Here is a 72,089-nt window from a genome sequence, read left to right as displayed (position 1 = left end):
TCAATTCTCTCCCTCTCATTCCTTCTCGGCCCCCCTCACATAGTTGGGCACTTGGGTCCATGAATATTTCATGGAATAATTTTGGAACTGATATGCTCAGCCCCTTTTCTCCCTGAGCCAGCCCCCTCTAGTGTATTTATGACTGCCGTTTTACTCTACAAGTGGGTTGCCAAGAAAGAAAGGGGGTTCCCATAAGTTTTCATGGTTTCCAAACATGGCCGTAATGTATTTTCTTTTCTTTTTATGAATGGCAAGACCGACTGAGAAGGTCAGCACCATAAGGATAAAAAGCAGGGAAAAAACAAGAATGAACCTAGCAAAATCCTTGGGGGAAGATAATAAAAAAGCTTCAGTTTTCTTCTTGTGACTCTATCCTAAGCCAATTTATCCACCTTCGTGTTTGCCAATCTTTTTACATCACGGAAAGATAATTCTGAGCCCGCTACACAATCCAAAATCTCATTGATCCAGCTGGAAAACCTCCATGGTTGAGATCTACCACCATTCAACCACCCTATTATGTTGAGGGAGTCCCCCTCTACTATCACCTCTGCTATGACGGAAGGCTCCATCAACCTTAAGCCCTGAAGAGCTGTCCTAATTTGCACTTCATTTGAGTCTGTAATCCCCAATGGACTTGAGAAGTCCCATATCGTAACACCCTCATCATCTTGTAAAAGACCATCCACACCGGCTGGGCCAAGGTTTCCCAAGCTAGATCCATCAAAAATTAACTTTAAGAAACCTTGAGGGTGAGGGTTCCACCTTTGAGCAGCCTGCTGTGAACTTTGGCTGGTTGCAAAGATATTGTGAAAGGTGTAAGCTTTTCGTAGAATGATTTGACACTGAATTCCCTAGAAGTGCACCGGATCCAAACCTTTGTCTGCAGCCTATCTCTTTATTCACTGTGATTCCAATATCTCTAATAATCGAGTCATTCAGTCTATCTCCTTGATCAAGAGATTTCTTCTTAAGTTCAGCTTTCAGGAAATGTCGTTTTCCCCACGCTCCATGTGCTCCTTTACCCATACGTCCTTCGACGCTACTACGAATATATCAGAGAAAATTGCTTTTAAAGAGGCTTCCCCACACCACCTGTTTGTCCAGAATTTGATTCTCACCCATATGTACACTCCGAGCTAGATTACCTTATTAAACTTTAATTTTTGGTTTAGGATGTCTCTCCACACTGTCACCCCCCTCCACTACGTCGGTACCATCACCTCCCCATCAAGCGAAGCTGATGATGTGCTGTTCCCTGCAATTCCACCCTCTAGGGATTGTTTCTCATTTGCAACTTGGAACACTTTCCTGAACTTATCATAATTTGTCGGCTCGCTTTGACTTGAACGGGCAGTCCCCCAGGACCCGAAGCAAGTCATCTTGGGGTAGAACCTAGTTCTCAAGCAACAGCTCTGCAATCTAAGCCACTTGCTCTTTATGTTCTTTTTATCAACGCTAAAGTGTGGTCATTGGCCTTGGCCACCCACTCCCTCACCTCGCTGTCTGTTATCGCCCCCGTTTTGCTGCAGTAATGTATTTATTTTTTAAGTAAGATTTTACTTGAGAGATATTCTTTTGTATCTTATTTTTGTGTCTTTGATTTTCTTTATTTTCTCCACCTTAGAAGCCTTAAATCTGTAACGTATGACCCAACGGAGTGAGCCCTTTTTGTGGGTCTTGATGCATGACCTATGCATACTATTCATGTAAAAAAATGGACACTATAATGAAGTTGAGTCATAATCAGTTTGGCACTCGCATTCTGTTCTCAAAATCCAAAACAAACAGGGCCTAAGGTGTTGGTATTGGGTCAAAGTTGAAAAATGTTCTTGAATTTTCTAATAGGAAACCATTTTAAGTAGTTTAAAAGACGGTGGGCAATAGAAGGGTGTTCTTGAACAATTGCTGGAGACCAATTAAGGCAACTAGTTACCCAAATGAAATGGGTCGCAAGAACAGTATACCATCTGTTCGTGTAAAAAAAATAGCAGGATTTTTTGTCTTCAAATTAAAATGCATGATGTCAAAACACAACAAAAATTGTTTAAAATTGACTCGAACTTCAAAGTCCTAAGTTTTCCTGTTTTCTTTTGAGTGAACTATTCAAAGTCCTAAGTTTTCCTGTTTTCTTTTGAGTGAACTATTAGTTTCAGTAGGTTGCGTAGTGGGGATGTATCCATAACTTTAAAAAAAAAATCAGTATGCATATAAATTGATCAACAGATATCACAAATATAATGCCAATAGTCTAGTCTCTGCACTTTGTTGTGTTGAATTTTAGGAGGGGTATCCATCTCACAGCACATCTCCTATTTTTAATGTTCATGGGTGGGTTCTATACTGAAATTTCTCTAAGGGTGCGTTTGGATTACAGGAACCAGGAATTGGTATTAAAATCAAATTCCAATCCTATTCCAATTCCCTTTGTAAAGGGAATATCAATTCCGATTCTATTGTTTGGGTAAGCATTAGAATCAGGAATCAATAAATAGAGAGAGAGAGGGAGAGAGAGAGAGAGAGAGAGAGAGAGAGAGAGAGAGATCTTCTCTCTGATTACTAGTCCTCCCTAAATTTAGAGAGAGCTATTTTCTCCCTAAGAGATATTTTCTCACTGAAATTAGTCATCTAGAGAGAGAAGAGAGCGCTTTTAGGGAGGGAGTGTAGCAACTAAGGAGAGATTTTTGCTATAGAGAAGAACGAGCCGACCAAAATTGAAAATACCATCTCCTCAGGAGGTATAAAAATCTACGAAAAATCTACCAAATATTCCGTCAAATATTCCACCCTACGCTTCCCTTTATGCCAGCAACGCCAATCCAAATGTTATGATTCATTGATAGAGAATCAGATGTTGGTTCTTATTCCCTATTTCGGTAATCCAAGAGCGTCCTAAATTCATTATAAAATATATACCCCTTTAATGTTGCAGAAAGATGTAGAAGTTGAAGTAGAAAGATCATTGTTATATGTTCAGGTGCTTGCTCACTTAATGTTATGCATGTTATGTCAAAGAGTTGCTTTTTTATCATAAGGAGCTTTTCTTTAGGAATGTATTGTGCAAAGCCTAATGCTTCAGTTCCACGAGGAATAATTGGGACTTTAAGTAGGGGTTCTACGTGCCCGAGAAACTATCCAGCAACATCATGGATTGATTCATGATAAGTGACAGTTCTGCGTTCCAGCTTGCTGATAACCTTCTATCTAAACAAGTATACCATATCTAGTTTTAAGTTAGAAGGAAGAAATTATCAGTTTTTCTATACCCATTAAAATAACATCGATTGAAATGTGAGTAACAAAATCATTTGGGAACTTTATGTAGAAATGGCGAGTGCAACAAGGGACATGAAATACTTCTTATACTTAACATTGTAAATGTGCAAACAGCTAAATAACAAGAAAAGATGAAACCATTCAAACAAAAAAGATGAACTTTCACATTTCATCACATTCCACCTTTTTTGTGTGCTCTAAAGATCTTGGATGAATAATCTTATATACTGTCCATGTTTTTGGAGGATGATTTCATCTCAATTAAGAGGCTTATGAAAAACATAATTACTCCTAAAATTTGTTTGAAATAAAGTTGTTACTCCTTTTGTTTTTCCTATGAAAACATGGAGATATTGAGTTCATTACTTTAACACTATAAGTAAAATTCAAGAACTTTAACATCTCATTAATTCGAATCTCGAGAGACTTCAAGCTTTTTTTATATGGGAAACACATTCCTCACATTAAAGGTATCATAGTTTTACTGACCATCCAATGTATTACTAGCTTTATGAAACTTTTGTAAGAGTCATTTTGAGTTTGAGTGTGAATGTGAGTAATTAGTATCTTGGAAATGTACAAATATTAGTGATTCGTGACCGAGGGCTTGATCGTCGACTTTGTAATTTTTTTTACTAATCTTGTTACTGTAAGTTTTTTACACGTATAGTATTTTATGAAGTTTTATGCACAAATTGTATTATATATTTTGTGAATAGTATTTTACTTTGTTTTACATGATTAGAGAATTAAATAGTAAAACTGAATAGAAAACTGTAAAAAAAATTAATTATTCTCTACCTTCAGACTTTTCCAAGTTTAAAAATGTTGGATAGAACATAGTTCTATCTCTGAATCATATTAGATCTGGGTTTATCAGCCTTCTGATCTACATCTTCAAATTAGTTATACAACCCTTATCTGTATAAGTTTCTTAACATGATATTGTTAACCCACTTCAAATAGCTAACAAACTTACCATTGACCGAAAAGCTTAGTTAATTCGAATTTTAAAAATAATTCCTAAAAAGAGATATTGTTGGAAAAAATGGAATGGTAGAGGAAAATCAAAGTGGCTGTTATGAAAGAGAATGAGAACTAAAGAAGAGAAAGAGATGGAGGCAACTCAGAGAAGTAATTAGAATTATAGAAGAAAATCAAATTTTTAATCGCGGGTGAGCCAATGGTTTTAACCGTTGAGTCCCAATGGGTCTTATAAAACGGTGGTCACCCAATGGTCGATGACATGGTCCAACCGCCCATTGAAGGGGTTTCTTCAGACTCTTTTGAGACCTGTCTTCATGTCTTTTAGTTAACTATAAAAGACAGTTAAAGACCCGGGATTAAGCAATTCAACCGTTAGTGATCACAGTCATTTTTACTTATTTCCTTTTGATATTTCCACCCTTTTCCTTTTGACACATGGAAAGGTAATGGTCGCCCTAGGACAATTGTTGCCATGATCCGTCCACTTGAAACCCTTTACATAAACTAAGAAATACTCTTGAAGGCTTTGACCATGTGATTGTTTTCAAAATGTATAGCCATAAGTTATTTTAAAGTTCATGAAACCTAAGAGTCATTTTTCAAAGCCTAGAAATGTCAATATGGACAAAGTGGGAGAATGCTGGAAACATTTTACATTGGGTGGCAAACATTACCAACCTAAACTAATTAGATTTAATTATTTTTTAAACATCAGTTACAGTTATTTTAGGTTAATCCCAATTAATATCTATCATTTGTAAGAGTAGTGTATGGGGAGACCTAACCCTAATCTCCTATTATATAAAGAGTGCTTGCTTAATGGGAGCAACACACATAAAGCTCTAAGAGTATTTTATGGTTTTCTCTAGGTATTCCCTGATCTTCCAAGGAAAAGCCCTAGATTCCATTGTTGAGCATCTAGAGTTAGGTAGATTGGAAGATCACTCTAGTAGTCAGCAGATGGTATTTATCGCGAGAGTGTTCAATGATTGGATCGCACATAAGTCCATCTAATCATTATCTGGAGGAACGATTCGATTTCTGTATTAAGATTGAACTAAGATAACAAATGCGCCTAATTTCTCTCTTCGATTTCCCAAACAAAAATACTCTCTCTCTCTCTCTCTCTCTCTCTCTCTCTCTCTCTCTCTCTCTCTCTCTCTCTCACACACACACACACACACACACAATAAAAATCAAGAGGTAACATTAGCAATCTCCTATGTTTCTTTTGATATTTTGCCTAATTCGTTCTTAATCAATCCCTACTTCTGATATTCGAGCTAAAAATAAAGATTCATCTTATAGTTTTATGTGCTTTTTGTTTTGCGCAGAAAAGAATTTTTGATATAGTTATTATTAATTTCAATGATGTTTTTGAGACATTCAATCTTTATCATGTTCTCTCCAAAAGATATTGGTAAAAAGGATTTTTTTTTCTTCTTCATTATGTGAAGAGGCATTTCCATGTCTTTATTTGATGTTTTTGTCTTTTCTTTTATTTATACATTATTTCAATTTCATGGAGTTATCTCTTCATTTATTAGTTATTTCTACAATTTTTTGTTTATGTCTTTTGTAGAATCTTTCATACAATATGATTTTGGATTTTGTATAGCCCCACTTTATTAGAATCATCAAATCTACTAAAACGACCTAATATGATACAACTAAGTAATAAATTGAGTTTGTTAAAGAACTTTGAGAATTTGAAATCATTCAGAATAGAAACAAAAGGAAGTTTATAAGATGGCATATGTCATAAGAAATGAAAAAAAAAAAAAAAAATACCTAGAGTTTCTTCTTTCTCTTCCTTTCTCTTTCTCTTCTTCTTTTTCTTTCTCTTCTCTTCTCTTTTGGTTGTTGATGGGCCCATTGCAGATACAAAAAAATGATGAAAATAGATAAGATACGCAAAATAGAAGTGAAATGAGGAATAAATTCAAAATCTTACCAATTCTTTTGGCTTTCACTTTCACGTTCTCTTTCTCGTCTCTTTTCTTCTCTTCTCTTCTCTTTCAGTTTGTATGGATGCTGGGAGAAGAAGGGGAAGGGAAAGTGATGACATGACTGACACAAGAAGGCAAGGAATGGAATTCCATGGGCTATTAGGATTTCTCATTCTTTCAAGGGTCGGCGGACATGGAAGAGGAGACAAATCTACCACTTTATAGCGTTCTTTTCATTTATCGTCCCCACATCCTACATTTATTCTGCAAAAATATTTGGCAAAAAAATATATAACACAAGATTGTGTTTCCTAATTTGCCTCTCTGATGCCCGAGAAAACCAAATATAAATCTTGCAGGATATTATTATTTTTATTCGCTCGAATTCTCCGAATCCTTCCCGGATTTTCATCTGTGACATTGCATTCATGGGATTACTTACTAAAAGTAGCGGATTTGAGCTATAGTTAGAAAGTAAAATAGACATGGCAAGTTGGTTAAAAAATCTCTCTCCATTCCAATCTATTTATCTACATATTTCTTATCACATTCTGAACTGTAGAGGTGAATAAGTTCTCCTTAGCTTTTCCCTTGTCGCATCTTCTATGTCTTGCGACCCTTGCTGGGACGAAAACTGGCCGAAACATTTCGAAAGCTAGTGGTAGCTTCTAGAGGCGGCTGGGGCGATCAGAGGCAAGCGACTCATACAGAAGACTCGGAGAGTACCAGTGAAGACTTCCTGAGCATTCGTTCGATTTTTTTGGTGCTGGTTGCAACTGGTTAACACTACAAGAAAAAGGGCCTATTGCGACGGCATTTTTGGCATCACTAATTAATCGTTGCTACAAATAGCAGTGGCGACATCAACATTCATCGTCGCTAATGAAAGAAAATCAGTGACATAATATTTCAAACTGATGTGGAAATAATTTTTATGGTGACGGTAAAATATTAACCGTCACTTTATCAAATCAAAAATGTATTTAATATTTTTTAAACACGCACATAAGAGACGATTTCATATTACTGTCCTTATTAGTTACCCGCATCAATCATACTCTAATTCCCCCCAGGACTTGCTGTCAAATTATTTATTTACGACAACGGCAATTTTCTACCATCACGATAAAATAAAAATAACATCGGAACTTAGTTGTCGCCAATAACCTTTTCGACATCGGTGCCCAAAGTTACCCCTAGAAATTACTTCGGTAGGGAGGGCGACATTGTGGATCTCGGACTGGTGGAGGGCGGTGGTTCCGCGCATCGCCGATGTCGCCTCCCTCACGCATCTCCCCACACTCAAAGTGGTGGTGTGCTTGCTCCCTTTGTTGATTGTCCTCTTGTTCCTTTTTGGTTAGGGGTGTGTTCGTGTCTTAGTTTCCTATGAAGTTGGGATAAAGATCTGAATTTCACGAGAAAAGAGAGGTTCTGAGAGTCACCACCTAGGTTAGGGCCTAAGACCCATGATTGCGAGAAAGGCAATGATTGATATTGCCATCTAGTTTGGAGCCTAAGCCCTGGATTAACTATGTTTTCGGCATGGTCTTGACAGAAATCTATGTAAGGGATATAGTTACATGAGGGGAAGGTGTTAGGCACCCCTCGTGCTCCGGAAACCCGATCTCTTCACTTGAATTAGTGGATGTTAGGAAAACAATAGCAAAATTGATTTTAGACTCTTTTTACAACTAAGCGTCTTCCTAAGTTGGATTTTAAACAGAAGGAGAGAATAAACATAAGGAAAATGGTTTTTCTCTCCCAAGTGTAAGGGAAAATAGGATTTGTATTATATGACTTGGGACAAAAGGATTCCCAAATTTTATAATTATCCTAATTATTGAAAGTAAATGAAAGATTTTAAAGAAAAGTTTTTAATTGTGGAAAGGGGAGGGGATTTAGGCTATAGGGGTTGGGGCCGAATGGGTCCCCAAACCCAGTAACTACCTGCTACAGAACTTGTAATGGAAAGACAGGAAGCTGTAAATGGCAGGAAAGTAAATGACTCAATGTAAAGAAAAAGAGTTCAATTCCTTCCATTTGTCCAACACCTTAGGAGCGTAAAGCTCTCTTCTCTATCTCTCACGACCTATGGTGGGGCCTGGGACAAAGTGGTGGTAAGGAGAAAGAAAAGAACTCTATCTGTGAAAATGGATGGGATTTAGGCTATAGGGTTTGGGGCCAGAGGATCCCCGAACCCCGTAGCTACCCGTTACCGAGTTTGTAATGAAAAGTACAGAAAGATGTAAAGTTACTAAATCAAATGGGTGGTGCTGCTCCAAATCATCATAAATTCAACAGAACTCCGACATCTGGTGGTATGTCAGAGGAGATTTCGGCAGAAACAAGTTAGGATTAGCTTTTAAAAATCTCCCCAAGCTTCTCTCAATATCTCTCTCTTTCTCTCTTTAGGGTATTCTAAAACCAAAAAGGGGGAAAGGGATGTGAATACCAGAGAGAGAGGGTGCTAAATGCTAGAGGGGTGTGGTTATCAAAGAGGGGGCTGCTAAATGCTAAAGAAGTGTCACTTCCAAAAGGAGGGTGTGAAAACCAAAGCAAAATGAAGGAAAAGGGTGAAAGGGGAGAGAAAGGAGTGAAAATCAGAAAAGGGTGAGGTCCCCTTTTATAGATTTTCAAAAGAAAATCGTAGGGGACCTCCCCATGAAAATTTAAAATAGCAGGGGCTCCCCTCTACGATTTTAAAATCACATTGAGCGTGGGTCCCCCGAGTTTTGGTTAGTGTATGTTGGGTTTCGGAGTTCCTGAAAGTGGTTTTGGGCTTCCGGGAGTGAATTTTTGGGTGTTGTAGGGATGGTGCACTTCAAGAGGGTTGTTTGGAAGTCCCAACCTAATCACCACTTGCCGAAAAATGGTTCCAAGCAGTGAAAATGCAACTTTTGATAGTTACTTTATGGTTTTTGGTGACTAAAACACGGTAATCTGCTCTCGGTTGCTTGTAAATGGTTTCTCATTTCCAATGAAATGTATTTGGTATCCAAACGTGATCTTTGGTTCCTAAGGAGCATTTCTTGGTAACCGATGGTGGTTTCTGATTCCCAAAAAGTGGTTCCTAGTGACCAAAAGTGGTTTTCGGGTCCTGGAAATGGGTTCCGGATCCTTGAAAGTTGGTACTGGGTTTCCGGTTTTTTGTTTTAGTTTTTGGGTTGCTTGAAAAGTGGCTTTTTTGCTCTAGGAAGGTTGTTCCTGGTAGCCAAAGTGGTTTCTGATTCCTAAAAAGTAGATTCTGGTGAACGAAAGGAGCTTTTACTGAGTTTTGGTTTTTGGATCTTCAGGATGTCGTGTTTGCTGTAAAAAGCAGGTACCAAGCTATCGGGCATTATCCTTGGTACCTTTGTTTGCCCAATTCAGGGCTCTTTTAGAAGGTTTTGATGAACTCGGATAGTTCTAGATGCTGGCTTGGTTGTTGATTTTCTCGGGTATTGGGTGTCTTGGTTGTTCAGATGGATTGGTTAACTTTGTGTCTTGGAAAAACCTAAAGAAATATTGAGAGAGATATTGAGAGAAAGAACAGAGAAGCTTTAGGACTCATCATAGGATCCGTCATCACAGCAATCTATCATTATTCCTTTGTTGACAATATATAAATCAACATTGGTTAAGAGTCATCGCTAATTAGTTTTCGACTTTAGTGTCAAGGATCATAATTACACTGTGAGAATTGAGCGTTTAATGGCTACAGATGGTCTGACTCTTAGGTCAAATTGACCGCTGGAATTATGATATCTCGGCGACAGTTTCTTGACAACCGTCGCTAATACTCTTGTCGTGTCAGTAGAAGGGACGCACGGCATAGTTACCATAATGTTTACAGCCATTTTTGGGTTCTTTTATTAGTCACGGATGACCGAATTAACAATTGACAGACCGTGTGGACTGAGTCAACGGAAATATGTGCCATGTTGGAACCTAATTGACATATAGGAGAATATGCATGATCTAAAACAATATAAGTAGGAAGTTATTGAAATACCCATTAGAGCACATTAATCTTAAAAGAGATGATAGTATCTGTTTGAATGACTCAAGGGCGTGGCACGTTTGTTGCTAGTCATGGGAAGGTGGTAGATAGCCACCTAGACTATGGAGGACGTGAAAATAAGGTGACTTATCATGGGTAGTTACCAGAAAGTTTCTCTCCAAGAAGAACGTAGAGTAATGAGGAGTAATTACCCAAATAAAACTATATAAAGAGAGTGTGGGCACCCCCTCTTTATTTTTAAATTCCTCGTTCCCTTTCAATTTATCTGCGTAAGTAAGAAATGTCGCGCTTCCCACATAAAAAGTCCTTTCTATCTGTGTAAAGGCAGTTGAACCCAAGGAAGAAGTGTCGTTCCTGTCTTCTTATCAATCGCTTGAAATCCAATCCTAGGGGTGTAAATGGTTTCTGTCACCGAACCCTATTCAAATTGAATTTCTGACTCTTGCCTCGGGAGAGGCTGGCATGCCTGCACATACACATACACACATGATCACATACGCACACTCACCCTAGCTCACACACCGGACCGAAGGAGGCCAAACCGCCAACACTTTTTTGGCATGCCCTGTGGGACACTGTGAGTTGTGTGGTGTCAAATGGCCCGTAATACACTAAGGAAATCTGCATGGCCCAATGCTTTCGGAAATGTTAGTGAATCTAATGTCTCTGAAAGTATTGGAGTGCATGATAAAAGGAATACTGATGGGGAAAATCCTTTGCTAGAGGAAAATCTATATTCCACTCCGCCGACTAGAGAGTCTCCCTCAAGTGGACGAAGCCCTAACACGAGGTGAAGAGACCTTCTTGCATTTGTTATCTAAGAGGCAAGCTTGGTTGCGTAATTAAGGTTGTTTAAGAAAGAGATAAAGTAAGAAGAAGAAAATTAGAAAATAAAACAAGAACACAACAACAAAAGCTCAAGAAGGATATAGAGAGAGAGGGGGGAGAGAGAGAGCTTTCCTCTTGAATGTATAAAGAAACTTTTACACCACAACTCTACAATGTTCCCACATTTTGGCTCTCTCTATTTATAGAAAAAGTTAAGTTAAAGTCCTACTATGACTTTGACTCCTGACAACTGTGGACCCCGATCCGAGAGAGGCGGGGAACAAGCCCCCGAGAAGTCTCTAGATCATCCACGTGAAGGAGAGCTCTACCAAGAAACTCTCGAAAGAAGTGCCTCTCATAGCATGAGTGGCGATGTAAAGTGAGATACCTCTCGATTTGGGGACTAGCCCGGATTCGAGACGTACCTTAAACAAAGAAGAGTCGACATCCAAGGAAGTAGGCCCTGGATCCCATACTATGCTCTGTTGCAATGGATAACTAGAGATATAAAAAGGTTCGTGCCTGGTTACGAATTTGGAAGGTCCGAAGAGATCCTCATCCGCCCAAGTGCAAGCACCGGGTCTCTTATGCCATTTATTTATTGATTTTGAAGAGTTTTTGGCGAAAATCATGTGAAATGGGAACATATATCTCCGAGAAGACGTCTATCTAATCATGCATGTCTCGGAGATGAATAATAAGCACACACGAAAGAAATGAAAGAAATGTCACCTAGGAATAGCTAGGTTATGAGTGTCATGCCTAATTGGTGTCTAAGTTCCGATGGGCAAACACATGCATGCTACAGCTAAAGGTATAAGGTCTATGCATGAAAGTAAGAAAATACAACACAACACACAACACAACACAACTCGACTCCACACACGACTCGACACGACAAATCCTAAACTTTAATGTGATACTTGACTCGGACCAAGATAGCCATCCATCCCGGCTGCTCTACGTATCCCGGCCTCGGAAAGAATCAGAGTCGACATAGTTCGGTGACCTATTCTAAACTACGATGCCTAACCATCTAAAACTGCTATTCTAGACTCGATCAACTAGACCCGACTAGTTTTTAAAGCTTTTTTGCACGATTACTAAGTTCAAGTGAATTGTAATTTTTTAGAACTCTCTATATGTTCTAACTAATGCAAGTTAGTTAGCCTTAAGCTAATGCAGGTGGTTCCTACATCCTATGTGTAACTATGCTGTATGTCCTAAAGAAAACAATGGGCTAACTAAGTGTTTCCTAGTATAGCTATCGGCTCGACTAAGTTTCTAACCGACCACGACTTGAGGCCTCCTAACTCTAGGGACACTCACACACAAAACCCACAAAGCACCAACATATACATGACAGACTCCTAACTCTAAAACACCCTAAACATCTAGGACAGACTCCTAACTCTAGGGGAAGATCTTTTTGAAAAAGGAGTAAAAGATTTGTTTGAAGAATTTTTGTATTTTTTGAAGATTTGAAATGTTTACTTTTAAAGGTTTGGCTGGACTTGGTATATAGATCCCAAGCTGCACTACGTACCCTGTGGAAAGGGATCAAGCCAACGTAGTTCGAAAAAAGACTCCCATAACTACTCCTAATGACTCGAAACATTTAGAATGCTTTGAGGATTTTTCAGATGTTTTTGTTGTTTTGAAATGTTTCAATGTTTTTTAAAATTTTAAAGGATTCTCCCTTCTAGCCAAAGGGAAAAAAAGAGACAATCAGAAGCAGAAGAACACTCCTGTAATCCATAGCCTGGAGAAGTGTCAGATGAAAAGACTGGACCCTTTTAAGACTGGACCCTTTTAACCTAAGTGTTGTCCTAAACAAGCAAATCGGTATCTCAAATAGATGATAGAATGGTTGGGATCCCGAGAAGGTGTGAAAACCTAAGAAGACTGAGTTAGAAATAAAGTCTTGCACTGCTCTTCTCTGGAAGAGTGTGCAGATGAGACAAGACCTGTCTCTCAAATGAAAATGGTCATTAGGATCAATGAGACATGGCCAGTCTCCTAAAAGAGAAGAATTGACAAGAGAATGAGACTGGGCGAGTCTCCTAAAAGAAAAGGATGAGACACAAGTCTCCTTAAAAAAGAAAGATTATCTAGTGAGACAAAGTATGTCTCTCTAAAAGATGCGACGATTAAAACAAAAGAAACAAAGCCTGTCTTCTCAAAAGGATGATAACCACTAGGATAAATGAGACACGGCCTGTCTCCCAAGAAGGGCTCTAGATAGCTCTTTCATTGCCCATGCAATGAACAAGAGAACCTATGTCTAAGGGTGTCTAAAGGACTATGGAAGTCTTCTAAATAGAAGAGGGGAGTGCTACTTGGACTGAGCAAGTCCCCTAAGGATGGGCTTGGGCTAACGCCTTCATCGTCCATTGTAATGGAGGGAAACTAATATCTGAGAATGTCTAAAAGTCTAAGAAATCTCTATCTAAAGAAATAGAGAGTAAGAGGGAAGAGGGTACTACCACGACCAGGTAAGTCCCTCCAATGATGGACTTTTACAATCAAAGGTACTTGAAAGGAGAAAAGATCTCTACCTAAAGAAGAGAAAAGGAGAGGGAAGAGAGCACAGGATGGGATTGGGCTAACGCCTTCATCGCCTGAACTTTAGATGAGAAATGAACAAAAATACTTCAAATCAGGCTGAATTCTGACTCAATTGCTAGAAGCAAAAGGATTCTTGATGAAATTGTCAACGATGCTTTTCACTGAACACTTCTTGAAACAGATACTCTGATCTAAAGTTCTAAAAGAAGGATCAAGCAAAATCTCATAAAAAATCAGCTTGATAAAGGCTTTCTAGGTTCGATCTAGGGTTTGGAAGCTCGATTGAAGATTATTGTGACTGATAGCAATGAAGGGCAGCACAATCGGAACTCCGGTGAGAACGACCGGAGAAGATGAGGAATGTTAAGGTTTACACAAAGGAACAGAGGAATATAAGAGTTTCGAAGTGAAAAGATGAAAGAGACATACCGATTATACTTTGTTCTTGCCGGAGAATGTGAACGGCTGGAAAAACCTACCGAAAAATGACCGGGATTTTGAGGAAAATGATCGGAAGATTAGGGTTTAGAACCAGATCTATTTTCTCTCTCCTAAATTCTCAGAGTTTATCTCTCTAAAAATCAACTTAAAAAAACTTTTTTTTTTTTTACAAATGAGTATTAAGCTAGATATTTATAGGCAATTACAGAGGTTGATATTCGCACTACCATTTAATATCTGCACAAATGCGCGATTCCAACAGGTTAATTCACCCCCTTCCCGCTTGATAACTGCACCAACTTGCTCTGTCTTTTAGTGCAATTTCTTGGCGGAATTTTCTGAGATTTTGCAGGGAGATTCCTGAGATTTTAAGGTTTCCAAAAATGTGGTCATGGGCACCTAGAGCCTTAGGTTGACCTGGATTTCCCTCAAATACATGGAATTTTGGGGTGAAGCTTAGATAGGACTACGCTCCTTATTTCGCTCATCTTATTTGGTACTTTTGCTCGGATTCCGACGAAATTTTGCAGGGACCTAGATGAGACCCTAAACTAGCCTAAGGTGAAGTTTGGAACCCTAATGAACTGATTTGGCGAGGTTTTGCACAAAATTGGAAGCTTTAGGGCCCGGTCAAAATGGGGTGTCTACAACAACCAATCAAAAAGCAACCCACTAAAAGTAGGTTTCCTATCCTACTCAAAGTCAACCACATCCTAAAAGATAACGATAAAGACCAACCCAAACACTAATCTTCTAGAAACTAAAACCTAACCTAATCCTAAACAAACTCTAATGTAATTAAGTGGTCCCACTGGCCTTACCCCCTGATGACCATTGTTAGAGAGACACGATGACTCTCAACACTGCCTCTCAGCGTTGAATCTTTGCTTATATCACAAAGTGCCAGCAGAGCATAGAGAACTTTGGATAACACAATCCCTTGGTGAAGATGTCTGTTGTTTGTTCTTCAATGTTAACTGGGAGAACACTGATGTTCGCTTTCAGTACCTTCTCATGAATGAAGTGGTGATGCACTTAAATATGCTTTGTACGAGCATGAAAGACTGGGTTTTCCACCAGTCGAATTGCACTTTCGCTGTCACAATATAGCCCAATAGAATAGTTTTCCGCTGCTTCATGTCTAACATAAACTGCATAAGACACTCACATTCTTGTGTCGCCATAGCTGCTACCATGTACTCAACTTCAGTTATAGGAAGTGAAATTGTTGGTATTCTTTTAGTACACCAAGAGACCTCTCCTGAACCTAAGCTGAAAGCATACCCAGTAGGGGATCGACGCGTTGATTTATCTCATGCATAATCTGCGTTACAGAATCCCACTACCTCACATGAAATTCCCTTTTCACAGAGAATCCAAAAATCTAGTGTGCCTTTCACATACCGCAAGATGCACCAATAGCTTCCAAGTATGGCTTCCTCAAACTCGGCATGAACCTGCTTACCACTCCAAATGCATAAGAAATATATGGTCATGACAACACTAAGTAAATTAAGCTTCTGACCAACTGTCGGTACATAGTTCATCCTCTAGTAGCTCACCCACTTCTTTTCTCAACTTCCCATTCACTTCCATCGAAGTTGAGATTGGCTTGCAGTCTTCCATCCCAAACTTTTCCAGTAAGTCTGTAGCATACTTCTTATGACACAAAAATACTCCCTTATCACATCGCTCTACCTCCAGACCAAGAAAGTGGTTAAGCTCATCGAGCTCCATCTCGAACCTCACTGAGAGATTCTCTCGAATTAGTGTAACTTCATCTTTGTCATCTCCAGTGACGATGAGATCATCGACGTAGATCAACACCGCTGTGATTTGGTTGTTCTTCTACTTCACAAACAAGCTCACATCTACTGGTGCTACTACTTAACCACCGAACACCAAAAACTCCATGATATTGTCGTACCATGCTCGTGGTGCTTGTTTCAGGCCATATAATGGCTTTCGTAACTTACAAACATACTTTGGCTTCTGTTGGTCTTGAAAACCACAATCAAAGACTGTTTCAAGTCTAATGTTTTTCCTCACACTATGACTTTTCTTTAGGCTTTGTTACTTTCGACATAAATTTGGCATAAAACAAATTTTATGCCCCCCTAAAATGGTTGTAAAAATTTATTCCTAAAAGGTTCCTATTTTTTTAACTCTTTTTTTAAGCAACCAATTGAATGGTTAGGATCATTTGCTAGTAGGACATTGCCAATCCGACTCCACCTCACATAAGTTGCGTCATCGAAATCAAATTCTCTATTTTTTTTCTTATCTTGAAAATGTGAACACTCACCACCTGCTATCGAACGATGGAGATGAGATCCTACCCCTGGACGGTGCCTTTTACGATTGATCATAAAAGTGACTCTTTTTAATACCTTATATTGTGAGTGGTCCAGTATTTTCCAAAAAGTAGCGTGGCACCAACTTCATAGGATGATCCAAACCGTTCATTTGTTGGGCCAGAATTTAAATAGGTTGTGCCCCAAAATTGATTCCCTAATATGATCCTAACCCTCGGATTTATAGACACACAGCGCATTATAGAAACCTCTATATATCGGAGGGTTAGGATCATCCTATGGAGATAGTTTATGAGGACAGCTTATTTATGTTGTGGCCCAACAAATGACCAGGTTGGATCATCCTATGAAGTGGGCCCTGATGATGCCGAAACCCGCTCTACACAATCTAATGGTGATAGAGTTGATCCTGTAAGCAACTTGCACTCACAGAAAAGATGTTAGTAGAACTGTGGTTATGATACTTCAACACTTAAGCTAGAAATCGGACTCATAGGGGGATTGAAGGGAAGGAGATTAGATTTAGAAACATTACCAATGAAGATTGATGGAGAAGGATTGTGACTGAACTTGGTTGTTGCCAAGCTGCCTACGTACTCCTTCTTTGAGGATCAAGTCTAACATAGTTCCATTAAGAATATAAGGGTCCCTTTTTATAGAGAAAAGAGTCATCAATGATTAGAATCTTGTTGTTTTATGAGTCTTGCCTAATTGGTCGACTTCCCCGGGAGATAAGTTTATATCTATATTTAATAGATATCTTACTTCCATGAACGAGCAAGTTACTATTTATTGAACTTCCCATAGGTAGAAAGTCATCGCCTTAGGATGCGTTACCTCTATGAGAAGCGGTTTCCCAATTTGGACGTAGCTATTTTAAAGGAGAGGATAGTAATTTGTTATCTTTCCTCCTAAATCCTATGAGTCGGTTTCAAATTATTCGGAGAGGCCACGTGTCATTCATCCACAATAGGTGCCATTTTTACCCCCAACATATTGCCCCCACTTTCTCGAGCCATCTTAGGGTCGAGGAAGTAGTTTGGAGATTCTTCTGTTCTGTAGGGAGTTTGGTCGGTACTGATGGAGTCATGAATGCACCTTTGTAGGGACTAATCCGATCTTCAATATTTGGTCGGTTTTAAAAGATGAAACCGAGTCTCCTTAATGCAGACTATTTTAATTTTCTCATTCCTTGTTGCGTATCACGGGGAACCGTCAAATCACTCTCGATAGTTGAAATGATGGTTTCAATCATGAGGACGTGATGGGAAGGAACCCCTTCATAATGGGGCGTTGTGCGTTGTTTTTAGTGGCAAGTAGAACCACGCCACGTGGCAAGGAGGCGGGAAAAGCCCAAAAGGCGTTTTATTACCTTTTTGCCTCCTTTCAAACTCTATTTATAAGATTTGCTTCGCTTTATTTTATTCATATAATCTCTTTGACAGTGACTTCTTCCCTTTATTCTTCTCTTCGTCTTCTTCAACCTTTTCTACAAGTTCCATGGCTCAAGATTTGGATCTCTCCACTCCAGGGCTTTTTGAGGCCTTGGTGGTTGATGTGGATTCTCTGCCAGAGGCAGAGATTGTGATGATGCCCCCACCGAAGCCACCAATGGAACCGGTGGCGAAAAGAACCAGGCGGGCCTCCTTGGGGAGGAGGTGATGAAAGAAGAAGAAATAAAGGAAGAGATTGGTATGCCCCCTACCCTTCCACCAGCACCTAGAAGAAGGACAGAGAAAGCTGCTCCCCCTTCTCCCACTCCATCGGACAATGAGTGCGGGATGTATGACTTGAAGAAGCTCCGCCGGTTTGCCCGTAACTATCGATGTTCGGCGAGGGGTGCCAAAGATAGAAGCTTGGCCTTTGCCGCCCAGTATGTCAAATTGGCAGACAAGCTATGTGACTTGGAAATAAAGGCGGCCCTTCTAGAAGAGGAAAATGCGGCCCTGCACGCCCGCATTGCGGAGCTGTTGGGGAATGCTGGTCCCTCGGAAGTTCCTTCTGAGGTGGATCCTGCCGAGTGACTTTCCTCGGTAGTCTCGGATTCTAATCTCGTAATCGGGGAGGCAAGACATTGTTCTTTGCACTTCTCTTAGAGTCCGGGGGTAGCTACTTCTTGCCGGTGGCTCAGGAGTTTGGGCGGTCTTCTTCATCAGTATTTTGACGATCACAGTTGTTTTTTGTTTTAGTTTTTTGCTTTTACTTTTCTGGCCTCGAGGCCTTCCAGATGTAATCGGTTGAACAAATCAATAGAATACTTATGTTACCTGTATCTATTGTTCATAATACTTCTGTTTTATTTTTGCAACTCGTACCTGTAGGAACATACCTGTGTGTATTGGTCGAAATGAAGTGGTACTGAGTCATGCATTTGCTTAAAGATCCATGCTTCCGATCCTTCGGGAGGTTGCCCTCTTCTTTGACTAATATTCCGTCCTTAAATGGATCATTGCCGATGCATAAACATGTTCAAGAATCACCCTTCTTATCCCTTTTCTTGCTTGTCACTACTTGTTGGTAGGGGTGTCAATGGATCCAGACGGTCCGATGGATCGTCCGAATCCGAAAGTTAATGAACATGATCTAAACATATGAATAGGATTCATGGGCATATTTCGGATCATCAAATCTGGGATCCGAAAAATTTTGGATTGTGTATGGGCACACCATAGATGCCCATTGGATAGTCACGGTCCGAAATAGTTTACAAAAATACCCTCCAAATTTTGCTAATGCTAACCGTTCTATGAAGGGTATTTTGGTCAAAACCTCTCTTATCACTTAATGAATCGGATGGGAATGTGATTTCACTCATTTCAGGCATTTCATTTCATACTTTCACAAAGGAAAAGAGAGGGGTTTTGTTCTTTATTCATCATATTCTTTGATAATAGTTATACATTATATTTGTGTATGTAATTTTGATTAGTTTTATTGTTTACAAGCATTACTATACACATAGATTAAACATAGATAAATTTTTAATTTAGTTGAAGAAAATGCATAGACACACACTAATAGTGGACTGCCATTCTATCTCTTTTTAAAGAAATTAATTGTTTACTTAGCTTAGTGGGACATAATAGGACACTCCGATGGACGGTCCGAATTAAAATAGATCGTGATCATGACGTGGAAAGTAGGATCCGAAGAACAATCCGACTCCGACCCGACCGATAAGGAATTTGAATGGATTGTGACTGTGACATAGGTGGATCCGACCCGAAGTGGATCCGTTGACACCCCTACTTGTTGGATAAGAACCTATCCACAGTAGGATTGAGTCGGTGCCGAGTCACAGGACCACTTTCCTCTTGACGGTTACTGCCTTGGGAAATGGTGCTTTTATTCATAATGGTAACCGCCATCTTTTTTGGCATAATGATGGTAGATGTGAAGAGTCATCGCCTAGGGACGCGACACGTGTCTCCTTTTAAATGGTAACTTTGGTTTTTCCCGCCCAGCATTTTTAACCTACTTATAAGGCTTTTTCCATCTTTTACTTTCTACCAAAAGCCCTTTCTACCTATCAATTTCGCTTCAAGGGTGGTGCCAAAGAATAGCGGATCTTTTTCTTACTTCTGAGGATTTACCTGATACTTTCATTCGTTCAAGAATCGGTGAGTTCTTCCTTTATTTTTTCACCTTAGTTCTAGAGATGTCTGATGCTAGTGACTCACAAAATCCCTCTGGGAGCATTGCTCATATGAAGAATTTTGAATCTCCCCTTAGGGCGTATTTGCCCGAGGAGGCTAGAGACGAGGTTAGCACAAGTGAGCCACAGGCTCCATCAGGTCGTGTAAAAAGAGGAAATCCACTAGAAAAGAGAAGGCCCCATAGATATCTAAAAAGGTTAAAACTGATTCAGAGGCCACCGTTAGTGCCGATTGTCCCAACCAAATCCCCCTAGTTTAATGATACAAGAATCACTAAGAGAACAACATATATCCTTGGTTAAAGAGTTGGCGGACTTTTTTAAAGCCATGGGGGATATCTGGGAGTCTCATAGGCCAGAGGTGGTTACCTCTCAAATCTGTACCCTCATAAATAAGGATATTTCTGACATTCGTAACGAGTACCACATTCTTGATGAATACATTATCCGGTTGCCGAGCTCTGAGGAGCAGGCCAGCGAGAGTCTTGTGGAGGGTGAGACGGCCTTCTACCTGGAGGCCTTTAAGGGCGGTTTAAGATTTCCCTTTGTAGAGGTAATTCCTCAAATATTCAAGTTTTATGGGATAGCCCCCTCTCAAGTCTTTCCGAACAGCTGGAGGAATTTATTGGCCTACTTGGCCAAAAGTAAGATTTTGAATGCCGATGTATCGGTTGATATTTTCCATCGGTGCTTTAAACTGGTGGATGATGGGGGATGGCTGACCATCACCCATCGTAGAAACATAATGGTTGGGGCAAAAACCCCTTCGTCGATCAAGGGTTGGAAAAACGAGTTTTTCTTCATTTGGCCACCTTCCAATGCTGGATGGGATTTTCCTTTTGACTGGAGGAAACCTTCCGTTGCCAAGTTAAGTCTCGTTCCGAGCCTTGGAAAAATGGGGAATAAAATATTCGACTACATTTCTTCGGATTTTAAGATTGATACCCGGGAGTTCAAGGACAAAGAAAAGCCTGTCGAATATGGATTATGCTTCAAAGTTATTCATCCCAAAGTTTCCATCAAAGGGGTCGGAGCTACAAAGAGCGGTAATTCTCGTTTCTGTGCTTATTTGACCAACTATGCGTGTATTGAAAGGGTCATTAATTACTTTATTTCTTCGTGTAGGAATGTCTTCCCAACAGGTTGAGGCCTCCAAAAAGGATGAAGTTCCAAAGGAGACCGGAGTTTCCAAAAAAGATAAAGCCCCTCAGAAAGGCAAGGCTCCAGAAAAGCCCGAAATTTCCTCACAACTGGCTCCCGTTATATCGGTAGCGGCCTTGGAAAGGGCTTTAAGAGCCAAGTATGGGGGAGCCAATCTGATGTTGCTCCACCCTTAAAGACTCTTTTTGGTAAGTCAAGGGAACCTTCTGGGGGTGAGAGACCTGACCCTGGGAAGAAACTCAAGGAGAACACTCCCGAGACACCAACCGATGGAGCTTCTAGGGACCTTCCCCCTTTCTTTACTGCTGAAGGGGGTAAACGGACACAACTTCTCTTTCACCGTGTTGAGATAACAGAGGAGGAGGCCAAAGTCCAGGGCGAGCCATTCATCCCTTCTTGGAAGGTTGGAGACAAAGATTCTACCATTCATAACCAGAGGGTTCGGGTGGAAATGTGCTTGAGCAGTGTGCTTCCGAGTGATAGGGAAGAATTACGGAAGCTAAGTTCCGGGGCTTTGAGCCTCTCCTTCCTTCACCAGCAGAAGAAAGTAAGGACTATCGGGCCCTTTCCTTTTCCTTTTTATTCTTTACACCGTGCGAACTTATATCTCCCTATCTTTTGTTAGATGAATGATCTCAGCATTATGGCCTCCAACTGTATTATGGACACTTTGGCGGACAATCTAAAGCTCAGGGACGTAGTTAGAGGGGAAGAACCGCTCTTTAGAGACCCGAGTGTCCGAGCTAGAGACGAAGGAGAAAATCAACAAGGAGATCATAAGTACTTTGCTCAAAGATTTGGAGGGTGCGGAGAAGAAGTTTAAGGAGTCTGAGGAGGCTCTTAATGAGCTTTCTGAAGATCATGCAGCGGTCGAAACTCAAGCAGTGGCCAAGTTCAAGGAGAGCGAGGAATACGGCTTCGAGATGGCCTTTTATGCTCTTGCTTTTGAAGTGAAGGGGTTTGAAGAGTGCAAGAGATAAGTCTTGCAAATCATGTCAGATTTCCCCACGGAGTGCTTTACCGCCCCCAAAACCGATATTGTGGCCACCGACCCTCCGCTTATGACCGATTTAGATCGGTAGGCTTTTCTTTTGTTGACCGTTTTAAGTTCTTTTTGGATGCACTTGAAGTGCGCAAAACTTATTTATTTTGTTGGTCTGTAATATTTGCCTCCACAGTGGGGTGTACACTTTGTAAGACTGTGCAGTTTATTGGCACTGTTGATCTGGTACTTATGAGTACCTTTTTGTAGATAATGTATACGAGTTCTATTCCTTACCTCTATGGAGGAATGGGATTCGTAACTTTTAATTTTATAAACCTCTTGCCTTTCCCCTATGAGAGGGGTGGGGTTTTCTTTTATATTACAATGGTTATTTCCTCACTCGTTCTAATTTAAAAATAAAAAGGGGGAAGCCCAGGTAAGAAAATGGGTCGGACGTTCAGTCCTGTTCCTTTTCATAAGAAGTGGGCATGACGTTCAGTCCTATTCCTATTTTCTCATGTTAATTAGGGATACGCTCTATCGTTCCTTTATAAAGGCAACAACTTTCCGGTATTCCCTTTGTGCTTTGCACGTCGGTCGTCTTTCTTCGATCGATCAATTCGAAGTCGACTAACCCGCCCTCCTTTATGAGGAGGGAACTCATTATCTAGTGATATTTTTAATGGTATCCGGGATGATCAACCTCGGTCGCACTTCACATATCATCTGGTTGATCCGAAGATCTGGGCATCGGGTCCTCCTGCCTTTAGGTCAGACGAGTGCCTCACCCTACTCGGCCGGTTTATGTACTCAATCGGTGGGCATTAACCTTATGAGGTTAATTGATGTAATGGCATCGAGTCCTCCTGTCTTTAGGTCGGACAAGTGCCTCACCTTACTCGATCGATTTATGTACTCAGTCGGTGCTCATTAACCTTATAAGGTTAATTGATGTAATGGCATTGAGTCCTCCTATCTTTGGGTCGGACAAGTGCCCCACCCTACTCGATCGGCTTAAAAGCTTGTTCGGTGGATGTGAACCTTATGAGGTTAACCATATGATTTATATTTTAAACATAAGTATATATGAGCTTTGTCTCTACCCATATCAAGGGTCAGACAAGAGTCTTACCTTGTTTGATCAATTTGCCTACACGATTGGTGGGGACTGAAATTGTTTAATGTTTTTCAAGAATGTATAGAAACATTTCACACATAGAAACATAATAGGAACACTTTTGAAACAAACTATAAACTTTATTTCATCAAGCTGAATTTCTTATTACATCCTTTCAGAAGAATTGTCTCTACTCATTCCTGCATAAAAAAAGAAAAGCGAAACAAAATATCAAAAGCAAATAAAGAAAAACTAACTAGACTTACTGATAGAATTTCCTTAAGTTCTGCATATGCCATGTCCTGGGGATCAGTGTTCCATCAATGTTCTAATTAGTATGCTCCTGGGAGTAGGATCCTTATAACTCTGTAGGGCCCTTCCCATGAGGGGGCAAGTTTTTCGGCTTTCCTTGGGTCTGAAACCTTTGCCCATCGGAGTACCAGATCTCCTTCCTTAAGAGCTCTTTCTTTCATCCGGTGGTTATAGTACCGAGCGACCCTTTGCTGGTATGCAGTGACTCTGATCCGAACTTTCTCACTAGTCTCCTCAATGAGGTCCAAGGTGCTTCTCATGAGTTCATCGTTCATTTGTTCATTATAGCTCTCGACCCTTGGAGAAGGGATGGTTATCTCGATTAGGATGATTGCCTCGACACCGAATGCTAGGTTGAATGGGGATTCACCCGTTGCGATGCGTGGCGTAGTTCGGTAGGCCCATAGGACATTTGGTAACTTTGACGCCAAAGTGTTTTTGGCATCTTCAACTCTCGTTTTAAAACTTTGAAGGGGAATTCGGTTGGTTACCTCGACTTATCCATTTGTCTGTGGGTGTCCGACCAAAGTAAATCTTTGTTCGATCATGAGCCTTTGGCAAAAATTCTTGAATTGTTCACTAGCGAACTGGGGACCATTGTCCGTAACCAACACTCTTGGTATACCATATCTGCATATAATGTCATGGTAGAAGAAGGTTTATGTTGCCTTGGAGGTGGCCTTCTTTACTGCTTTGGCCTCTACCTATTTGGTGAAATAGTTTATCGCGACGTATAGCATCGTATGCCCACCTACTGATGGTGGAAAGGGACCTAATAGATCCATTCCCCACATCGCAATGGAAATTGGGCTGGAGATAGGGGAGTATTGGGTTGCTAGCTGGCGAGGTACCGATGAAACTTTTTGGCATTGTTCGCACTTCTTGACATAGTTCTGAGTGTCTTCAAGTATAGTCGGCCAAAAGAATCCTCGACGAAGGATCTTGTGAGCAAGCACCTTGCCCCCCGAGTGATCTCCACATATGCCTTCATATACTTCTGTCATTGCTCAGTCAGCGTATGTGGGTCGGAGACACTTTAGTAGTGGCCAAGAAAACGATCGCTTATAAAGTATTTCACCTTTTAGGGTGTAAAGGGCGGATTTGGCAGTAATTCTCCTTGCTTCCTTTCGGTCCTCTGGCAAGGTACCGTCTTTTAGATACTGTATAATGGGGTCCATCCAGCTGGGTTCGTGATCAATATGAGTAACTTCCTCTCTTTCTCTATGTTGGGGCGAGAGAGCACCTCGGTATACATGTTCCCCCATCTAGTGGTTTCAAAGGAGGCCATCCTGGATAGAGCATCGGCTCTTGCATTGGGTTTTGGAAATCTGCACAATCTCGAAATCTTCGAAGAGGGAGATTTTTCCTCTCACCTTTTCCAAATATTTAAGCATCCTTCGATCTTTTGCCTCATAGAGGCCGTTAATATGTCCGACGATAAGTTGAGAATCACTGTGGGCTTTTAACCTGTCGGCCTCCAACTCGAGGGCTAGCGATAGCCCGGTCAAGAGTGCCTCGTATTCGGCTTCGTTGTTGGAAGCGCCGAAGTCGAGTTTCAAAGCGTATTCTCCTAAAACTTGTCAGGTCCGGCCAAGACTAATCCTGCGCCGCTTCCGCCCTAATTAGCCGATCCATCAACAAACAACATCCATGGATATTATTTTTCTTGTTGTTCATCTTTTATCTCCTCCTACCCCCCAAGTCTTTGGTCGGAGCCGTGCATTCTACAACAAAGTCAGCAAGTACTTGCGACTTTATTGCGGGGCGAGGTCGCACCTGTATGTCAAATTCACCGAGTTCTACAGCCCAATTGATTAATCGTCCCGAGGTATCGGGCTTCTGAAGGATTTTACGCAATGGTTAGTCGGTGAGAACAACTATTGTGTGGGCTTGAAAATACGGGCGCAATTTTCTAGCTGCAACGACCACCGCAAATGCAAACTTCTTGATATTCTGATACCTAGTTTCGGCGTCATGTAGTACCCGGCTAATGTAATATATAGGGTGTTATGTTCTTTACTCTTGTTTGACCAGTACGGCACTAACAGCCAAGGGGCTTACCGCTAGATAGAGGTATAACTCTTCGTTTGGTAGCGGTTTCATCAATATTGGAGGAGATTGGAGGTATTGCTTGAGTCTTTCAAACGCTTCTTGGCGTTCGTTTGTCCATTGAAAATCTTTCATGTTTCTCAGTATCTTGAAGAATGGAAGGCATTTCTCGGCAGATTTGGACATGAATCGGCTCAAGGCCGCTATCCTTCCCGCGAGTCGTTGTACCTCATTAACAGTTCTTGAAAGTGTCATATCGAGGATGGCTTGTATCTTCTCAGGATTAGCCTCTATGCCTCGTTGACTTACCATGAATCCGACGAATTTGCCGGAAGTTACCCTAAAGGCGCATTTTGAGGGGTTGAGCTTCATATGATATTTCCGCAATACCGTGAAAGCTTCATGGAGGTCGGTAACGTGGTCATTAGTTTTTAAGCTTTTAACAAGCATATCATCTATGTATACCTCAATGTTCCGACCGATTTGTGAGGCAAAAATTTTATTCACCAACCGTTGATACGTGGCTCTCGCGTTCTTAAGGCCAAAGGGCATGACCTTATAACAAAATAATCCTTGTTCTGTGACAAATGACGTTTTGGGGATATCGAGGGAGTACATGCGTATCTAGTTATATCCAGAGAAAGCATCCTTGAAGCTGAGCATTTCGTGGTAGAATGTAGCATCTATCAACATATCAATTCGGGGGAGGGGGTAGTGGTCCTTTGGACAGGCCTTATTTAGGTCAGTAAAATCCACGCATATCCGCCACTTCCCGCTCGATTTTTTAACCATTACTCTATTGGCGAGCCATTCTGGATAATGTATTTCTCGAATGAACCCGGCTTGTAGGAGTTTATCGACCTCCTCTTTTATGGCTTTTTGTCGCTCAGGTGTGAAATTCTGTTTCTTTTGTTTAATGGGTTTGTGAGAGGGGTCGACACTGAGCCGATGAACGGCAACGTCCGTCGGGATACCTGGCATATCTAAAGCAGACCATGCAAAAACATTTGCATTAGCTTTCAAAAAATTGACCCGGTTGGTTCGGGACTTGCCTGTGAGAAGTGATCCAATCTGGACTGTTCGTTCGTCATCTTCTCCGAACAACGGTACTTGAGTCAATTCTTCTATGCTCTGTTTGGTTGCCGGGTTTTTTTTGTTCCCGGGAGTTATGTGGGAGAAAAAAATACCCTGGGAGATAGGTGGGAAAAAAAAGAGTCCTGGAAGTATCCTGGTAAAATAAAAATCCCATGTTTGGTTATGTGGGAGAAAAAAATACCCTGGGAGATATGGTGGGAGAAAAAAAAACCTTTGTTTGGTTCCTTGAACTGTTGGGTAGAAAAAAATTCTTCTCAAGCTTATTTTTGGTTCCTGAGTTTATTTTGGTTCCTGGGGTTATCTTGGGATGGGATGAAAAGGCAATCATTACAAAAGTGGGATTAAAAAATTCACCCCACAAGTAATCATTACAAAAGTGGGATTAAAATAAACCTAGTGCTAAAAGGCAACCAAACATGGGATGGGACCAAAATTTAACTTACTCTCCCACAAAACTCCCAGGCACAAAAAAAACCCAGCAACCAAACAGAGCACTACCGATTCTCCGCACATCTGATAATTATCCGAATGTGGGTCGGTACCGGCTATTTTGAGGGATTCCTTTGCTTTTTTCACTACTTTAGCATAATCAGCATAACAGTTTCTGGCTCTTTCTTGATCTCCTCTTACCTCTCCGACTCCTCCTTTTGTCGGGAACTTGACTTTGAGGTGGGGAGTGGAGACAACTGCTTTAAACTTATTCAAAGCCGGACGTCCTATGATAGCATTGTAGGTGGAAGGGACTTTGACCACCAAGAAGGTTTGCATGATAGTTTTCTGACGAGGTTTGGTACCAAACGTTACAGGGAGGTCTATCATACTGATTGTGATATTAAATAACCGCAAGTGCACGGATCATATGCAGTCACGGGTCAATCTCAGGGAAGAGAATGTAGACTTTCTATCTTTATATTATTTAGAAAATAAAAGTATAATAAGTTATTGCCTGGCATGGGTCTCAGGATTTCCGTGGATTTACCTCGGAGCCAACAACTTACTATAAATTTACTCCTTAAACAAAACAAAGATCGAAACTAACTTTAATTTGATTATTACTTTATTTCCTGTATCTAGGCAAAGTGAACCAAAGATTTAATGATTCTATTAAGTACCTACTAAATAAGAAAATCAGTTCTAATTAATTAGATAAATCAATTCTAATTAACAAATAAATTAAAACTATTCTAATTAGAAAATCAAAAACTAAAATCTGAATTTTAGAATCTGGAATTAAAAATACTATTTACTAAAACAGTCATATCTCACTCATCGGAACTCAGATTTTAACCCTTGAGTACTCATTTCGAAGGATTTTAAAAGATCTACAACTTTGATGTTTATGAGTTTTCCTGATTTGGTCGTTTACCTATCCAAAAGTGGCTTTGAAAATTGACTAACAGTAATAAAATGGAAAAATCAGATTTGAAATCAAACTTGAAACCTAGAATTAAAAGACAACTAAAACCAAGATTTGTTCAAGAGATGAAAGATAGATTAAAAACTTACTTAGGGGCTGGAATCCACCATGATTCCGATTGGGATAATTAATTAAACCAAATTTTTGCTTTAACTCATTATATAATTGATAAACAAGGTCTATGGAAGATAAGATCGAAAGATATCATTTTTCATGAGTTGTTATCGATTATCTAACAAGTTTTAAAGAATATATAGGGGTATATAATCTACTTCATCAACAATCAATCATACGAACAGGGAAAGCCGATGGCATGAATGATTGGGGTAGAGCAATTATACAACCTATATATGTTATGTTATTTTCTGCATCAAAAGATTTAATCAAAACTCCTTCCATTTCCCCATTGTTTCATCTAAACCCTAAGTAGATGGTTTAGTTGTTCATGGAGAAAGGAAAAGAATCCCAAAAATTAATATAGAACACAAACATATTCATTTAAATGAAAAGAAAAAGAAAATAAAAAAAATCTTCTTTAATTGCTCTTATAACAAGATTACATCAACTAGAAACAAAAATAAACAAAAGTAAAGAAGACTTAGTCTTTTTCTCCTTCGAGCAACGGCCAACTTGTCCTTCTCCGTCTCTTGATGTCACCTTGGAGTGGAGCCTTGGATGGTTGATCCTTGGTAGAGAGAGAAAAAAGAACTTGAAAAAAGAAAACAAGAGAGAACAAGAGAGAGAGAGCTTGAGAGTGGTAGAGAGAAAGAGAGAATCTACAGAATGTCTTCTTCACTCCAATATGTAGCTTTCTTCCCTTTCTATTTTCATCTCCAAGAAAAGACACAATCTTGGCATCTTTTTGTATTTTTGGAAGCCACCACCTTTCCTTGGCAATTTTTGAAATTCCACCCCTTGTTTATAATGCAAACTTCTTCTTTTATTTTCTCACAATTTAAGCACCTTGGCACTTCATTTTGGTAAATTTTTTTGTTGACTTTTTCTCCTCTTACGTAAGAATGAGTTTTGACAACTTTCTTTCTTTCTTTGTGGGTCCCACCTATATTATAATGGAATCAAGTAAATTAGTAACCACATATGTATAAAACAAGGATGCATATAATGACAAAAAGAATGAGAGAATAGCAAATGGGTCCCACTTTTCTTGTATATTATATACAATACAAGCTTTTGAAAAATACTATTTTCTAATCCCAAAATCGTGAGCTACTTGAATCAAAGAACTTTGCATGAATTTGCACCACCATGTGTCCCATGTGTATTATAATAGCAAAGACGTGGGAGAGCTGCTATGTTTGGAACTTCAAGGTGGTCCCACATAATTGTACTCTTGCAATATAAGCAAATAGAAAATACTATTTTTCTTTCACCCAACACTTGAGAATAGCACTGTATATAAAATAAGCTTGCAATGGCCAAGTGGGTCCCAAACGTGGCAAGATGCCACTTCTCATGGTCGGTGCAAAACTTTCCAAAACCCCTTGTCGGTCCCACATAATTGCATGTATATGCATCATGGACGTTTTTAGGAAGATTATAAAAACAGTAGTCTTGCTTTCTTTTTAATCGTTGGATGGCAACAATTACAATTGCTAAAAAAATATATATTCATATGGTAGCTGCTGTCATGTTGGGGAATTTAAGAAGTGGTTGTTTCTACCTTTGGTAAGGACACTTTTTGATAGGAATAGTAATGGGAATTGGGAATGGAAAGGTTCACTACATTGTATTGTATTTGAGAAGGCAACTACTAATTTTAAAGTAACCTTATATGGGCTCCCTTGTTTTGACCGACACCATCTACTTATGCACATTGGCAGGCCCACTTTTATTTGCCACGTCTCCAAGTTATGCAACTCCTCTACCAAAGTCAAAGTAGAATGATCTAAACCACTCATTTGCAGGGCCATGGCCTAAACTCACTGTAATAGATGTGGTGGAGATAGATGAGAGAGAGGATGGGTTACATGTGTCCCCATGACCTCATGGCTTCAAGATTTAAAATAGAGAGCCCCAAACGAATTATTATGGGTGGGTCCCATTTGAATGACCGAATCCAAGATACAAGGCAAAGAGAGTGTTGCACCAAAATTGGAAAATCACAAGTTGCCAAAAGTGGGGGCTGTTTTGGCCTCTTCTACACATGGGTTGTTTTCTCATAAATAGAAAGAACAGAGATATAGAGAGAGTAGGTTGGAAATGTTTTCCATTTTTGGAAGTGATAAATCGAACCTCATCTTGATCCTTTTCGTGATCTCAACCGTCCAATTCATCGGCCACTATGACAATTAACCTTGACCTCTACACCATTTCCATCGGCTGATCCGATCTGTCCAAATAATGGGTCCACAGAGGTTACATCCCAAAATATCATTTCCATTGGTAGGGCCCACAACTCGGCTTTCATGGGTTGATCTAAACCATCCATTTCAATGGGCCACAATTAAATTAATTGTACTCCTCCGTAGGGTAATCCAAACCGTTCAAATGATGGGCTATCAACATAAATGGGTTGCCCTTCTAATTCATCTCCATAACTTGATCTGACCGTCCACTTTATAGCACATCATTTAATTGGTTGCACTCCTAAAATGATTTTTCAAGGCTTATTCGAACCAACCAATTGATGGGCCACATTAAATAGAGAGAGAATCCGAGCCGTACAAATGATGATCCACAGTTGTTCTCACACTTCAATTTTCTTTCGAAATTTCATCCGTTAGCTCAATTTTCTATGAAAATCCATAAATAACCCTGAAACACCAAAAACGAGAAAAATACCTTAGTAGCAGTGCTTTAAATGACAAAATATGCATGTTTCCTATCACTACCATTCACACATAAATGTGTTCATCACCTACCCTCGATACGGATCGATCCGCCAGAAAATCCGTATATCGACCATTCAACCGGTACAAGTCTGTACATCCCGAGGTGCATCTCCTTAAAAGCATCGTAATGTAAAATATTGACAGAATTACCCGTGTCGATCAATACCTTACTTACGTTATAGTTGGCAATAATGAGGCGGACAACTACCGCATCATCATGGGGGAGGTGGACTTTGGCGTAGTCTTTATCAGAAAAGACTATTTGTTCCTCGTTATCGGTCGAATCCGACCGTAACTTCTTTGCTGGAGCCTCCACCGTATGAATCTGGGCGGCATAAGCCTCCTGAGGCCAGACCTCCAGCGATTACACCAATGCTTCCTGCAATCCTGAGTGGAGCATCGTTCCTTACATCCAGGGATTGTCTAACTTCGAAGATTTGTCTGGTTTGATCATGTCCGATTGTCAGTTGGATCGGATTAGAGGATCCGGGCGTCGTTTGAACCTCAGATTTACATGAAGATCCGTTATTCCTCGGGTTTAACAAGTATTTATCAACGCGTCCAAGCTCCACCAACCTTTCAATCTCGTTTTTTAAATTGTAACACTCATCTGTTGTATGGCCATGGTCGCTGTGATAATGGCAATATTTGCTAGTGTTATGCTTCTGACCAGTACCTTTCATCTTTTTTAGCCATTGGAGATCTTCTTTTCCTCGGATCTCTTAAAGGATGTTTGCAACAGATGTATTCAAAGGAGTGTAATTGTACCTTTCAAAGTATTGTGAGGGAACCCGGTTGCCAGATTGTGACTGTCGATTATCGGATCGAGGAGGTTTAGCTTGACTGTTATTTGCCCGAGTTCCAACTCCCTTTCCATAGCGAAAGATTCTTCGTTGTTGACATATTTGTGTGCTACCGCCATTAGCTCGTGGAGATCTCTGGGAGGGTCGATATTCAGGGCTACTTTGAGATCTTTATCATGGACAGCTGATTTCATGGCTGCTCTAACCATCTCATGATTAGGGTCTTTGATTTGTGATAATTCAGCCATGAACCGCCCTATGAAGGAACGTAAAGTTTCCTCCTTTCCTTTTCGAAGAGCGTGGAGTGCGTTGGCAGGTTTCTTCTGTGGCCAACTATTGGCGAAGTATGTTACAAACTCCCTACGTAGCTCTCGAAAAGAGGATATGGAGTTAGGCTTGAGGCGGCCGTACCAACTATTCGCTCCTCTTTTCAAATATGAAGAAAAAGCGCGACACATGACTGTGTCGTTAGCGCCTTTAAATTCCATTGCCCTCCGGTAGGTTTGCAGGTATTCCAATGGATCTGATGTACCATCATAGAGATCGAGCCTCGGTAAGTCAAAATTTGGTATCAATTGGGCCTGTGCTATGGCTTGTACGAATGTTGATTGTATTTTATTCTCTCATTCAGTCAGGAGATCTAGCTCATAAGGTTTCTTAACAGGACGTAGCATCTCCCTGACTTGTCGCTGAAGTTCGGCAAGGAGTTCCGAGTCAGGCTCATTAATTCCGTCTCTCAAATTCTACTGAGGGTTGTCTAGCCCCTGATTCGGATTTTTCACACTATTAGCCCTTTGGGGGACATTGTTGTTCTGGGTTGGAATAGGCCTAAAGGTCAATTCTGGTGCCCTTCGGTCGTTCGCCTCCCCGTTTCATCATTCGGCATGGGGCTAGTGATTGAAGCTAAAGGTCGATGATTTATTGGCCTTCTACTGCGAGGGTGTCTGCCCTCGGGTGATTCGTCTTGTTCTTCCTCTAAAGGCGGATTCGGTACTTCCGCGATTAGTGGAGGAACACTGACGTTTTAAACTATCGGTGGGGGAGGTGGTAAACGTCTTAATATTTCCTAAAGAGCAACAGAAACGTCCCCAACTTGTGTTGCCAGTTGATTGAACATGGTCATAGTGACTAGAGTAGTATCTTCGTTGGTAGGCACTTCCTCCAGAATAGGGATTCCGGGGATTGTGGCATGTGCTTGACTCCTGGTCATTACTTCTTCACCTTGTGGGTTAGCAGTGATAGATTTCGAGGCTTTTGATCTCAAATTTGTCATGGTGGTCCCACGGATGGCGCCAATCTAATGATGTCGAAATCCGCTCTACACGATCTAGCGGTGATAGAGTTGATCATGTAAGCAACTTGCACTCACAGAAAAGATGTTAGTAGAACTGTGGTTATGATACTTCAACAGTTAAGCTAGAAATCGGACTCACAGGGGGATTGAAGGGAAGGAGATTAGATTTAGAAACATTACCAACGAAGATTGATGGAGAAAAATTGTGACTGAACTTGGTTATTGCCAAGCTGCTGCGTACCCCTTCTTTGAGGATCAAGTCTAACGTAGTTCCATTAGGAATATAAGGGTCTCTTTTTATAGAGAAAAAGAGTCATCAATTATTAGAATCTTGTTATTTTAGGAGTCTTGCCTAATTGGTCGACTTGCGAGGGAGATAAGTTTATATCTATATTTAAGAGATATCTTACTTCCCTGAACGAGCAAGTTACTATTTAATGAACTTCCCATAAGTAGAAAGTCACCGCCTTAGGATGCGTTACCTCTATTAGAGGCGGTTTCCCAATTTGGCCGTAGCCATTTTAAAGGAGAGGATAGTAATTTGTCATCTTTCCTCCTAAAACCTATGAGTCGGTTTCAAATTATTCGGAGAGCCCACGTGTCATTCATCCATGATAGGTGCCATATTTACCCCCAACAGGTTCCACAATATCTTTCCTCCTTCGCGCACACACACCAGATAAAATCTCTTAATTTCGATATGACCTATATACACTTTACACATGGCAGACATGTTTAATGGAGAAATTATATACTATGTGCAAGCGAAGTCCAGTATTTTTCAAAATGTAGGGCGGGTCCACTTCATAGGATGATCTAAACAGTTCATTTGGATCATCCTATCAAGTGGGCCCCACAGTGCGTTTTGAAAAGTACTGGACTTAGGAGAACACATCGTTTAAAAAACTGTGTTTAATTAGCACAAAACGTGAAACACAATGAGGCTATATGTATCTCAGTCTTATGTCAGGGAAAGATCTCATCCATTGGATCAAGGATTACAATCTGGTGTACGATTTATTTTTTCTAATAAAATCTAGAAAACGATTTAGACATTTTTTTTTCTAGGAAAATGATGTCTTTGGACCACAAGAGTTAAGACCGATAATAATGGACAGAAATCATGATAAAAGCTATCAGTACTTGTCACAACTATGAAATCTAAGCACGTGAAGGAGGCCATGCTTGTCCAAATTACTTCTGAAAGACCATCAGTAACCATCAATCTTTGGAGCCCAGATGGCCAGATGGGACATGAATGTGTAATCGAGATCATTATTGGTATAGATCATCACTAGGATACACATGCTCCTAGTCGCATGCCCAGCAGACATCGCCATCATTAAAATCCACCTCTTTTACGGTGTAAAAAGGGTGTGGAGAAATAGAAAAGCAAAAGATACTAAAAATCTCCTTCCAGCAATGGTTTTAAATTTGGACCGACCGAAAGATTTTGGTGGAGACCGACACCGAAATCACAAAAACCCGAAACGGTATTTTATTTCGGCCAAAATTTTGATTTTTCCAAAATTTCACCCAAAAAACCTGTTTTTTTTTTTTAATTAATTTAATATTTTACCGAAATTTCGACTGAAATTTAATATTGAGTAAAATAGTTTTTTCTTTGTTACGCCGGATTTCAACCCAAATTTTGACCGAAAATTTCAATTTTCAAGGGGTCCAAAACCAGTACCGAAACTGAAATTTAAATCCTTGCATCTACACATGGTTTTAAATTTCAACGGAAACTTTCTGGAGGGTTTCGGTCGGGACCGCACCAAAACGTCACATACCTGAGACAAAATTTTATTACATAGAGGCTTTGGGAAATTTTCAATTCCCAGGGTGGGAAATTGCCTAAAACAAATTTATTCCTAGTAGGCATAAAACAAATTTTAGTCCCCCTTGAAATGGTTTTAAAAATTTATTCCTATTTTTTTTAACTCTTTTTTTGAGCAACCAATTGAATGGGTAGGATCATTTGCTAGTAGGGACATCGCCAATCCCACTCCACCTCACATAAGTTGCGTCATCGAAATCAAATTCTCCATTTTTTTTTTGCCCCCCCCCCCCCCTCCCACCATTTGACCTCTCTCCCTCTCTCTCTCTCTCTCTCTCTCTCTCTCTCTCTCCCTCCCTCCACACACACAACAGGAACAGTTGGTGGGCCCAACAGAAACCATTGGTGGAATGGTGGGCCCATCTTTGAACAACGTAGGCCCCGCCCATACCACACCATAGGATAATCCAAACCGTCCATTTGATGGGCCATATACGTAAATAGGTTGCGTCTCAAAATATTTTTCCATAGGCGGATCCTAGCCCTCCGATCTAAATAGAAACTACATCTTATGCAACCTCTATAGATTGTAGGGTTGTGATCATCCTACGGAAATGATTTTTGGGGCACAACCTATTTACATTGTGGCCCATCAAATGGATGGATCAGATCATCCTATGGTCTGAACGGTACACTTCATTTTCAAAATATGGGTGGGGCCTAAATTGGTACGAACCACACCATAGGATGATCCAAACCATGGACGACTTGGATCATCCTATGTTGTGGACAGTACGCTTCAATTTGAAAAACATCGGTGGGGCCTACGATTGGGCCTTAATGTTAGTGTACGACCAACTCCATAGGATTATCCAAACCATGGACGGCTTGGATCATCCTATGTTGTGGATGGGCCTTAATGTTGTACGACCACAGGATGATCCAAACCATTCATTTGGTGGGACAACCCTTTTGGGGGGCACAACCCATTTACGTTATGGCCCATTGAATGGACAGCTCGGATCATCCTATGGTCTGGACGGTACACTTCATTTTCAAAAATATGGGTGGGGCCTAAATTGGGCCTTAATGTTACTGTACGAACCACACCATAGGAGGATCCAAACCATGGACGGCTTGGATCATCCTATGTTGTGGACGGCACGCTTCAATTTGAACAAAAATCGGTGGGGCCTACGATTGGGCCTTAATGTTGCCAACTCCATAGGATTATCCAAACCATGGACGGCTTGGATCGTCCTATGTTGTGGACGGGCCTTAATGTTACTTTACGACCAACTCCATAGAATGATCCAAACCATTCATTTGATGGGCCACAATGTAAATAGGTTGTGCCCAAAAAATCATTTCCATAGGATGATCACAACCCTACAATCTATAGAGGTTGTATAAGATGTAGTTTCTATTTAGATCGGAGGGCTAGGATCTGCCTATGGAAATGATATTTTGGGACGCAACCTATTTACGTTTATGGCCCATCAAATGGACGGTTTGGATTATCCTACAGTGGTATGGGCGGGGCCTACGTTGTGTAAAGATGGGCCCACCATTCCACCAACGGTTTCTGTTGGGCCCACCAACTGTTCCTGTTGTGTGTGTGGAGAGAGAGAGAGAGAGTGAGAGAGTGAGTGGAGAGAGACCGGTCAAATAATGGGAAAGTGACGTATCCTAACGTTTAACGTTAGCCAGCCGTCAAGGGGGTGGGGAATAGCCTACAAGGGGTGGGGGGAGTATCAGCGCCCTTTTTTCCTTATCTTGAAAATGTACGGCGGGTCCGCTTCATAGGATGATCCAAACAGTTCATTTGGTGTCTCACAACGTAACTTGGATGTATTCCGTATTTATCATTCCAATAGGAAGATCATAAACCACGGATGCACCTTTTAGATAACTCTATAGGCCGGAGGATTAGGATCATTCAATGGAGTTGATCTATGGGGTACAAATTATTTACACGGTAGGTCAACAAATGTACGGTTTGGATCATCATATCAAGTGGGCCCCACAGTACGTGAAACACAATGAGGCTATATGCATCTAAGTCTTATGTCAGGCTAAGATCTCATCCCTTGGATCAAGGATTACAATCCGGCGTAGGATTTACTTTTGGCAATGATATTTTGACTCCCCCTGCAGTGCGCATCTGCTCCCCTTTCAACTTGATTCGACAGAAAAAGCGTTGAAGTTGTACACTGTTAACGTCGTAAGGGGTGTGAATGCGCAGTCAAGGGAAGTGAAAATATCCTCACTATCAATCTTTGGAACCCAGATGGGACAAGAATGTGTAATCCAGACCATTATTCGTATAGATCGTCACCGGGATACATATGCACCTAGTCCCAGGCCCAGCAGACATGACAATGATTCAAATCCACCCCTTTCACTGTGTAAAAACAGGTGTGAAGACTAGAAAAGCAAACTAAAAATCTCCTCCTATGGTTGGTAGATAGTGAAAGAGGTTCGTTCAATCATGGTGATGTCTGCTGGGCATGGGGCAAGGTGCATTTGTATCCTAGTGATGATCTATACGAATAATGGTCTCGATTACGGATTCATGTCCCGTCTGGGTTTCATTGATTGATAGTTACTGGTGGTCTTTCAAAAGTCTATATCAAGCCGATATGATATTTTCACTCCGAACTGCGCACTCGTTAACAGTGGGCAACTTTAATGCTTTCGAAAAGTAATTTGGACAAGCATGGCCCCCCTTCACGTGCTCAGATTTGATAGTTGTGACAAGTATTGATAGCTTTTACCATGATTGTAATCCTTGATCCAAGGGATGACATCTTAGCCTGACATAAGACTATATAGCCTCATTGTGTTTAACCTTCTGTGCTAATTAAACAGAGTTTTTTAAACGATGTGTGCTCCTAAGTCCAGTACTTTTCAAAAAGTACTGTGGGGCCCACTTGATAGGATGATCCAAACCGTACATCTGTTGACCCACCGTGTAAATAATTTGTACCCCATAGATCAACTCCATTGAATGATCCTAATCCTCCGGCCTATAGAGTTATCTAAAAGGTGCATCCGTGGTTTATGATCTTCCTATTGAAATGATATATAGGGGATACATCCTAGTTACGTTGTTGGACAACAAATGAACTGTTTGGATCATCCTATGAAGTGGACCCGCTGTACATTTTGAGAAATACCAGACTTCACTTGCACATAGCATATAATGTCTCCTTTAAACATGTCTGCCATGTGTAAAGTGTATATAATTCATATCGAAATTAAGAGATTTTATCGGGTGTGTGCGCGTGAAGCCCAGCATTATTCAAAAAGTATTGTGGGGCCCACTTAATTGGATGATCCAACCTGTTCATTTGTTGGGCCACAGCATAAATAAGCTGTACTCGTAAACTATCTTCATAGGATGATCCTAACCCTCCGACATATAGACGTTTCTATAATGCGCTGTTTGTGAGGGTTAGGATCATATTAGGGAATTGATTTTGGGGCACATGCAACCTATTTAAATTCTAGCCCAACAAATGAACGGTTTGGATCATCCTATAAAGTTGGTGCCACACTACTTTTTGAAAAATACTGTATTTAAAAAAGTCACTTTCATGATCAATAGTAAAAGGCACCGTCCAGTCGTAGGATCTCATCTCCATCGTTCGATAGCAGGTGGTGAGTGTTCACATTTTCAAGATAATAAGAAAAAAAATAGAGAATTTGATTTCGATGACCCAACTTATGTGAGGTGGAGTCGGATCGGCGATGTCCCTATTATCAAATGATCCTAACCATTCAATTGGAATTTGTTTTATCCCTAGTAGGAATAAATTTGTTTTAGGCAATTGCCCACCCTGAAAATTGAAAAATTCCCAAAGCCTCTGTGTAATAAAATACTGTTTCCTCAGTGTGACGTTTCGGTCGAAATTTAAAAGCATGCTTAAAAGAAGGAGCATTAGAAAAAGCAGACCCTTGTAATTGAATCCTATTAAAAGGATATAGATAGATAAGATCAGAAGCTGAAGAAGATAAGAAAGATGGGGAGCTACAAGGTGTGCTTCTGCTTTAACAGAAAATTCCGGTGTAAAGACGCGGAGCCTCCGGCGGATGTCAAGGAAGCTTTCGAGTCATTTTCCGGCGGCGTGGGTCATATGACGTCCGAACAGCTCCTCCGGTTTCTCAAAGAATTCCAGGGAGACGCCGGAGCTACGATCGTCGATGCCGACGCCATCATCGATGAGATTCGGCATCGGCGCCACCTCGGCAAGTTCTTGAAGCCCATTCTCACACTTGAAAATTTTCAACATTACCTCTTTTGTGAAGATCTCAATCCTCCCATCAGAACTCAGGTCCTCTCCTCACCTCTCTCTCTCTCTCTGTCTCTCTCTCTCTCTCTCTCAGTTTAATGAAATTTCATAGTGTGTTTTTTTGTTCTTGTTGGTGTTGTTTTGTTTTGAGTTCTGAAATCTTCGATCTATCTGCTATAAAATCTATATGTGTCATATATAGGGGTCCAAAACAAAACAGCTAACAAGCCAGAGTTTTGCTTCTTAATTATTTCTTCTTGTTTCCTAGCTTGATGGCACACAGTACGAATTGCTACTGTGGTGGTCCGTGGTGGGCCTTGCCTGGCACAGCCCACTGAAACGGGTTGTGTGCTGGGGTTTTAGGCAGGACACGACTCAAGTGGTCTGCCAGCCGTGCATCGTGCTGTGCCCAACTCTGAGAACAATCAAAGTTGTAGTTTTGTGGGCCGTGGCCTGTTTGGCACCTTGAGGCCTGCCTAGGTATGGGATCAGGTGGGAACTAACTTGGCATACGATAGGTTTAAAGGGCCTAGACCCACACGTTCCATCAGATATGTATGGGAGTTTTTATATGATGCCCGACCGTGAAAATCACAAGAGCAGGGTTTTGAAACCTTGCCCCTTGATTTTTGATCTTGGTCAAACCACCTTTTTTGACTTTCCACTTGGATAAAAAATCAAGGCTTAGGGTTTTGACACCCTGCGCTTAGGGTTTTGACACCCTGCCCTTGTGATTTTCACGGTCGGGCATCATATAAATTCTCTAGATATAGAGCTTTTCTCATTTTGTTTAGGTATCCGAGCAACTACGACGCCCCATGTTCAAGTCTTGGAATGGGGGACCCTATGGAGAGGATTACCTGTTAAAACAACCCTAGTTAAGTTGTCACAGAGTTGGCCGTTGAGGATGGCGGATGCGGAAGCATGGTAGAATGTTACGGTCCTAAGCATGATAGAATGCCTAGCCTAACACGTTCCATTAGTCTGGGACAAATTTAAAGAGCCTAGCCAAACACATTCCATCAGCTGTCTTGGCATTTTGGTTAGGTACCTAACACTAACTTTACGAAAGCATCTTGAATAGAAATAAGGAGAACATGTTTTACATGGTCCCATTCGAGGTGGATGACCTCCTAGGTCATTTGCTCGTAAAGAAAGATATTTTATGTCTTCTTCGTAAATGAAAATTACTGGCATATATTCTTCCAACCATGAATAGGCAGGAGCGGAGCAAGGAATTTACACTGTGGGGGCTGGAGTAATTTATACTTTACCTGCATTGGTCTTTGCTTTCACATGGAACCCCCAGCAATCTTCCCCTGCACGTGGAAGCAACGTGGGAACTACGAGATCATACCGGGGTTACCGAGATCTTCCCCGAGGGATATTTCCATCCACGGAGGCTAAACTGAGATTACCACGCCCCGGATCTAATTCCACTTGTTAGGAAAATTCGCCGGGCAAATCTGATCCAATCATGCACAAATTAAATGGAAAAGTAAAAATAATAAATCAAACCACAAGATGAACACTAAGATTTTACGTGGTTTGGCCAAGCCTACGTCCACGGGCAATAAACAGGATCTTCCACTATGAGAAAAATTATATACAAGGATTACAGTGGATTTAACTCAAAACATACAAACCTGCAACTCTTTCCATACTTTTCTCACCCAATATCATACAAGAGAATAACCCGAGAAAAAAACCCGAAAGGAAACCCAAGGGAAACCCCACAAGAACAAACCCAAGAGAAAACCCCAAGATCTTTCTCCCTTTCTCAGTCTTTCTCTTCTCCCTTTCTCTCTCCCCTCTCTCTTCTACCTCTTCTATCTTATTTCTATTCTCTTTTTGTCTCCTCTCTAGCCCTTGAGGCAGCCGACACACCCCAAGAAACTCACCTCTCTCTTGCCGATCGCACTTTTATAAATTAGGTCTTTCCAAAAAACCTAAGAAAAGATGTTTCCTATTTTGTCATTTACCTTCCCAACCAAGCAACCCACTGGTGGAAAATAAGGCCACTTTCCCAACAGAGATTTTATATATGGTCTAGTATTTTTTGAGTACTTTATGACTCACTTCGTAGGATGATCCAAACCGCCCATTTGTTGGGCCACAGTAAATGAGTTATGCCATAAAAATCATTTACATAGGATGATCTGAGCCCTCCCGGTTTCCATAATGTGCAGTCTCACTATAGATCGGACATTGATAATGAGTTTTAGGGCACAACCAATTTACTTTGTGCCCAACAAATGGACAATTTGGATCATCCAATGGAATGGGCTTATACGGCCATGACACGAAGCCTATAAAAACTTGAATTTCTATATTACTGTATAGTGATGTAGGACAGCTTGGGGCGTGGGGGGGTGTATTGAAGAACAAAGGGAATGCGACTGTTTTTGTTGGGGGTCCACGTGAAAGCAAAGATCCCACATCAGAAAGGTTGAAGGAAGTGAATGGGCTTATAAGGATTAGGGGTACCCTCCCATTAACAACTAGCTTTTAAGGGTGAGTTCTACTTGGGTCCCTACTAGTGGTATCAGAGCCCGGTGGTGGTAAACCCCGGTGTGCCTTCGAGGACATCGGGGAAGATCTTAGTAATCCCGCTATGCCTCGAGGATGGAAAAATCCCTCGAGGATGATCTCGTAGTTCCCATGTTGCTTCCACGTGGAGGGGGAGATTGTTGGGGTTCCACGTGAAAGCAAAGATCCCACATTGGAAAGTTGGGGGAGATTGTTGGAGTTCCAGTTGAAAGCAAAGATCCCACATCGGAAAGGTTGAAGGATGTGCATGGGCTTATAAGGATTCGGGCACCCTCCCCTTAACGGCTAGCTTTTAAGGGTGAGTTCTACCCGGGTCCCTACAATTTTAGGGGGTTAAGGTTGATTTAGGGCTTTTGAATGGGACTTTCAAGGCTCTAGAATAGTTATTAGGGTTAAGGAAGCAAAGATAATCAAATTAAGGATCTAAAAACTTATTTTTGCATTAAGAAAAGTTACTAAATTTAGGAATTGGCCAAGTTAATCGGATGAGATCCAACCGTTCGGTCAGGCTCAAATTTAGATATTTGAAAGAGTACGTGAATAGTGGATAGTGCAAAAAATTGGGCTAGATCGTTGATAAACCGAAGTCAATCTGTCCAATTTATAATTTTTGTAGGTTTAATGAAATTCTAGAAATGGGGCTTTAGCAAATTCAATCGTGAATCTTTTGATCTCAAGGATCTAAGGCTGTGATAGTGTTGTAACACTTAAGGAATCTTCAAAGGTATTGAATTTTAGAGATTGAAAATTTCCAAGATCTAGTGGTTGATGTCTACGAAAGTGAGAAGACGGTGATTTGAATGATAGAAGAAAAGATTAGAAGAGAGGAATTAGAAGAATAAATAAAGAAGAGAAGAATAAATAAAGAAGAATAAAGGAATGATAAGTAAGGATCTTAGTCTAATGATAGATTTTATTCATCATACTTCAATTCTAAAGGAATCACTACAATGATAGATCTAGGAACATAAGACCCCATGATAAAAAAAGAGTAAAGGGTTTAATTCTTTGTTCTCATTGAATGAATAATACGACCCTTGAGCCTACAATACATAGAGCATTGCGAAACAAAAATTTAGAATGAATTTCTCGTCTCCAAGTAATTTCTAATCCTAGACTTACTAAAATAATACTCGGGGGTTGTTTGGATAAGTGGATTTCAGAATCCAAGTTTTAGTTTGAAGGCGGTGTAAAATTCTGGATTTTACAATCCATTATCCTGGATTTTGAGTTAGAAATCTAGGTTTTAGAAATCTCCTCCCGATCCTGAGATTTCTTGGAAACACGGGATGATCTTCTAGTTTCCCACTCGACGAAAAGAAGGGTGAGAAGTCACAAAACATAGAACAGTCTCCTTCTCTCGTCTCCCACCCAGGACTTTGAGGAAAACGAAGATTCTAAAATCCATGTATCCAAACGGCCCCTCAATCCGCGTATTTAGTTTTTAGTCTACTCTTTGGAGACAAAAAATTTAACAATTTGGAAACACAAGACTATTGACACTTTCTAAGGGCATGCTTGGATCTAGGGGATTTCGTTTTCTCGGAAAAAACTTTCCCTTAAAAACAAAAAATCCATTGTTTCGTTAATCACTTTAATATGGGTTTCAAAATTCTAGGTTAAAACCAAGGTTTTAAATTTCGACCAAAATCCAAAATTTCAGATTTCGGTTGATAACGAAACCAAAATTGATCATACCCAAAACTGTAGTTTATTTCGGCCGAAATTTTGATTATCCCAAAATTTCGGCCAAAATTTAAGGGATTTCATCTAAAAATTTGGATTTTTAATAATTATTTAATATTATCCCGAAATTTCGGTTGAAGTAAAGTAGGAGGAAAAATAGCCGTCGTATAGATTTCGTCGGATTTTGGCCAAAATTTCGATTTCGGTGAGGAACGAAACCAAGGTTTTAAATTTCGACCGAAATCCGAAATTCGGTAAACTGAAACGTTCCGAAACAGAAATTCCCTAAACACGAAATTTATTTCGGAAATTTCGGCGAAATTTATGATAAAATATCAATTTTTTAGTCCTTCACGTTTACCAAAATTTCGGCCCAAAAAATGATATTTAGAGCCCCCATTACCGAATTTTGGCCGAAATTTCAGGATTTTGGCTAAAATTTTGGTCAAAATTTCAGTTTTTGATAGGACCAAAATTACCTCCAAAACCGAAATTTAATACCTTGACCGAAACCAAAATTTGAAACCTTGGTTAAAACCATTGTTTTAAATTTCATCCGAAATCCAAAATTTCAGACCGTAATTTCGGATTTCGGCCAAGACCGAAATTGAAATGTTCCCAAATTTTGGTAGTTTCGGGCCTTTCGGCTGAAATTTCGACAAAAAAAAACGACATTTCGAGTATCTTTACCGAATTTCGGGATCTCTGCTGAAATTTTGGTTTCGGCTTGGTCCGAAATTTATGCCGAAAATTTCAAAAAATTCTCAGAGATGCTTCTCTATGAATGCTAGAGCTGATTTCAAACCCTAATCCCCCTCGATTTGAACCCCAACACATTCTAGCCATGTCCATCCCTTCTTTTGAAACCTTACACCCATTCAATCTAAATTTCAAAACCCTAATCCCCTTCCCTTACAATTTCAAGACCAAACTCTCTAACTTCTATAATCATTCGGCTCACCATCCATTTGAAATATGATGCGTGCCTACGGATTCTCCAAAAAACGGACGGCTGGAAATCTTCCGCTAATAAATCTCATTGATTTTAGGCTTTTAAATATTTTATTTGAGTCATTTAGAGTTGCGTTTGTTATTTGGAATCGTGATTGTTATCACTTTTCCTGATTTTTCTCTTTATTAGTTATCTTTTTGGGTCATGCTATTACGTGGGATGTAGTTGCCTATTTAATGGGCATGTTTATCATTAATAAAGAAGAAGAGAATTTACAGTAAAACAGAAACTATGTTTCTAGGAGAGTAATGGCTCCTCTCGAATCGAGCCATTAGGAGGTCCCGGTTGCCTCGAATCAACCATCCTCTTTCCTATTCGTCCTTTTTATTTTGTTTATTCGTGTTACGGCCGATCAGTCACGTATCAATTGGTATCAGAGCAGTCGGTCCTGCGCCATGGCTGCGTCCTGGGAAGTTTTGGATTCTCTAATTTTCGAAGGATCGAGGAACTCGTATTGAAAATGTTGGAAGGGCATATAGACGGTTTGCAGAAGGCTTAGACAAAATCAGCATAATCATTGAGGAATTGCCTAGAGATGAAGAAAAGAATGATCTTGAAAATATTGATGTTCAGGTCGAGAAAAGTGCACGAATTGATGGCGACAAGTCTGGATTAGTTGAAGAAATTACCAAAGAGCATAGTTATTTTATTCAACTATCTGATCATTTTGTCGTTTCGATGCAACCCCATGAAAAATCGTATTTCTTTCCAACATGGATTGCATGAGATTTTGAAGGCGGAGTCCGAATGATCGCGATCGCTATATTTGAAGGATATCAAAGGCTAATATCAACTATGGCCAATAGGATTTGGGACCCCGGTGGATTGAAATAGTTTCTCCAGTGAGGAATTCAACCTTGAGGACGAGGTTGTTTCAAGGGGTGAGGAATGATGCGTGCCTACGGATTCTCCAAAAAATGGACGGCTGAAAATCTTCCGCTAATAAATCTCCTAAGTTTTAGGCTTTTAAATATTTTATTTGAGTCATGTAGAGTTGTGTTTGTTATATGGAATCGTGGTTGTTATCACTTTTCCTGATTTTTCTCTTTATTAGTTATCTTTTTGGGTCATGCTATTACGTGGGATGTAGCTGCCTATTTAATGGGCATGTTTATCATTAATAAAGAAGAAGAGAATTTACAGTAAAACAGAAACTATGTTTCTAGGAGAGTAATGGCTCCTCTCGAATCGAGCCATTAGGAAGTCCCGGTTGCCTCGAATCAACCATCCTCTTTTATATTCTTCCTTTTTATTTTGTTTATTCGTGTTACGGCCGATCAGTCACGTATCAAAATACAAAGAGATTCAGAGACTCTCTCTCTCTCTCAGAGAATTCGTGTGGAAATCGAGAAAGTTCTATTTGCTCATTTGTGAATTAAATGGCTCTGGAATTGAAGGAATACAATCTAGTGTATTGTTAAAATTTTCCTCCAGATCTGGCCTTCGTAGGTCATCTATCGATTATTGGCATCTAGCTCTTGTATTCATCTTTGAAACTCCTGGAATGTACCTAGATATAGTAATTTATGTTTCCAGAACAGCCACACCAGCCACTACTATTTACATTTCTTTGCCTTTGGTTATTCTGTACTCTTTGCATGCAAGAGAGTTCCTTCCATTAAACATTTAAGAAAGGTTGCTATCAAAGAGCTTTAATATTTGTTTGGTTTAACAACTAGTTTAATATTCCAGTTAGGGGTGCAACTCGGGCGGGTCGGGTTCGGGTTGGCCTCAACCTGAACCCGACCCGAGCAACCATGTACTCAACCCGAACCCGACCCGACCCGAGTTGCAACCTGACGAGGTTCAACCCGACCCGACCCGAACAACCCTTTTTACCAACCCGAACCCGACCCAACCTGAGTTCAACCTGACCCAACCTGAAATTTTAAGCTTAAGAAGTAAAAATAATATTAAAAATTTCGGGTTGAACTCGGGTCGGGTTGCCCAAGCCCTCAACCTGACCCCAACCCGAACTCAACCCGGGTTGAGAAAACCCAACCCGAACCCGAACCCGACTTGAACTCAACCCAACCCGAGTTTTTCCCGGGTTGAACCGAGTTGCACCCCTAATTCCAGTCCATTGTTGCAGTTAGTTTAATATTCAATAATGTAGGCCTTGTTTGAATTGGAATTCAATTTGGTCTGAATGGTTTTGGACTTGGCCATGTATTCAGCTAAGAGACCTCTTGAGTTGGATCTACCTACAACTACAAGGGTTCAATTTAGTTCAGTCAATTTTGATTGCCACAAGTGTTGGGACCTAGGTAGAACTCACCCTTAAAAGCTAGCTGCTAAGGGGAGGGTGCCCAAATCCTTGTAAGCCCATCCACATCCTATAACTTTTCTGATGTGGGATTATTGCTTTTACGTGGAACCCCCAACTACAATGAGCCGAATTAGTGCTAGTCACTGCACATTAAAAGGCCTGACTATATAAAGACTTCTACAGCCTGTTTTATACTGGATATATGGTGTCCAAGACTACTTTTATCCTTTGATTAGTAGAGGAGTTAACTGAATTTCATCTTCAAACTCAGTCCATTGCAGACAAAGTTCAAAACTGTCTGGTTTTGACACTGCTGCATAGTTGGAAAATTCTCCCAACCGAGACCTTCTAGTTTTGAGTATATTATCTGTTGCTCATAGAATCACTTATCAATTTCAGCTTTTACTATTTTCTTGGGCTGAATTCCTTCATTTCATATTCCTAAATTCCTTCTACAAGGAAGTCTATAACGAAGGAAATGCCACTTAGTTGCTCAAAACATGTGCCCCATTCTTCTCCACTTAAGTCTTGCCAATACAACTGCATTAGTAAAGAGCCGCCCGAACATGGATGAGTCATTGCTGAAAAAAAGTTAGAGAAAAATATATTTGTCCAAACAACGCATTTTAAAATCCGGGATTTTATAATCAAGATTTTTTAAATAGCTCCAGATCAAATCTGACAGGTTGATATCCACATACCACGAAGTGTAGTATAATACTCACGTAACACTTGTTTCCTTGTTAGAACACGAATATGGTCTCGAATAACTCAATACACATGCGATATATTTTCACATAATGAATCTGTGTTATGGATTGTTTCCCATGCATCCTTGTCTCTTTCAAGGAACATCAGGTTCGCACTAACTTGTGGTTCCATACTATTTCAAAGGCAACTCATAATCTGATAGTTCTCTCTGCTATGTCTCATATTTACAATTAGTATTAGATCCATTTTCAGCCAAAAGCTTCAATTTTCTCCTTGCACCAACAACTACCTTTATTGATTGAGCCCATAGAAGCTAATTGGGCCCAATTGGATTAGCCAAAGTAAAACGCACTCCTTGCATATCCATGATATAAGAAAATTGGACTGATTTTTGCTCATCATGTGGTGTCACAACTGCAGTAGGAACTAAGTTATATTGATATGAAACTCTCTTGTGAAATACTAGGACAACAAGAAAACATCAACCACAAGAAAGGCAGCACAGTGCAACAACAGTCTGCGGGAAGGGATATTAGTCTACATAAAGGACAACAAGATAACACCATTCTCAAGAAAGGCAAGATACCATCATCCTCAAGAACACTGTTAGGGGTCCTGCCAAACCCCAGCTTGCCCATCCCCCCAAAAAAAGGCAGCACAATGCTACAACTCTCCACAGAAAGGGATATCATTCTACATGAAAGCACAAGAGACACCTGAAAATACAAAAATCCAACTCCTTGTCCTAGTTCCTTTGTATATAAATCTCACATAAGCTTAATTACAATATTTGCCACTACGTCCATCCTTGTTTGGCCCTATCCTACTAATAGAAATAACATGACCATTTGATGAATTTCATCCTACTAATGTAAATAACATAAAAACATTACACTAAAAACATAATGTAAATCAAACTAAACTATCTTAATTTGTCGACGATATGGTACACGTCTCAAACATTAACTGAGTGATAGGAGAGGATAGTATACCTCTTAGGCATTAGACAATTTTTGCCTTGAAATAGGATTTGACAGCAAATCTTATGTCTTCATACACCAGATCAGAATGAGGTGGCTGAAAAAAGCCATGAATAAACACTGCAAAAACTGGTTTTCCTATTACGTTCTATGGTGGAGCATCGAACCACCTTAAAAGAACATTTAGTACTTCCTTTCATATTATCAATATGCTTCCTTAGAATTGAATGTTATGGATGGGTAAAGGTAGGCTATGCATAAGGCTTTCCATTTTGAATCTTTTGACTTCAATATCTTCATTTTTATATTTTAATCTTTTGACTTTCTTGCATGGTTAATTCTCAAGACAACTCATAGAGTTGTGCAGTTTTCTAAATCATACCATTTATTAAGCATACCTAGTTAATCTTGACACCCTTTTCTATTTATTCTTAACTTTTGCAAGGTAATTTTTTTTTGTCTATATTGTGAATTTGTTCAATGTGGTGAATAAAATTGGATACTTGATGCTATTTCATTTGTTCCAGGTTCACCAAGATATGACAGCACCATTGTCCCATTATTACATATATACAGGCCATAATTCCTATTTGACTGGAAACCAACTCAGCAGTGACTGCAGCGACGTCCCAATCATAAAGGCGCTGAAGAGAGGTGTAAGGGTAATTGAACTGGATATGTGGCCAAATTCTACAAAAGATGATGTAGATATTCTTCATGGAAGGTACATAGTTAATATGTGTGAAGCAACCAATTAATCCCAAAGCTTAAGCTATTGGAGATGGTGTTATTTAATCTTTTATACTTTAGCACTCCCCTCATTAACACTCCCCTCACATGTGGCCCATCTTTGGGTTGACCATTACATGTAGATGTTTAATATCAAGGAGTTTTGAACCTGGGACCTTTGCTCTGATACCATGTTTGCTCTGATACCTTGTGAAACAACCAATTACTCCAAAAGCTTAAGCTATTGGAGAGGACATTATTTAATCTTTTATACTTTACCAATATGCAAATCCATTCAACAACATTCGTTTTGCAAATGCATGGAGTATTTGTATTATTTTTTATGCTTGTATTAGAGATGGATAGGCAAGAAGCCCAGGAAAATGAGAACATCAATATTGAAATGCTTAAACAGTTAAACTATAGGGAGGAAGGCCCAATGAGAATCCCTTAAATGACCAGCGCTGGCGAAGTGCAAGCACTAGTACAGATATAGACAGATCTGAGCTATATAGATTAAACTGGAGAAAACAAAGCAGAAATTAGGTGGAAATCGCCAAAAAGGTGTTATTGCTGTCATACACCTTGGCAGAGGAAACAGTTCTTAAACTCTAAAATTATTTATGTCTATAATGTTCTCATAAACCTAAAAGCAATCTAAGCTATTGGGAATAATTTTATCTCCACCCTACAAACCCCTTTTTAAGTGACTAACATCAAAGACTAACTTAAAGTGATAGTCCGCACCTTGACAGTTAGCATCTGACAAAGAAGCATGTCTGCGAGTACATAGACAGACCAGAAAAGGATTGGGAAATGGATAGATTGGATTATTAGACTCATAAGGAATCTAAAGGATCAGGAGATTCCTAGGCTTGCACATCTTCTATCTCTTCTGGGGACTCGGCATTGCTCCCCGTTGTGCCAGGATCGGAGGATATGGGCACCGGACACTTCAGGTAGGGTCTCCTTCTTTCGCAGGTTGGTATGTGGCGACGGTCACGAATCCAAATACTCCATTATTTGGCGGTCGATGCTCCCACCTCGTGTGGCGGCATTTGCTTGGACAGTGGCTCATAGACGGCCCAAATGTCACTTGCTGCCCTGTACTCTATGGACATGTGATCTTCACATCACCTTGCTGCCACATCAGTTGATGACAGCTAGCTGTCAGCTTCATCTATAAAGCTCCTTGTTCATCTATAAATAGGGACCAAGTATTGGAGTTTGAGCAGTTTTTGGAATTCTGAAATTTGTGAGTTGAAGTGAGTGTGCGTTTCTTTTGTTGGAGAGCTTTCAGATCTTGGTGGTTTCCCTCTATGGTTAGAGAACTCGGAAGCATTCTCAGTGTTCTTTGTCTGCCTAAGACCAGATTTCCCTTGGCCGATTCTTTCTAAACCTGTTCACATCATCACCTAAATGACATGCTGCTATTGAAATGTTAGATCTAGAAAAAAGCACCTTCAGATCTGGTCAAAACTGTCATTCTAAATCTTGTTATCACAACGGAATTCATTATCTTTTATTTTAGATCTGTCTGTAAATTTTGTGAGCCATCCATCGTGAACAGCAACATAAGAACCAAAAGGATTTGTTGAATTCTGATTGGAATTACTCATCAAACTCTTCCTTTATCAAATCCTTTTCAAAACAAAACCTACGGGAGCTACGTTCTTCTACATTGAATTCCTGAAGTGCTTTGATTCTTTTCCTCGTACTCTTGTTTTTGCTAAACTGATCAACATTACATATCTGCTCCTGCATCATAAATTCATAATCTTTCTGACTAAGTTAGATTTTTTTAATAATTTGTTGTTAGACTTGCTATTAGAACAAACTTGCTTGAGATGCATATGCTCCTGTAATATACATAATCACGTCTTTATATATCTTTGACATAAAAGTGATTTGATCTAGTATTGGAATGTTTATTAGTCAATTTTCTAATATAAAAGAAACTCTATGTGATCTATTAGGATGTGGATAAGGTGGAGGAAATAAGAACAAGAGTGAGGGAGAAGGAGCTCCCCTAATATGATGTATATATGGAGCCCAAAGTTGAGTTACATTACTAGTACGTAGAAAGAGATGACAAAGATGGAGTGGAGAGGAGCTCAAACCATAAAGAAGAGGGGATTCAAATTTCAAACCATAAAGAGATGGTTTAGGGAATTCGAAAGAAGGTTTAGAGAAAAAAGAGATTTATGGAGTTAGAATAAAAGAAGAACAAGAAAGAAAGCTATGGATGGAGAAAAGAAGGAAAAAAATATACAAAAGGGGAACTTTTTTTTTTGGGTTTTTTGTTACCATGATAGAATGGAGGATAAGGATGAGGAAGGAGAAGTATACGGAGAGAGAGAGAGAGAGAGAGAGAGAGAGAGAGAGAACGGGGAAGATGCACTCTTCATTTCTTCCTTAGGATCTCTGCTCTGATACCATATTAGAATGTGGATAAGGTGGAGGAAAGAAGAGGAAGAGTGAGGGAGAAGATGAGAGATTCTCCACTGAAGGGCTCCCCTCGTAATATGATGTATATAGAGCCCAAAGTAGGGTTACATGGTACAAAGACTATAATACCCCCTCACACATACATGTAATGACTAAACTACCCTTCTGCACTCTTCAACATGACCAATAGCATAGCTTTTTTTTTAGATTTATCAGATTGTATCTTTCAATGTAGTTGATTTGTATCACTAGCGATGCCCATTTATTTTGTATTAGGAGACAGTTATTCCAATTTGACACTTTGTATGGGATGTTATATCCTTTGCTAACCAACGCCTTGGAATAATTAATTTTTTTATCTTTCCTTTATTTGCAGCATATAAAGAAGTATTTGAAATTGAATGATGTAATCTTATTGTGTGTAATTTTAACTTCTGCGTGGTTTAATTCTAAAAGATCTCTATTAATCCAAAGAATGCTCTAATTACCTAATTAACAGAAACTGCAGCTGTACTCAGTAAATTTTTTTCTACTAGAGAGACTGTCACCTCATGATCCTCTCCCTCAGGCTTGAACGATTAATAATGGAGTGATTTTCAGCGAGGAAAGGTGTCTGTCTAAATGTGTTGTGACGTCCACAAATTAATATTGCTCGGATTAAGGGTGGTATTAATTTCAGTTCCTATCAATGTTTGTGGGGTTTTCCACCCTCATCTTCCCAAGGAAAAGAAAAATAAGCCCAAAGCAACCACCTAGACGTTTTATCCATCCTCATATTCCCAAGGGTTTCTTTCAAATTCCGATAAAAGATAGTTAAATGTTAAAGAATAAATGGTTGTCATTGTCAGTTGGTGGTGTAGATGGACCTATGATGGACATTTATCGTATTGAAATTGAAACAGTTAAACTTTTTTTTACCACAACCTATTTGGTGCAAGTATCATATTTGCATGTGTTAAACCTTAAAAGTTGATTAGTCTATCTTACCATCCATTAACATAGATCTGAACCAAAGAAAAATAGGGTTTAGCACACATTTTGCTTGATAAATCCTTAAAATAGGCCCGTGATTGCAGAAGGTTGTACCTGGATTATAAGCTAGTCAAGTAATGGACAGCTGTCCGGGTATGGAATTGGGAACCACTGACAAGTCTATTGGTTTGTACAAATTATGAAATCATACTCTTGCAAGTTCTAATATCTGTATTCCCTATTTCTATTTGAAGTGACTTGATTTCTGCAAAACTGTAGGACTTTCACTACTCCGGTGCAACTCATAAAATGTTTGACATCCATTAAAGAACATGCTTTTTCTACATCTCCATACCCTGTTATATTAACTCTTGAAGACCACCTTACTTCAGATCTTCAGGCTAAAGTAGCTGAGGTGAAATTTTTTATTTTTCTCTTCTTAATTTTACTATCATTTTTGTTTAGAATTCACCATTTTTAATTTCTGTAAATTATTTGTTTTTAGATGGTCACTCACACATTTGGAGAAATGCTGTTTATCCCTGAGGCTGAATGTTTAGAGGAATTACCTTCACCAGAAGCGTTGAAAGAGCGGATTGTGATTTCAACTAAACCACCAAAAGAATACCTTGAATCTAAGAGTTCCAACGAGAAGGATAATGGATCACAGAAGGAAAAGGATTCAGCTGAGGAAGAAGCATGGGGTATTGAGGTTCCAAACATTAAAGCTGAACTAGAAGATGATTCTAAGGTACATTGAGAAGTAACATTTGCTTCATTGTTCTGTTGATTTTGTTGACCAAATACTGGCTGTTAAATGCCCTACTTATATGAATTTTGTACCATTCGCTTGCAGAATGAAAATGATAGGAGTGAACAGATTTTGGAGGAGGAAGACGCTGATGATTGTGACCGGAAATTTCGTCAGGACTCGACACTTCAATACAAGCGTCTAATTGCTATTAAGGCTCGGAAACGGAAGGTTGAGTTAGCAGACTCACTAAAGGTGGATCCTAATCAAGTTACACGGCTTAGTTTGAGTGAACAATTGATTGAAAAGGCTGCAATATCTCATGGAACTGATATTGTGAGGTATTTGTTTGTGCTTTCGCAGCTTCATTTCACTGAGATTTCCAAGTAGATTAACCAAAATTGTTTAAATTATCTTATTTCTTACAAAGAAAAAGGTCTTTTTCTGAACTAGTGTTAGCCAGATCAATGGTTTTAATCACCAAAAATTTGTGCTACATGTATGATGGGTTATACCATACTCTTCAATCAAGATGATGATCGTCTTGCTAGTTGATCAGTTCTTAAAAAAAAGGCATTACTCTTGCAATGATACATTAAAGAAGCAGTGGGGACAACTCTTTCCTGCAGTATTTAGTGTTATGCTTTTCATAGCAATCAATGTTTCAGCTGCTATATTAATTGCATAAGTGCAAGCTATGAACATGCTCAGTATTTTATATATTTTTTTCTTACTCCTGGAAAGAATGTTTGCGAACTGCTTGATCTTGTGATTGTCATTTGTTTCAAGGTTTACCCAGAAGAACTTGCTGAGGATATACCCAAAAACTACACGATTTGATTCCTCAAATTACAACCCATTTATTGGCTGGATGCATGGAGCTCAGATGGTCGCATTTAATATGCAGGTTGGTTCCGTGTTTCAAATATGATTTTGATTATAAATTGATTATTTTTCCATAATCATTGTGCCAGCACCAACAATCCTTAAATTTCGATAAATAGTTACCCAAACAATACTTTAAATCTACATTGGAGATTGCAGAGGTCCTATTAAAATCAATTACAGCTCAGATTGTGCTTTTCTTGTAAAGCCTCTGTGAGAAGGTTTTAGCGTCTACTTAACTATCCCAGCTAGCTGTTGTTGGATTACACTTGTTTTAATCTTTTATTAGAGTATTCTGTTTTGAATATTTTAGTCTTCAAAGTCTTAAAGCGAGCTGTTGTTTCCTTCTTAGTTCTTGCTGCTTCTCGTGTATCTTTAGAAATTCCAAAACTACGTTCCTAGAAGTTCTTGCTACTCCCGGAAGTTCTTCCAGTTTTGACATCAAAATGGCCATTTTTCTGTGCTGCTACACCTACACTAGTACCTACTTGGCTTCAATTATTGCTAGTTATCTTTATATAATGAGCAATGATAGATACAAGGGAGCCCTTGCATAAAGAGCAGCAAAAGGGCTCTTCATTGGATCCACGTCATTTTCATTTACATTTTAAAATCGGTTGAAAAAGAAAAATCAGTTACATTTGATGACGTGGATCCAATCATGAGCCCTTTTGCGGCTCTTTATGCAAGGGAGCCCTTGTATAAATCATTCCTCTTATATAATTGGTTTTCATTTATGATTTTTTTTATTTTTTATAAGAACAGGGTAGAAGAATTTCAAAATTAGATACATTGGAATATTACATGTCTGGTATTAGGTTGTGTCGATGGTGCAAACCTAGAGGTTCTCAAGATACCTTCTGGTAATTTAGGAGCTATATATGTTTTCTAACTCAATAAAACAGTAGGATGCATTCCCAAATCAGAAGAAAACATAACAGAAATCAAATACAACAAGGGTTGTCAAAGAAATTATAAGCCTAAGAGTTTAACCGTAAAAAAATAAATTCATCCAATCAAGTCCCATGCAATAATGAATAAAAATCAAATCCAAATATGTCCCAAAGAATCAGATTTATGAAGAAAATACCTGTTGAAGAGTGCTGAAGGGTATTGTGGTCATTACGTGTATGATTGGAAGATATTGTAGTCTTTGTACCAGGTAGCCCTAACTTGGGCCTATGTGTTGAATATTTACATGGTGTAGGAAGAATAGAGTTACCAAGGCAGTGAGAGAAGGAGAGAGAGAATGCATGAAGGGAAGGAATTTCTTGAATAAGAAAGTTTACAACATATTTATAGGCCTCTCACATGGGCTGCCAAGAACCATGTGTGGCAGCCATGTCAAACATGGCTAGCACACTCAAATGACAATAATACCCAACACTCCCTCTCAAGCTGGAATATATATATATATATATACATTCCAAGCTTGTTACAAGCATCCTTTAACATAGCTGGCCCTGGCTAAGGGTTTACAACATACTCGGGTCCTATCGGAGTAGCAGACTCGAATGAAGCAGAGGTTAGAGCCGTTCATAGCGGAATTAAGTTGATGACTCGTCTGGCTTTCGACAAAATTATAGTCGAAGGGGATCAGCCAATGCTGAAGCAGATTCTCTTGCCAAGAAAGGGGTCTTTAGGACTGAGTTTGAGTGTTTTGATTATCTCCCTCCTTGATTTATTGTAATTTTATCATTGTTTTATCTTTGTTCCTTCAGGACCATCTCGGTTCTGTTTTTATATATAATATTCTGCTCTTTTCAAAAAAAAAACATAGCTGGCCCTAATGGCTTAGTGAATACATCAGCAAGCTGATCTACTGATCGAGTAAACATAGTGCATATCTCGCCTTTTTGAATTCTCTGATGAATGAACTGGCAATCTCCCTCAACGTGTTTGGTTCACTCATGAAAGACTAGGTTTGTAGCAATATAAATCGCAGACTTGTTATCACAATATAATCGTGATGAATTGGAAGGTGGAAGACCAATTTCACATAGAAAGGAGCATAACCAAATCAGTTCTCCACTAGTATTTGGCATAGCCTTGTATTCTGCCTCCACCCTGGATTTGGACACAGTATCGTGTTTCTTGCTTCTCTAAGTCGCCAACCTCCAACAAAGGTGCAGTAGCCAATTGTAGATCTCTTGTCTGCTCGAGATCCTGCCCAATCTGCATCAGTAAACCCTTCTATTCTTTCATACCCATTCTTCTTGAAATAGTCTTTCCCAAGACTACCCTTCAAGTATTTGATGATCTGAATGACTGCAGCCCATTGAGATGTGGAAGGGGAATTCATAAATTGACTAACGACTCCCACAACATACGAGATATCAAGACGAGTAATTGTCAAATAAATCAGCTTCCCAACAAGTCTTCGGTATCGTCCTTGATCATCCATCAAATCTCCTTGATTTGGTAGGAGTTTGACATTAGGATCCATAGGTGTGGATGTAGGTTTTAACCCCATACAACCCTTCTCCTCCAATATGTATAAATCATAGTTGTAAATTCTGTTCCGTTCTGGCCGGAATGGATCGGAATTCCGGCTCCGGCTCCGGCTCGCAATCCAGAACGGTTTGGGTGTATTTTCCGTTCCGGCATGAATTCCGGTCCATTTCGGTCATTTCGGCCGGAATTCCGGACGAAACGGGCGGAATGCCCTGTTTCGCCCAGAATTGACTGAAAATGCACAAATTTTTCGAAAAAATACGGCAATGCCATTATAGCTGTTGGGATTGCTTTTTGACCCTTTTACCCTCATTCATGGTTTTAAATTTTGAGGAGACCGAAACCGAAATTTCTCGAAATTCCGGATTTCGGTCAGAAATTTTGAGAAAATACCTATTTTATTAAAAAAAAAGGTGTTACAAAATTTCAGCCGAAATTTCAGAATTTCGAACCAAATTACCAAATTTTTGTTTCCGGTGGGGTCCGAAACGGTTACCGAAACCGAAATTTCCCGAAATTCCGGATTTCGGTCAGAAATTTTGAGAAAATACCTATTTTATTAAAAAAAAGGTGTTACAAAATTTCAGCCGAAATTTCAGAATTTCGATTCCAGAATTTCGAACCAAATTACCAAATTTCTGTTTCCGGTGGGGTCCGAAACGGTTACCGAAACCGAAATTTTAAACCGTGCCCTCATTTTATGACCGTTTATGACCATTTTATGGCAGTTGGAAGGGTATTTTTAATGAATATGCCTTTTGGGACACATTTTGGACTCTTTATTAGTTTTTTATGCCATTTCAGAAAAAAAAATTATTAGTTTTTATCCTTTTCTATTGATTTTTGATTTTTTGGGATTTTTCTCATATTTTTTAATATGTTTTTGTGTGACCGAAAAGTTTCGACCGGAATGACAAAAATCCCACCGAAATTTACAACTATGGTCCAAAGTATACTATCTCTGTGACAGAGAAAGCCCATAACAAGAACGCGCTACGTCAATGCCAAGAAAATATCCGAGGAATCCCAAATCTTTGGTGGAGAACTCTCCCCAGAGGAAAGTTTTTAATCTCCTTATACCAACTTTGTCATTTCTTATGATGACCATGTCATCCACGTACACTATCAAGAAGTTATACCCGGCAGTGGACTGATAGCTGAAAACAGAGTGATTCACCGCGCACTGTTTTATGCCAAAGCGTAGGACTGTATCACTGAACCTTCCAAACCATGCCCTCAGAGATTGTTCCAGCCTATAAATTGCTTTCCGAAGGCGACAAATAAAGGAACACATCTCCCCTTGAGCATAATACCCAGATGGTTGCTCCATATATACTTCCTCATCCAAATCGCCATTAAGAAAAGCATTCTTCACATCTAACTGATAGAATGACCAACCACGATTAACAGCAATCGAGATGAGAACACGCACGAAAGGTATCTTAGCCACAAGAGAAAATGTTTCATGATAATCAACACCAAACGTCTGAGTATACCCTTTGGCCACAAGATGTCCTTTGAGGCTCTCAATGGTCCCATCTGAAAGCTATTTAATAGCAAAGGCCCATCGACATCCAACAAGCTGTGCTCGAGGAGGTAGAGGAACAAGATGCCAAGTTTTATTTGAATTGAGATAGCCATCTCGTCATCCATGGCAACCCGCCAACCAGGATGAGCTAGAGCATCTGAAACTGTCTTAGGCAAAGAAACAGAACAAATACTGGAAACAAATGAAAAAATGAAGGCGAAAGACGCTCATTAAAAACAAAATTTGATATTGGAAGTGCAGTAGTGTGAGATCGAGTTCGAGAAGCAATAGGCGAATCTGAAGTATGAGGAGGATTACCTGAGGTGGATGCATTCGACTGAGGACGTGGATCAGTTAATTGAGATGATGGCTTTCTACGCGAGGGTCCAGTTTGTCACGACCAGTGCCTAGATTGTGGACAAAACAGGTACACCCAAAGACACGAGGTAGCAAGGGAAAGGGATCACCTAAAGGATACAGGATAGAGAATGGTGTACGGCCAGACAAGACAGATGAAGGAAGATAATTCACAAGAAAATAAGCTGTAGGAACTACATCTCCCCATTAAATCTTAGGTACTCTCATCTGAAACATGAGCGTATGAGTCATATCTAACAAGTACCTTAACTTCCTCCCAGTTACACCATTCTGTTGCGAAGTGTAAGCACGAGAAGATTGATGAAAAATGCCTCGTTTAGAAAGAAAGTCACAAAAACCATTACCCGTAGAAAGATACTTTTGCCCATTATCAGTATGCAAACAAGAAATCGAACACTTAACTTATTTTCAATTTCAAAGTAAAATAATTTAAATGTATTGAATACTTTAGATCTATCTTTGAAAAAAAGAAAAACCATGTAGTGCGAGAATAATCATCAACGAAGATAAAAAATTAGCGAAAGCCATATAAAGAAGTAGTGCGAGCAGGGCCCCAAACATCGGAATGAACAAGCTCAAATAGCTGTGACGACCTATAACTACTACGCAAAGGAAAAGACACACGATGGTGTCTTCTCAACTCACAAGACTCACATGACAATGCCTCAACATAATTAGTAAGGTAATGAGATTTGCGAAGCTTCGTGCGATGCACGGGGCGTTTAAGAGAAAAATGAATTAATGCTATTAAGAGTAGCCTATGGGATAAAAAGTATGAGTACCGTAGGAATTAGAATTTTGTTCTATACATCTGTATTGCCTATGGAACGTAAATATAATCCAAAACAATTAGCATGAGTTAATTTTAGTCTCCTTCGAAATCCAACACTAAAAAAAAGAGATCACTTCTTTGCCCCTTCTTCAATGATTTGGAGGTTAGAATATCTTCTCATTTGTAGTACTTAATCCGCCTTCCCCTTTCTCTTTTCTATTCCTTAGAAAAACATTTATAAAATCCTTCAAATCATGTAACTTTGGTAGAATCTCTTCTCCCATCAGGGATAAAAAAACCCCCCAAAAAAGTACTTCAATACCTCTTTCTCATGTATTTTTAGATATAAACATCTAGAGTCGTCAATACTCGCTAAAATTCTAACTATTATGTAGCAAAACCTTTATAAAATCCTTCAAATCATGTCATATTTTCCTCTTTGTAGTACCTCAACAGAAACCCAAAAATAAAAAAAATAAAAAAGAACTTGGCACCCCCTATTCCTAAACTTCTCCCTTTGCAGCTACAATTCTGATCAAGGCCTCCGCAGCCAAAGACAGAAAGTTCCAACTTAATATAATATGAGTGCCATTTGTTTGCATAAATTTAATATAGGTAAATAAAGTCTAGATTCTTACCCATCTTAATGATGGACCATCGGCATAAGGATTTAATGGAAAAAAATATGGAGAGCATCAAACGTACAAAAGACAGTTGAATGTGATGCAATCAAATCTCACAGGGAAGAGAGAAGATAAAGATGTTGAACCTCACGAAGCCAAGCAGCTCTAAAACCCTCATATATTTATGTAGCACCCACTTCACAATCATCTGATGTGGCTTTTCAACCCTGGCCTCAAATAGTTAAAGTAACTTCTCAAAACAACTGTTAAGAGAAAATAACTCCAAACACCAGACCAAAAATAACTCCTGGGATAAGCGGTTAGACAAAACTGACCAAGCACCTTCTCCAAACAACCATTAAAATATTGCTACAATAATAGAATTCCATGTAACAATATCTCCTTTGGCTTTCCACCAAACAACCGGTGTGCATCTTAATAAAATCATACTGAGAAAACAATTGCACCATAAATAGGTAACATAAAAAGTATATTCCTATAGCCCCCTAAAACAAGATTCTTTGCCTCTTTCTTTTTTCATTGTTATATTAATTATAATTTTATTTCTATTATGTTTTTTTTACAGCTACAATATACTTGGAAGATGGCATGTGTACCTTGGTTTCGGCAGGGAGCGCATGTTGGAGAGTGCTATTCACTTTTACCCTTTTTTGGATGGTTCCGCTTTTACCCCTTCTCGGAACAGTGCATCATATAGAACGCAAACAAATACATCTGTTTACCAAATTACACTACATCTGTGGTACTAAAAAATAATAGTTTTCCACTATATTTATAAAAGAAAATTTTAATCTGATATCTAATTCAAATGAAAATACTTGAAACCCTACAAACTTCATAAAACATAAACAGGAAGGCTACTAATTCTCAATATCTCAAAATTCAATCACAAACATCCACAAAAAGAGAATCTATCATTATTTTCTTAAAAATTTGAGGAAACCAAGATTTTATTTATTTGTAACTAACAAAGAAATCAGTACCTCTTGATGCTCAACTGACGGACCTGATAAGAAAAAGAAGAACAATAAGTTGATGTTTCTGGGTAAGAACTGGGTACTGAGAGAGAGAGAGAGAGAGAGAGAGAGAGAGAGAGAGAGAGAGAGAGAGAGAGAGAGAGAGAGAGAGATGGGGATGGCGGTGAGATGAAAGGAAGGATAAATCGGGAGAAAAGAAAGTAGGGTTAGTTTCCTCTTTTGTTTGGAGTCTTTGAAGTTTGAAACTCTAGGTTTTAGAAGTCTCTGACGATTGAAATTCTTTTCTCAATAAAGTTCCAATTAGATACGATTTACTCTTGCCACGTAGAGCTGAGGATAAATTACTAAAACGTGTGAGGATTTATGAAAAAGAGTCCAAAATAAAGAGGAACCTTTGAGGAAATTACTATTTTTTCAGTAGAGGTTACCAAGAATAACTACAAAATTAAACCATATAATATATAGGGAATCAAAACAGAATCAGCCGCATATTCTATAGCTCTTTTATAGGGACGGGAAACCCACGATAAAACTGGGAAACCCAAGATAAAATTGTTTTCGAGTAGAGGAAAATTCGATAAAGAAAAAACAGGGAGTAGAAGGGGTGCCACGTGGCGCAACCTCGTCGTCCAGGATTCCATTTTACATATATATTATATGATGAGATTTGCGACGATTTACTCTTACCACGTAGAGCTTAGGATAAATTACTAAAACGTGTGAGGATTTATGAAAAAGAGTCCAAAATAAAGAGGAGCCTTTGAGGAAATTATTATTTTTTCAGTAGAGGTTTCCAAGAATAACTACAAAATTAAACCATATAATATATAGGGAATCAAAACAGAATTAGCCGCATATTTTATAGCTCTTTTATAGGGACGGTAAACCCACGATAAAATTGGGAAACCCAAGATAAAATTGTTTTCGAGTAGAAGAAAATTCGATAAAAAAAAAACGGGGAGTAGAAGGGGTGCCAAGTGGCGCAACTTCGTCGTCGAGGATTCCGTTTTACATATATATTATATGATGAGATTTGCGACGATTTACTCTTACCACGTAGAGCTGAGGATAAATTACTAAAACGTGTGAGGATTTATGAAAAAGAGTCCAAAATAAAGAGGAGCCTTTGAGGAAATTACTATTTTTTCAGTAGAGGTTTCCAAGAATAACTACAAAATTAAACCATATAATATATAGGGAATCAAAACAGAATCAGCCGCATATTTTATAGCTCTTTTATAGGGATGGGAAACCCACGATAAAATTGGGAAACCCAAGATAAAATTGTTTTCGAGTAGAGGAGAATTCGATAAAGAAAAAACGGGGAGTAGAAGGGGTGCCACGTGGCGCAACCTCGTCGTCCAGGATTCTGTTTTACATATATATTATATGATGAGATTTGCGAAGCTTCTCTGCAGGAGGGTGACCCAACCGACAGTGCCACTGATAGGCATCGGCAGACGTTAGAAGTGCAAAACCAGCCGGGCCTCAGACATGTACCAAGGCACACACACACACAGAGAGAGAGAGAGAGAGAGAGAGAGAGAGAGAGAGAGAGAGAGAGAGAAGGGAAGGAATTGCTTGAATAAGAATGTTTACAACATATTTATAGACCTCTCATATGGGCTGCCAACAACCATGTGTGGCAGCCATGTCAAATATGGCTGCCACACATGGGCTGCCAAAAACCATGTGTGGAAGCCATGTCAAACATGGCTGCCACACATGGGTTGCCAACAACCATGGGCAACCATGTTTGACATGGCCGACACAATCAAATGACAATAATATCCGACACTCCCCCTCAAGCTGGAATATATATCACACATTCCAAGCTTGTTACAAGCATCCTTAACATAGCTGGCCCTAATGGCTTAGTGAATACATCAACAAAGTGATCTGCTGATCGAGTAATTATAGTGCATATCTCGCCTCTTTGAATTCTCTGACGAATGAAGTGGCAGTCAACCTTAATGTGTTTGGTTCTCTCATGAAAGACTGGGTTAGTGGCAATATAAATCGCAGACTTGTTATCACAATATAATGGTGCTAGATTGGAAGTTGGAAGACCAATTTCAGATAGAAAGGAGTGTAACCAAATCAGTTATTCACTATGACATAGCCCTGTATTCTGCTTCCGCACTGGATTTGGACACAGTATCTTGTTTCTTACTTCTCCAAGGCACCATATTACCTCCAACAAAGGTCCAGTAGCCAGCTGTGGATCTCCTGTATGCTCGAGATCCTGCTCAATCTGCATCAGTAAACCCTTCTATTCTTTCATGAGCATTCTTCTTGAAACATAGTGCTTTCCCAGGCCTACCCTTCAAGTATCTGATGATCTGAATGACTACAGCCCAGTGAGATGTGAGAGGAATTCATAAATCGACTAACGAATCCCACAACATCCGAGATACCAGGACAAGTAACTGTCAAATAAATCAGCTTTCCAACAAGTCTTCGGTATCGTCCTGGATCATCCATCAAATCTCCCTGATCTGGTAGGAGTTTGACATTAGGATCCATAGGTTTGGATGCAGGTTTTATCCCGATAGAGTCCGTCTCCTCGAATAAGTCTAAAGTATACTTTCTCTGTGACACAGAAAGCCCATAACGAGAACGTGCTACCTCGATGCCAAGAAAATATCTGAGGAATCCCAAATCTTTGCTGGAAAACTCTCCCTGGAGGAAAGTTTTAATTCTCCTTATACCAATTTTGTCATTTCCTATGATGACATTGTCATCCACGTACACTATCAAGGAGATATATCCAGCAGTGGATTGATAGCTGAAAATATAGTGATCTACCGCGCATTGTTTCATGCCAAATCGTAGGACTGCATCACTGGATCTCCCTAACAATGCCCTCGGAAATTGGTTCAGCTCATAAATTGCTTTCCGAAGGCAACAAACAAAGGAACCCATCTCCTCATAAGCAACATACTCAGGAGGTTTCTCCATATATACTTCCTCAACGAAATCACCGTGAAGAAAAGCATTCTTCACATCTAACTGATATAATGGCCAACCACGATGAACAGAAATCGAGATGAGAACAGGCACATAAGGTATCTTGGCAACGGGAGAAAAGGTTTCTAGATAATCAACGCCAAACGTCTGAGTATATCCTTTGGCCACGAGATGTCCTTTGAGACGCTCAATGCTCCCATCTGGAACATATTTAATAGCAAAGACCCATCGACATCCAACAGGCTGTGCTCCAAGAGGTAGAGGAACAAGATGCCAAATGATTATTATTTTTTGAATTGAAAGCAACCATCTCGGCATCCATGGCAGCCCGCCAACTAGGATGAGCTAGAGCATCCGAAACTATCTTGGGCAAAGAAATAGAAAAAATACTCGAGTATGATATTGGATGTGTAGTAGTGTGAGATCGAGTATGAGAAGTATTAGGAGGTAGGAGCATTACATGAGGTGGATGCCATCCGATTGAGGACGAGGATCAGTTAATTGGGATGATGGCTTTCCTGTGGAAGGAACAACTATGCATGGTCTTCGAGTGTACACTTTAAGTACATGTTTTGAAGCATCCTGTATAGTCTCTAAATCTGCTCTTACAGAAGGCGGCATCATAGGGGGCTTGACAGGACATGACACCAGTGGAAAGACCAAAGTGGGTGCCTCGACTGGACTCGGAGATGGTGCAGGAAAATAAGAAGTATCCTCGAAGAATGTCACATCAGTAGAGATGTATGTTTTCCGCAAACGAGAACTATAACACTTGTATCCTTTTTTAGTACGAGAGTAGCCCAAAAAAATACATTTTCTGCCCAAGGCTCCAGTTTGTCACAACCGGTGCCTAGATTGTGCACAAAATAGGTACACCTAAAGACACGAGGTAGTAAGGGAAAGGGATCACCTAAAGGATAAAGAACAGAGCATGGTGTATGGCCAGACAAGACAGGTCAAGGAAGACGATTCATGAGAACACAAGTTGTAAGAACTACATCTTCCCAATAACTCTTTGGCACTCTGATTTGAAACATGAGCATACGAGCCATATCTATCAAGCACCTTAACTTCCTCTCAGCAACACCATTCCGTTGCGAAGTGTAAGCAAAGGAAGATTGATGAAGAATGCCTCGTCTAGAAAGCAAGTCACAAAAACCATTGCTAGTAGAAAAATATTCTTGCTCATCAGTACACAAACAAGAAATAGAACACTTAAACTGATTTTCAATTTCAAAGTAAAATAATTTAAATGCATTGAATACTTCAGATCTATAGGATTCATTTCAAAGTAAAATTATTTTACTTTGAAATGGAAAATCAGTTTAAGTGTTCTATTTCTTGTTTGCATGTGCATAAGATGAGTGTCGTGGAGATGCGAATGCTTAGATGGATGTGCGGCCACCATGGTTTTAATGCATTGAAGAATTTCGAATGAAATTACCGAAATTTCGGGCAAAATTTTAGTAATTTCGATCGAAATTTCGTCCTAAAATCCAGGATTTCGTGAGCGTGTACAAAATTTTGCCTGAAATTTCTGGATTTCGGCTGAAATTTCGGTTTCGAATAAGTTTGAAATTTTAGCCGAAACCGAAATTTCAAACCATGGCAGCCACACAAGGTTAGATAGAATTAAAAATGAAGACATTCGTAAAAAGGTGGGGGTGGCACCAATTGAGAAGAAGTTGAGAGAGCACCGCTTAAGAAGGTTTGGACATATCCAACGTAGGTCTTTGGATGCTCTACTGAGAAGAGGCGACTCATGCCATGTTGATGGAATAAGAAGAGGTAGGGGCAGATCGAAAACAACTGGGGTAGAAATAGTGAGGAAAGACTTGATGGCTAGGAACATTACAGAGAACATGACCTTGGATACGAGAGAATGGAAGGAAATGATCCATGTAGATGAACCCAACTAGTGTCAGGATTAGACTTAGTTAAGTTGAGCCGGGTAGATTCGTTCACCTTCGTCATGAAATTTTCTAAAGGATTCATTAGTCGACCCCAACTGGTTTGGGACGAAGGCTTAGTTGAGTTGAGTTGAGTTAGAGTTGAATTCTTCAGATCTATCTTTCAACAAAAATAACCATGTAGTACGAAAATAATCGTCAAAGAAGATAACAAAGTAGCGAAAGCCATATGAAGAATTAGTGCGAGCGGGGCCCTAAATATAGGAGTGGACAAGCTCAAATGGCACGATGAACTACGACTACCACACGAAGGAAAAGACACACGATGGTGTTTTCCTAACTCACAAGACTCACAGGACAATGCATCAACAAAACTATTAGGAAAATGAGATTTGCGAAGCTTCTCTGCAGGAGGGTGACCCAACTGACAGTGCCACTGATAGGCATCAATAGACGTTCAAAGTACAACACTAGTCGGGCTCGAATATAGGTAATACAAGACACCAACCTCACAACCCGGTAATACAAGACACCAACCTCACAACCCAAACCAATCCTCTAGTAGTATTCAAATCCTAAAACACACAATAAGATGGAAAGAAGGAAACACAGCAATTCAGAGATTTGGTTAATTGGCATACAAATAACAAATTGACAGGGAATGAAGGAACATGTAAGACTGCAGATAAACGAATAGCATTAGATATGGACACCGTACCACCCCAGAGACGGCGGATTTGGTTCCATCTGCTAATGTAACAGTAGGAGGAAGGCTAGATACATCTAACTGAAAATATGAAAGAATATAAGAGTTACCAGTCATGTGATGAGAGGCCCCTCCCTTGATCAATGAGCCATGATTCAGAGGTAGTGCCAGGAAGAAAACAGAACTAGCTACCTGGTTGAGCGAAGGTGGCCATAGATTGCTTACCTTTATCACGGATGTGCATAAGTTCCCTCATAATCAGCACGACTAACAACCATGGAGTCACTAGATGTTGATGTAGCAGAAGCCGGAGGAGGGTGGACATCATCATATGCAGCTATGGAAGTGGTAGTTGAACGGCGGGGGCGAAGCTCCTGATGTAGATCATAACATTAGTCGATATTGTGGCCATCCATCCGAATCGAAAAGCAAGAACTATTGGGACAAATCTGAGAGAGATCCACTAAAATCCCATATTTACGTGAAAAAGCAATAAGATGCAACCACAAGCCAAACGAAAATCCCATATTTACGTGAAAAACCCTTTAATATGAAGGGAAAGCCAATGGGACAAATCTGAGAGAGATCCACTAAAATAAAAAAGAGATTACACTATTTTCTTCTCAAGTTCTTTGCCCAAATACTTGAGGTATCACAAACATGGGGAAATTAATGAAGAAACTGGAGCTACAGGGTTACCTCAAATATCGCTAATCTGCCCAACAATAAACACCAGAATATGCCTTCCAACAAGTTGGAGATGATCCGATATACAACCGCAACCATACTAACTTTCCAGTTATAGGTTGAATTTAAAAACCTTGTCAAAGCCCTTGCATAGCCTGTGAGAATCGCCTTGCTGTAATCTGCTCTTCCTCCTCTTCAAGATGTCTTAAACCGGGATTGATTTGGCGTCCGAATGAATTCAAAACCCCGCCCTGTAGAAAAACACAAACCCAAAGAAAACCCACTTTTTTCTCTTTTTCTTCTTCTTTCTCCTCCCTTTTTTTATTTCTTTCTCACTTTTACGCTTTAACGGTTTTCCTCTTTAACAGTCATTCATGCACGATTCCTTTTCATATTTTAATTAGAAAACTCTCTCTTTCTCTCTCTCTCTCTCATTTCCTATTCCATGTAGAATTCCCAAAGAGATGTGTGTGGGTGTGGGGCCCACATCTTAGGCTGGACCCCACGACACATTGATGGCACCATAATTTGGATGTAACCAAATTAACATGTACAAGGAATGCTCCCTCTTATAAATTTTACCACTATTAAGGTCCAAATCGCTTTTTTGGTTTTACTACAACAGGGATATGGAAGGTCACTCTGGTTGATGCATGGAATGTTCAGAGCCAATGGAGGGTGTGGTTATGTAAGAAAACCTGATTTTCTGATGAAGATTGATCCATATAACCAGGTCTCTGGTCCTAGAGCAAGTTTCCCAGTGAAGACAACATTGAAGGTGAATATTTATCCACTCATGTCACCATTTTTGAGTCTGCATTTATTTTATTTGCCAGGATATCCCTTATTTGAACTTCTGTGATAAACAGGTGAAAGTGTATATGGGGGATGGGTGGCGTATGGATTTCCGCCAGACACACTTTGATACTTACTCCCCACCGGACTTCTATACAAGGGTAAGTAGATAAGAATCGGTATTAGGCTGAAGAATCTTGCCTTTTCCTCTGCAATTCTTCTTGAATGTTCCTTACGTCTATACATTTGGTTATCTACTGTCATGCATGGGCCGTGGTTAGTTTTTTTTTTCATGTGCTTCATTTAAATGAAGTTGAGATGGGTAAAGGGTAAATTTGAAAAAAAAAAATAACATGGTATAAAAGAGAAATTTGTGGCCATTGATCAATCTGTCACACAGGTAGGCATAGCTGGAGTCCCAGATGATGTAGTAATGAAGAAAACAAGAACAGTTGAGGATGATTGGGCACCTGTTTGGGACGAAGAGTTTATGTTCCCACTGAGTGTTCCAGAACTGGCTCTGCTTCGGGTTGAAGTGCATGAGTATGACATGTCTGATAAGGATGACTTTGGTGGCCAGACATGTTTGCCTGTATCAGAGTTGAGAACGGGGATCCGATCAGTTCCTCTTTTCGATCAGAAGGGGGAAAAGTTCAAGTCTGTGAGGCTTCTCATGCGGTTCGAATTTGTTTGAGATGGTCAGAGGAACCACCCCGACTCTTTCAATACTGAGTTGCTTGTTCATATGTATTTTGTTCTTATGTGTGTGTGTGGTGGTGGTGGGGGCTGTCTTTGATATTTGGTCCAACAACAGATGACTTTTTAATAGGCTGTTGTTGGATCAAATATCAAGGGCCGTGCCTATGTCCTACAGTGTCCATTTCTTTTGGTTCTTGGAGCTTGAAATGTTGTATGTTGCATTATAACTCGCATTGTAATGTTATATATGACAATAAGGGATCATTGTGTGGATTCCAGTTCAAAATCACATCTGTATAATCATATAATCATAATCTTCATTGTCTTTTGGGTTGCAGCTGCCTTCTTACTTGAATAAGTGACTCGACGACATGGTTTGCGATTTTAAATTATTTGTAATTGTTTGCACGAGATCAAGTTTATAGCAGCATTCAGTTAGCAAGCTTTTTTGAAGGTATAATCTGTGTGGTTTTGACCAACCGTAAACCTTGATGATTGGGTTTTGTCGGGATTTACGATCTGCGAGGTTTTTTTTTTTTTTTTTTTGAAAAGTGATATTATAGTCATATACTGAAGTATTACTGAATAACATAGGGGTCCAGGAGTCCCCCTGATTACACCATATGAAAGGCATAGGACTAGTTCTTATGCCCGAAAGAAAACCTATTGGGTCTACAAAGAGATATTACATTTCCATAGATCAAACTTAATTCTCATCAAAACTGATGAGTCTTCACCTAATCATTCATAAAGAACTTCTCAGATGCCCTTTCACCCTAACAAAAATAGAGATTAACAGAAAATAATTCCTGGAGCCCGAGGTCCCTCAAGTACGCTCTGTTAATCTGGATTAGCATCCACTTCCTCAATTAGGGTAAATGGTTCCTTAACCAGTCCATTAACATCTGTTTACCCTTCCATTTTTCACCAGCATTCAAATAAAAAACAACTTTCTTAACCCTTTCACTGACAAAAACCTCTAAAACATCCACAAAAAACTCCAAAAATCATTTACATCAGGAGAAATAAGAAAAACACCTCACTTCTTTAGAGCCTTAGCTTTATGCTGCCTCTACCTGTAAGGCTACACATGGTTCGTTCCGGTTCGGTTTAGGGAGTTTTTTTTAACCGAACCAATCACATTGGTTTGGAGAAAATCCAAACCGATCCGGGGGGGGGGGGGTACAACTGAACCAAACCGAACCGATTTTGACCGGTTCGGGTTCACGGTTTATCCGGTACAAATCCAAATCAAGTAGTTAAATACGTTTGTGAGAAGGAAACACTAGAAATCCATTATAGTTTCATTTGTGTTGCGGAAACATATCCATGTCTATAGCCAAATTGCCTTGATATATGCTTACCACCAGTAAGACTACGTTCAGGCAATCAATTAATCATCAATGGAAACCAACCTAGTAAACTCGATTTCATGATTTTATACTGTGATCGTTGAACTGATAATCTGAGTCAAACCTCTCAACAATTAACTCATCAAATTCTATTCATCACAAATATAAAATTAATAGAAGAAAATGAATTCAATTTTTTTTTAAGATGCATGGGTAAAAAACAGAGTGCAACGAGACCGGCAAGTTCTCTCTGCCTTCCCCCCTCCCTCTCTAACCCTAATCGAGGGCGTCATAAAGGGGATGGTATATCCGCCCCCCTCCCCTTTTCTTCTCTTGGACAGCCCCTCTAGGTATTTAGGACTATTCTTTTTACACTTCTAAGGGGTGGTCTAAGGTGAATGTATTCTTTACTTTTGAATACATGCAGGGAATTGATATAGACACACCTCCCTTGTTTAGATCACCCCTTTTCTCTTTGCAAATGATATTAACTCACCTTAGATTTGATAACGACACAAAATCAGTTCGACTTTTCGTCCATTTCTCAGTTCGGTTAATTTTCTTATTAAAACTCTAAAACAGTGAACCGAACCAATGGGATCGGTTCGGTAAAATTCTAAACCGTGACCGAACCAATGCTGAGAAAAACAGAACCAAACCAAACCGAAAGGCCCGGTTCGGTTTGGTTTATCGGTTTGGGCAGTTTTTTGTGCAGCCCTACCTACCTAGCATCTTCCCCTTCTCCACCGCATCTCTCTTCTATATCGAGAAACATCCCCTTCGTCTTCTCCACGTTTTCCTCAAAACCAATTCCCAACGTCTTACCCATTTTTGACATCTCATCAAACTCTTCCGGAAATTCTTGCTTTTCCTTCTCCAACATCTCTACGTTTTCTTCCACCAAATCCTGTTCAGCCCTTTCCAAACAACCTTTAATCTTCCCACTTAGGTATGCATCCATGGAGTCTCTAGAATGAGCAATCTCTTGAGAAGACCCCTTACTAGCCTCATCCTCCCACCCCTCGTCCGACCATTCCCTCCTCCAAAGCTCTCTTTTCTTCCGCCAAAGCTTTTTTAAAGTAGGGGAGTTCGTGGAGGGGGATACAAACCTCTTCCATCGTTTTCTTTCCTGTGAGGGCTTCAATCTCTGCTTCCTTACCCTTAGCTTCCTCTAGCAGTTTCTTCCATTGATGCTCCAGATAAGCCTGAGCAATTTCCCTATCAGAGGTTGATTGTTGGCGCTTCGACCAACATGGCCATGTCTTTTGAATGAAGGTGTTTCTTCCATGCCTAAACCTTCCTCCCTCGCTATTTTTCTTTTACTAGTTCGATCAAGTCTTCTTTCTTCTGCAGAAGAACTGGAGTTCCCATCCATGTTAAAAGATTCTAATATATCAAGAAGGGTAGAGACAAGTTCCCTTCTTTTTTTTTTCTGATTCGTGTCTACATAAACCCTTACCTTCCTTTTTCTTATATATAAAGAGGAACCAACTATTGAGTCCCTTGAGAAATTATTTTTCTCGATTCCATAACTATGATGCAAGTAGGAAGCAGGATTAGTACGAAATCCTTTCGTATACCTCTTTGCGTATTTTCCTCGATTCCTAGGATCGGGATGTGATGCAAAAAATCTATGGTTGCCTTTTCGATAAGCCCAATGATGGTTATCTTTCCCGGTGAAAAGACATCCTTCTCCTGCCTCGGGACTCGGCGAGGCTTTAGACCTTGTTTTGTCTCCTCCTTTTTGGCCTTTCATTCTCTCCACGCAATGAGTAGGGTCATTTAACGCCCTACTCTTAGTCATTTACAAGGGCCTACCTTCTTATGCCGCTTGGTGCCGTGTTCTCAGCATCCCAGCCAATGTGGATTCAGCCTCATTAGAGCCTAATTCAAATTTGAATCTTGCGTGCAACGGTCCTTTGTCCTTGCCTGATAGAAATAATTTTTATCTTTGCTGACCTCAGCAAAGGTAGCCCTCTCCTCCGGTGCCGGAGTACCGGTGATGGGCACCACCCTTTCAGCTGGATTCCTATCCTCCCGCTGAT

At 39.8% G+C, this 72,089-nt stretch overlaps 1 protein-coding gene across 2 annotated transcripts; it reads left to right on the top strand.

Moving 5' to 3' along the window:
- Nucleotides 1-38,824: 38,824 nt before the first annotated feature.
- On the top strand, nt 38,825-69,029 carry LOC143880388 (phosphoinositide phospholipase C 4-like). Of its 2 annotated transcripts, none has more exons than XM_077383329.1 (9): nt 38,825-39,221; nt 48,915-49,111; nt 52,816-52,951; nt 53,042-53,287; nt 53,393-53,628; nt 54,077-54,194; nt 67,824-67,976; nt 68,068-68,154; nt 68,398-68,537. In XM_077383329.1, the coding sequence occupies exons 1-9, from the start codon at nt 38,910-38,912 to the stop codon at nt 68,401-68,403; spliced, it is 1,491 nt and encodes a 496-aa protein (XP_077239444.1). In that variant the 5' UTR covers nt 38,825-38,909; the 3' UTR covers nt 68,404-68,537. The 2 variants fall into 2 exon arrangements, with proteins under 2 accessions (XP_077239444.1, XP_077239443.1); XM_077383328.1 differs by having other exon boundaries at nt 38,827-39,221; nt 68,394-69,029.
- Nucleotides 69,030-72,089: the final 3,060 nt, after the last annotated feature.

This window comes from Tasmannia lanceolata, unplaced genomic scaffold (assembly GCF_043159265.1).
Source record: "Tasmannia lanceolata isolate RefF3 unplaced genomic scaffold, GAP_Taslan_0.1 ptg000006l, whole genome shotgun sequence".
NCBI lineage: Eukaryota > Viridiplantae > Streptophyta > Magnoliopsida > Canellales > Winteraceae > Tasmannia > Tasmannia lanceolata.
This window is presented reverse-complemented; position numbering and strand designations above follow the sequence as displayed.

Bases quoted from the DNA above. Each gene is read 5' to 3' on its own strand.
- LOC143880388 (XM_077383328.1), top strand. From the start codon at position 38,910: ATGGGGAGCTACAAGGTGTGCTTCTGCTTTAACAGAAAATTCCGGTGT. The intron at 53,629-54,076 runs GTATTTGTTTGT...ATTTGTTTCAAG, and splicing joins CATGGAACTGATATTGTGAG to GTTTACCCAGAAGAACTTGC. The intron at 68,155-68,393 runs GTAAGTAGATAA...TCTGTCACACAG, and splicing joins CACCGGACTTCTATACAAGG to GTAGGCATAGCTGGAGTCCC.